The sequence below is a fragment of the Quercus lobata genome, chromosome 3, assembly GCF_001633185.2.
Source record: "Quercus lobata isolate SW786 chromosome 3, ValleyOak3.0 Primary Assembly, whole genome shotgun sequence".
NCBI lineage: Eukaryota > Viridiplantae > Streptophyta > Magnoliopsida > Fagales > Fagaceae > Quercus > Quercus lobata.
Window position 1 is genome coordinate 67,354,203 of NC_044906.1, and position 71,710 is coordinate 67,425,912.

General features: G+C 35.3%; 7 protein-coding genes across 9 annotated transcripts in view; 4 read left to right on the forward strand and 3 right to left on the reverse strand.

Moving 5' to 3' along the window:
• Window positions 1–1,977, forward strand: part of LOC115979524 (high affinity nitrate transporter 2.5-like) — a 2,387-nt gene extending 410 nt beyond the window's left edge. Inside the window, exons 1-2 of the mRNA XM_031101578.1 lie at window positions 1–732; window positions 1,403–1,977. The exon at window positions 1–732 is cut by the window's left edge and continues 410 nt beyond it. Coding sequence (XP_030957438.1) covers window positions 1–732; window positions 1,403–1,778 — 1,108 coding nt within the window. The 3' untranslated portion in view covers window positions 1,779–1,977. The remainder of the gene's footprint in view (window positions 733–1,402) is intronic.
• Window positions 1,978–12,824: 10,847 nt separating this feature from the next.
• On the forward strand, window positions 12,825–15,909 carry LOC115979414 (formin-like protein 4). Its single transcript, XM_031101445.1, has 2 exons — window positions 12,825–14,082; window positions 14,205–15,909. The coding sequence occupies exons 1-2, from the start codon at window positions 12,977–12,979 to the stop codon at window positions 15,511–15,513; spliced, it is 2,415 nt and encodes an 804-aa protein (XP_030957305.1). The 5' UTR covers window positions 12,825–12,976; the 3' UTR covers window positions 15,514–15,909.
• Window positions 15,910–17,999: 2,090 nt separating this feature from the next.
• Window positions 18,000–23,332, reverse strand: LOC115978654 (protein WVD2-like 7). 2 transcript variants are annotated; one of them, XM_031100490.1, is made up of 8 exons: window positions 23,013–23,332; window positions 21,699–22,454; window positions 21,149–21,580; window positions 20,923–20,987; window positions 20,081–20,177; window positions 19,875–19,946; window positions 19,565–19,675; window positions 18,000–18,556 (listed from the first exon to the last, which is right to left on the reverse strand). In XM_031100490.1, the coding sequence occupies exons 2-8, from the start codon at window positions 22,452–22,454 to the stop codon at window positions 18,527–18,529; spliced, it is 1,563 nt and encodes a 520-aa protein (XP_030956350.1). In that variant the 5' UTR covers window positions 23,013–23,332; the 3' UTR covers window positions 18,000–18,526. The 2 variants fall into 2 exon arrangements, with proteins under 2 accessions (XP_030956350.1, XP_030956349.1); XM_031100489.1 differs by lacking the exon at window positions 23,013–23,332 and adding an exon at window positions 22,688–22,989.
• Window positions 23,333–24,609: 1,277 nt separating this feature from the next.
• On the forward strand, window positions 24,610–25,679 carry LOC115978655 (germin-like protein subfamily 1 member 1). Its single transcript, XM_031100491.1, has one exon. It carries the CDS (start codon window positions 24,855–24,857, stop codon window positions 25,536–25,538), a length of 684 nt encoding a protein of 227 aa, XP_030956351.1. The 5' UTR covers window positions 24,610–24,854; the 3' UTR covers window positions 25,539–25,679.
• A 1,801-nt stretch (window positions 25,680–27,480) lies between these two features.
• On the reverse strand, window positions 27,481–29,182 carry LOC115978656 (probable galacturonosyltransferase-like 9). The gene has a single exon (XM_031100492.1). It carries the CDS (start codon window positions 28,925–28,927, stop codon window positions 27,776–27,778), a length of 1,152 nt encoding a protein of 383 aa, XP_030956352.1. The 5' UTR covers window positions 28,928–29,182; the 3' UTR covers window positions 27,481–27,775.
• A 17,272-nt stretch (window positions 29,183–46,454) lies between these two features.
• On the reverse strand, window positions 46,455–54,749 carry LOC115978658 (pyruvate dehydrogenase E1 component subunit alpha, mitochondrial). The gene is made up of 8 exons (XM_031100493.1): window positions 53,898–54,749; window positions 53,729–53,808; window positions 51,749–51,826; window positions 48,149–48,244; window positions 47,979–48,050; window positions 47,654–47,707; window positions 47,432–47,497; window positions 46,455–46,989 (listed from the first exon to the last, which is right to left on the reverse strand). Exons 1-8 carry the CDS (start codon window positions 54,595–54,597, stop codon window positions 46,945–46,947), a joined length of 1,191 nt encoding a protein of 396 aa, XP_030956353.1. The 5' UTR covers window positions 54,598–54,749; the 3' UTR covers window positions 46,455–46,944.
• Window positions 54,750–66,703: 11,954 nt separating this feature from the next.
• LOC115978659 (DExH-box ATP-dependent RNA helicase DExH15 chloroplastic) overlaps window positions 66,704–71,710 on the forward strand; it is a 7,038-nt gene continuing 2,031 nt past the window's right edge. For both annotated transcript variants that reach the window (XM_031100494.1, XM_031100495.1), the window contains exons 1-8: window positions 66,704–67,268; window positions 67,369–67,544; window positions 67,650–67,763; window positions 68,307–68,415; window positions 68,509–68,595; window positions 69,805–69,923; window positions 70,407–70,587; window positions 70,713–71,710. The exon at window positions 70,713–71,710 is cut by the window's right edge. In XM_031100494.1, coding sequence (XP_030956354.1) covers window positions 66,744–67,268; window positions 67,369–67,544; window positions 67,650–67,763; window positions 68,307–68,415; window positions 68,509–68,595; window positions 69,805–69,923; window positions 70,407–70,587; window positions 70,713–71,710 — 2,309 coding nt within the window. In that variant the 5' untranslated portion in view covers window positions 66,704–66,743. The remainder of the gene's footprint in view (window positions 67,269–67,368; window positions 67,545–67,649; window positions 67,764–68,306; window positions 68,416–68,508; window positions 68,596–69,804; window positions 69,924–70,406; window positions 70,588–70,712) is intronic.

Below are 71,710 nucleotides of genomic sequence, written 5' to 3' on the forward strand. Positions count from 1 at the left end.
CTTCTCCTTAACAACTTTTGTCTCTACTCAATTCTGGATGAGCTCTATGTTCTCTGCCCCAGTGGTTGGTACTGCCAATGGTGTTGCTGGTGGCTGGGGGAACCTGGGTGGTGGAGCAACACAACTGATCATGCCCTTGGTGTTTGGGGTCATCCGTGACATTGGTGCAGTCAAATTTACAGCTTGGAGAATTGCCTTTTTTATTCCTGCCCTTTTTCAAACATTATCAGCATTTGCAGTTCTTATCTTTGGTCAGGACATGCCTGATGGGAACTACCATGGCCTGAAGAAATCTGGAGAGAAGGCAAAAGATAAATTTTCATGGGTTTTCTATTATGGGTTCACAAATTATAGAGGATGGATTCTAGCTTTGACTTATGGTTATTGCTTTGGGGTAGAACTGGTAGTGGACAACATAATAGCAGAGTACTTTTATGATAGATTCAATCTAAATCTCTCCACTGCAGGAATAATAGCAGCAAGTTTCGGGTTAGCAAATCTGTTCACTCGACCTGGAGGAGGGATTCTCTCAGACATAGTGGCAAAGAGGTTTGGAATGAGGGGAAGGCTATGGACCTTGTGGGTGGTGCAAACCTTGGGAGGTGTTTTCTGCATAATTATGGGGCAGGTGGGATCTTTAAGTGGATCCATTATTGTGATGATTGCTTTCTCTGTGTTTGTCCAAGCTGCATGTGGGCTTACATTTGGAGTAGTTCCTTTTGTCTCTCGAAGGTACGTTTTCTACAATAACTATTATTTCTGAATCTTTGGCATTGCATCTTTTAGAATCTAGTTCTTTGTTATAAAATATTTGCCTTGTCTTTCATTGATATCTATATAAATACAGGTGCATCCGTGGACTCACAACAATCTTTTCCAACTAATATGTGTAAAAGAAGCTAAGAGCACTCTCATCAGGTGTGCCAAATGCCAAATATTTGGCATTTGGCACACCAAACATCAAAAATAGACCCTCACGAGGTGTGTCAAATGCCAAAAAATTTGGCACACCACTACAGTACTGTCTCAAATATAAGACAGTACGGACATCAATGCTATAATTTTTTTTCTTATTTTATTCATTTTTCTCTCTCCTCCCAACATATCTCTCTCTGTCTGCAACACAGCTCTCTCTCTCTCCTCTCTGGTCTCCATCTCTTCGTTGCTCCCTATTTCTTTCTCAGTTTCATTTTTTTTATCTCTCTGTCTCTGCGCCTCTTTCTCTCTCTCTTTTTTTTTTTTTTTTTTTTATCTAAGGAATTGTTTATAACGTGTGCATCACAATTTATCAATCCAATAAACAGCTGAACAAGTTAATTATATAGGCTCATCAAAGAGTCTACTTTTCTTTATTAAGCCTCAACAATTAAGTTGTTTCTTATTTACATATCCCATTTTTCAGGTCATTGGGGGTTGTTTCCGGCATGACAGGAGGTGGCGGAAATGTGGGCGCAGTTGTGACTCAACTAATTTTCTTCAGAGGATCCAAATATTCAAAACAGACAGGCATAACTCTAATGGGTATCATGATCATATGCTGCACCCTCCCATTATTCTTAATATACTTCCCACAATGGGGTGGGATGTTTTGTGGCCCATCAAAAAAGGCGAATGCAACAGAAGAAGAGTATTACTTGTCTGAATGGAAATCAAATGAGAAGGAGAAAGGTTTTCATCTAGCAAGCTTGAAGTTTTCTGAGAACAGTGTAAGCGAAAGAGGTGGAAAAGTAGACTCTGTAACCAGGCCCTCTGATGAGACCTCATCAGCACATGTTTAGCTACTGCCTCAATAATAGGTTGACTCTTGACTGTTCTGCCAAGAAGTCTCAAAGCTATGCAAGTAATATATGTTTATTTCTTTCTCATCAAGTTTTAGTGTGATCAAGTCAGTAATTTCAAGCTGTGAAAGCTATTAATAGCCTTGTAATTCATTTGCTCCATGGCCTCATAGATATTTAAGTTTGTATATGTTTTTCACCCCCTTCTGAATAAGCAATCATATATTCAGGTTCATCACTACATAGACACATGTGCATGTGTAAAAACAAACATCTAGATTCTAGAGGTGATCGGTCCCTAGACCTTTTCTGGTGAGCATTTCTTTATGCTTAGAATCCTGCTTTTGCATCTAAACTTTAAGAAAGCCGGCATGCCTTATTTTAAAAAGGAATTTAATCTGAACCGGGGAGATGATAGCTTCATTTGACAGTGAGTGCCAATGAAGAAGTCATCCTTGATTACTTTATTAGCTAAATCAGCAACCACGAATTCCAGAATCAATGTCAAAACTCAAAAGTATGCAAACAACTAGACCTTTAAAGATTACGTGGAAGCAATTTAGATCTTAGATTTCCATAACCAATTGTCCAACAAAAACCAAAAAGTCTCCGACGACTCATTTATCAATTTGTTCAATCACTCTCAACCTGTACTTTCTACAAAGATTAGATCCGTGAAGTTGTACGGTTGTTGTTGTAAACAATGTTTAAAATTTAGAAGACCAATTCAGATTATGTACTACCTGAATTTCTGACCAATTAAATGCAGTGTGTGCAATTTGTACGGTTGTACGGTTATCAATTTATCAATTTGTTCAATCACTCTCAACCTGTACTTTCTACAAAGATTAGATCCGTGAAGTTGTACGGTTGTTGTTGTAAACAATGTTTAAAATTTAGAAGACCAATTCAGATTATGTACTACCTGAATTTCTGACCAATTAAATGCAGTGTGTGCAAGCAAACTACCGCAAGATACAATATTGCATTTCCATTTTGCATATTTAAAAATGAGTCAAGAAAGCACAAAGCTCCCACTTTTACAGGTCTAGTAGAAGTGATTGGTAAACAGTTTTAGCCCAATTATTTGTTTGTTTTTTTGAGGATGCCGATTCTGGACTTCAGCCTTCTGCATGTTGCTTTGGGTGAAACGCATTTATTATCGCATTATAATACTTTCAACATACTAAACGAACCAAACAAGTGATTTCACAAATACAAAAATGAAAATTTTCAGAAGCCAGAAAATAAAAGCAAAGTAAAAGTGGGCCTTAAGAAAATATTTAGTAGATTAAGTAAGTGAGAATTAAAATAGATAAAAATTGGAAAATTCGTGGCATAACTGTATTAATTTTTTTGGAATCACGTACCCATACTAAAATTTAGGATACATTTGGTACACTAAATATAGATTACATTAGGAATAGTAATCTTTATTAATAGGAATTGAAGACATTGTAATAGAATAACTATTACTATTTTTAAGTTTGGTTGTTACATATTGAAAGCTGGTAAAAGATGATGTATAAGGAAACTTTATATTTTTGAAAATATATTAATTTTTCTGGAATTACGTACCCACACTAAAATTTAAAAAATATAAGCTTTTATATGAAAATTGCATGCCTTGTTCTCATCAAATTGCGTGGAACCTGGTATATATAACGCACGCTCTCTTTGTGTCCATTGCTCTACTTAAATAGAGGGCTGAGTTCAAGAAGATTCTGAGATCTTAGAGAAAAAGTGTTTGATCATCGGAACTGAGTGGTGGAAATAGGGTCTGCCTGACAATTTGTAATTTTGCCATGCAAGTTTGTTAGTTTGTTGCTATCACTTGGATCATTGGGCTGAGTGTTTTCTGGTGTTGGGCCTTGCCCTTATACCGTGACCGCCTTCTTCTGCCATTGAAAATTCATTGGGCCTATGGACCTGAAGTCCAGTTAGAAGATATTTAGTATGTTGTTTTGGGTTTTCTCATAGCTGGATTCTTGTTGCATATGCATCTACTTGCCCAATAGACTAAACTACTTGGTATGCTTTATTTAGTATAATATTTAAATTATATATAATTTTTTTTTTATTCTATTCATAATTTTTTTTTTTTTAAATTTATCTTATCATACACGAAAACACTTGCTTTCTCTCCTTTTTAGAACTCTCACAAATACTTATATGGTATACCCTTTCTCTTTCATCTCTATCTTATTGATGTTAAAACTAATTCATTAAGAATGACCAAATACCTCCAACTTGCCTTATCTTGTCTTACTCTTGCACCACCTGGGTTTTTCCTACCCTAAAATTGGGATGAGACATTGCTAATTCGACCTCATCTTGCCCTATTGTCATCTTTACTATTTGATACAAATTATCTTCTACACTTATTCCAATAACCAAAATAGAACTATTTCTATTTTACAGTTAAGATTGTATTTCTTAAATATAATAATATACATAATGTCATGCCATTTACAATATTAAATGATGTGGCATTAGATACTCATTTAATTGGATTTATAATATTTAATCTGAATTATGATATTCATCCATTTTTAATAGTGTCCTTTTTCTTTTCGTAGTTGTATTTTACAAGTAATTGACTAATATTGTGAGATGTCTTCTCCATTTAAAAGGTAAGGAACCATAAAAACAGATTCCATGAGTTGAGGGATTGGGAAAAGCCTGCCAGTTGGAATGTTTTGAGATAAAAATTGAAAAGGTTACAGAGCACCATGCATTATCTTTTGATCTCTTTCAAGAAAAAATTTTTAGGCCATTATGCGCGTGCAGTGAAGCTATTTAGAGGATGAGATGGCAAAAATGGTAGACTCCTTTGTGTCCCTATCATTTTCCTTTTATGCTACCCTATTATTTATTAATCTTCATGATATGAACTCAAGCCAAGTTTTAGCTTGAAGTTAAAATCAATCTAAAACTTAAGTCAACAAACTCAAGTTAATTATATTGCCGCGAAAATATATTCCCCAATGCCACAGCGCCAAACCTTCATAAGCAACTTCTTGGCAGCCATGGACTCAGTGACTCCTTTGATTGCCAGAACCATATAGATTGTAAAATTGCATATGAGTCTATGACCATTTAATACCATGCTTTAAAATAAATTTTTTTCTATAAAGAGCTATCATTTCCACTTTGATTTTACTACTTTAGTTAAATAAGTTCCATAATCGCAAGGAAAAAAAAAACTATTTTATAATGATGGTCCAAAATTTTGCAATTTAAAACCAAAAATATAAAAAGATTAACGAAGAATTTGTTGGGAATAGAAAATTATACTAATAATTAGCAAAAAAATACTAATTAATGTTGCAAACGAATACATAATTCTATGCACACTTTACATAAATAAATGCTGATATTCAAAATAAAAATAAAAACTAAAAAGGGAACAACATGAATAAATCATACTTGACAAAATTTATTTCATTTTGTTTGATAAATTATATAAAATAAATCCTATTAACTTAGTTTTAGTGTATTTAAATGATCTAGAAAAATAATGAAGCATATACTATTGAGCCTAATCACATCTAGCAAAATAATAGAGGATTCAAAATAAAGGCAATTTAAGTTCATATATACTTGCATGAGATACGTACCTGTCCATAGTAGCAATGGAAGCCTCATCTTTGAGATGAAGAATCAATATAATGCTAATAAAAATAAAAATAAAAATAAAAATAAAAAGAGAGAAAGAGAATGTGGTTGATATTTTTTTATATATATAAATGATGCAAAAATTCATATCTAGTTAAACATCTAGATAATGAAAGACAACCTAAAAAAAAAAAAAAAACACGGCTAGGTTCTTAGTTGTGTTGACAAAAAAACAAAATGTATAACAGATAATCAACAAATATTAAGCACTGAATCCAACATTATTTTCACTCATCATCCTCATCATCATCGGCTATGGAGTTAAAAGCATTCAATCTCTCAATCAATTTGTCTTTCATTTCCTTGTATGAAAGCTTCTTCGAGTCAAACTTCTTGTGTTCCTTTGGAGGCTGTTTCTCAAACTTCTTATTCTGATAGATTTTTTTTTTTTTTTTTTTGTTTAAAATGTCATCAACGTAGAAATTATCAAATTAATAAAGATATATATTTGATGATAAGAATGAATTAGAATCCTGGTAGTATACTATTCCTTTTTAGTTCTTTAAAAATCTAAAAATTTAATAAAATTTCTGCAATTTGGTAAAGCCACGTGGCGCAATCACGGCGTCTAAGCCCAACTTTTATTATATATATATATATATATAATATAATATAATATAATATGATTTATTTAGAGTTGCTATAAGTACTCCTATTAACATAACCCTCGTTAGAATATTGCACCTTAGTATGGCCAGTAACTGAGTTCTAACTTATAAAGGCATATCAATTTCGAGAAAGGATGCAATTTTATTGTCAGTGTCATAGCCTCTTAGTCATAGGTGAGGTTGAAAGTGCCAGTGGAAATGTAAAACCTTATATTAATTTTCTTTGAGGGATTATAAAGAACTTTTGCTTAGTGGAGGTGTGGATTTTATTTTTATTTTTATTTTTTGAAGGGAAAAACCAATGTCTTCATTTCATTACTATTTAAAAAAAACACACACACACATTATAGTGTGCATTAATATTCAATACAGACTGGATTTATAATGCATGGTGTATCCTCTTAACAAAATCTGATCTTCCAGACATACCCGAGCATGTAGAGGTGTGGATTAGTCTAAAAGTGCATGTTTCAAAAACCTCCCCCAAAAAATAAGATGTTAGTCTAAATATTCAAAAGCTCATTGTAAAGATTGATGCTAGAGTTGTTGTTGACATTATATGTTATCAAAATGCCCTGATTGAAACTTCTCACCCTTGTAGTGCTCTTATTTTTAATTGCAGGTCCCTCCTCGAGCTTTTTGATGAAGCTCTTATCCAAATCCAATACACCGTCACCCACTACAAAGGGAGTTATTGCGCAAACCTTTTGGCCAAAGAAGGAAATTTTATTAGTGACCCTTTTTGAGTTTTTTCATGTATTCAAATCCTACTCCCTATAATTTGTTTACAACTCTTAGCTGAGCTTGGGGGTATTATGTATCCTAGATTTTGTGTTATTTCTATTTGATCTTTAATTTATGCTCTTTTCACCCTCTCCCCAAAAAAAAAAAAAGTGGGTATATGCCGTAGTTAGTTTATACACGTATGTTACAATAATATTTTGCTTACATACATAACAAATAAGGAGACTATAGTTTCTCGTTTGGTTTTCAAAGATATGGGAATAAATGCGTTTTTTTTTTTTTTTTTGGAAAGTTTAGTTGTCATGATATTTAGCTAATGTAATGTGTTTGAACTTGGCGAAAGAGTATAATTAAGTGTGTATTTGAGCTTAGTTTGTTTCTTTCTAATATATAATAATAATAATAATAATAATAATAAAAGAAGCTAACATAACAATCGCGTTTCAAATACAAATATAAAACAATAAGATAAAAATTTAAATAAAGTTGATTAGTGATGTCAATCCATTTGCGGTCTAAAATAAATCTAAAATAATCGGCCAAAGTCATGTTAATCCATTAATGTGGTAGCCATGCATCCATAACAGATTGAACATATGTGATCATCCTCAAAAAAAAAAAAAATAAAATAAAATAAAATAAGCTGCCAAAACCTTGCTGCCTATAGGCTATAGCCATCATAATATTATTATATTATATTCAAAGTCATATATGTTTTTTTTTTTTTTTTGGAAAGTCATATATGTTAAACACAAAAGCTGTCAACAATTACCATCCTCCTTTCTATTATAATTACAAAGAAGACAATGTTTATTTCTCACTACCTATTGCATACAATTTTACATGCGCATAATTTTTGTATTGAAATCGTTATTTTGCACAGTCCACTTACCCTTTTATACTATTGAATTAATTTTTTTTTATTAAGTAGATTATTTCATTTCAATATAAATGGTTGAGAATCTTCAATTAAACATAACACAATGATTATTGTATATATATCTAAAAAATAAATAAAGTATATGACAAATGAATTCGTATATGGTGCATTTAAAAATAAATAAACTTATTGTATTTGTACAAGTACCATTATTTTTTCCATTATTGTATTTTTCTGCTGAATATTCAAAACATATTTTTCTTGAAAATACCAAATTATATATGTCAATATATTTTCTGTATGATACAGATACCATATTTTACTATAAATATGGTATGTACTATGGATGAGACTGAGCATGTGTGGACAATCGTCAAATAGGCCCATATCTTATAAGCTTTGAGTGGGTTGGGCTTCTAGCGTTGTATCTTGACTCTTCATAATATTCAATGAAGTTTGCTTTTGGTTTCCAAAAAAAAAAAAAAAATTCATATATTCCGTCAACATTTCAGAAAATAGTCAACACACACCCTCTTGAGCCATCTACTTTGGTTGCTCTTTATTTATTATACCAATACTATGACTCTGTAATTCATGCACATATTAATTAAAGAAGCTCAAATAATATTCAATGAAGTTTGCTTTTGGTTTCAAAAGAATAAAAAAATTCATGTATTCCGTCAACATTTCAGAAAATAGTCAACACACACCCTCTTGAGCTATCTACTTTGGTTGCTCTTTATTTATTATACCAATACTATGACTCTGTAATTCATGCACATATTAATTAAAGAAGCTCAAATAATATTTCAATAATATGTAATTGAAATTATATAAGAAATAGATAATGAAACTAAAAAGTAAAATGACTTTCAGGTTACAAGGTGAAAAATATACTGTATAAGATCAAATTTTTATTAAACTAAGTAGATTACGAAATAATTTAAAATAAATAGTGAAACTCTTTTAAAATTTCATGAAACTTTTTGATAATTGTGTTTTAATTGAATAAGTTTTTAATATTTCTTAACTTTGATAATTGACTTTCACTTACGCTTTTTTTGTTTCGGTGAAAAATTTTGTTTAAAAATAAGTTTCCATGTTTTTTAGTATTTGGTAGCATCAAAAAAATAAGTCAAATGAAAATTATCTTTGATCAACAAAAAAGATATAGCTTATTTTTAGAGATTGTTTTTTTCTAATTTTTTTTTTTTTGAAAAACAGCTCTATCTCAAAGTAAACTAAATAATGGAAATTAGAATATTATTTTTCAACTCATCTAAGGTTGCTACCAAACATAGGAAAATGAGATAATTTTATATAAAATATTTTTTGAAGAATGACTCATCTTCTAAAAAAATATTATTGTTAAAACAAACAAAGCAATAAAGTAAATTATGTTAATAATTTTTATGCACTTATAATGCGTTGTATCATGTATGGCTAAAATTATGCCATACTATTTGTTAATAGTTTTATTGAGCCGCATGGTATAAGCATAATGACCTAATTTTTTCCTATTAAAAAATAATGCTAGATTATTAAAAAAATGGCAGTCACTTGGAATAGGCAAAATGACCAATTTTTTTATTTATATTATATATTTTTAATAATCTAGCATTATTTTTAATAGAAAAAAATTGGTCATAAAAAATATAATATAAATAATGCTAGGGGAATTATGCAATTTACACAAATATTTAATAAATGGTAGTTTCTTGATGCAATGATAATATAATCATATCTCATTAGTAAATATCTTGGAGTCAACCTAGGGATTTCTTCTTAGTAATTACCTGCTGAGTATAGATAGGGAACTACACGTCAGGTAATAAAAAACCTCCGAAAACCATATTTACTAGTGAAGAGGATAAAATTAAAGAAGACAGGTTCATTCATTAAAGCTTGCCATAGGCGACGGTACTGAGATAATAAATAATCAAAACAAAAAGAGCAAGATGACTAATCAATATACCGAACGGAAAATAAATAAGATGGGTGGATCCTCGATTAAGGATGGATTTTGGATGGACGGACACAAGAGGATTGATATCGAGGCCACGTGACATCTACATGGCTTTGAGGATCTTTCTCATAAGGAAACATCTTTCTAAGCAAGAAACGAAGGTCGGTTCCACTCTACTATAGAAACCCAGATCCCTTAGAAAACAAGGTACACATAATTTACCCCAACTCTGACACTTTAGAATTGCAAAAGTTCTCTGACTTAGCCTTTGGAGAGTCTTTGGCCGGTACCACCCTAATACTCTCTGTAGGGTTTTTCTTATTCTTTATTGTATAAGTTTTGTCTAGAGCACGTGAGAACTGTATTGTTTATTGATGATCTTTAGCATCATCAACTAGTAGCCAAAAAAAAAAGAGTCAAACGATTTGGTGCAAAAAGAAGATAGCTACTTGATACAACTAGGACCTATAATATCTATTTTTTTAATTACAATAATATATATGATATATGATATTAACACAACAATTAGAGAAATAGTGATTACCAATAATACATTTATTACTTTAAATCAGTGACAGTTAAAAACTTTTTAAAATACTACATGCTATCTTATGTGAAATTAAAATTATATATCATTTGCGTATTTCAGTTGACAAAGTATATTATGCACAGTCAACAGATATATGAATCTAGCGTCTCACATAACGCGTGAATCGCCCAGGTGAAAAAAAAAAAAAGGAAATAGCCAGTGGGAAACTGGGAAAGTGGGATGTCCCCATCCATCCACCGACTGACAGGGAAGTAAACAACAGATAATCGTGAAGGTAGAATTGCAATAGAAAGTTCTCAGCCACCAAGATTTACTAGGCAAAGTGCACGACAAAAACACACTATTTGACCAAGTTATTTATGAGAAGGGGCCACAAACCATGACCTGATCTGAGAGTAGTTTCTGTCAACCACTACATCACACTGTTTGATGGAGTCTTGCTTTGCTGTTCTCATTAGAGGTTTGGCATCCAAAAATGTATGAGAATTGACCCACTAGTTTATCAATGTATAAGAGAATTGATCCGTTAGTATATAATATAGCATTTTAATTTTTAGTTTCTATGTACAACTTTTTAAAATTTTATAATTTTTTTCTCACTTTTTTAAAGTACAAGTATATTTTAACAAAAAGTTTTCAATAAAAAACTAAAATTGTTTAATTTTAATATACTTTAATACAATTTTAACAATAAATTTTAAGCAGAAAATTAAATAAGTGGTACCTAAATATACATAAATTTGTCTGTTTAGCCTAAACTTATTTACAAAACAATTTGGTGAGCAACCATTCTCTATGGCATTAAATAAAGAATAAAGCCTTATAAATTCTAGAGCCCCAGAAGAGAAGAACAGGTGTCCATTTTTTGGTAAAGACTTATGGGCGCCGACAAGAAAGTGGATTTTTGATGGATTATTTTGTGCATTCATTAACTCATTTGATAAGACCATGAAAAGGAGAAGAACTTTCAACTAATCATTACCAAATAAACAAAATTGATGAAGTCTTTCATTCTGACTTTTGCATTTGAAAGAATAACTACTTCACATACAGGGGTTCTTGTTAAGGTGTGAAAATTTTGAGGAAGTCTTCCTTCTGACTTTTCCTTTTCCATATGAAAGAAGAAGTACTTCACATACAGGGATTCTTATTAAGGTGTGAAATTTGGAGGAAGTCTTCCCTCTGACTCTTGCTTATGAAGAATGGAAAAAGTTAAAAAACATCTTATAATTTAGGATTTGTCTTACTTTAAATATTTTGTTAACTAGATATCTCTTGTTATTTTAAATATACATTGACAAGTGGTTGTGAGTTTTAATCTCCACATTTTATTTAGTTAGTGGGTGATATGGCAGTTTCTCATTAAAAAAAAAATATTCAGTTAAAAAAGTGTTGGAGATAACAAACCCTATAAACTATGGTAAATGATAACGAATATCCTGAGAGCATTGATTTAGGAACTATTTTAGGAAAGTTTTTATAAAAAATTAAAGAAAATAATTACTATTTTGATAGCTTTTTCTATCTTTTATAAAAGTAGTATCAAGACTTTTTTGAATTAGTTTATCAACATTTGCCCTAAAGTTGCCGGTTAACATGACCAATAAAAAAGAACTACATCATATTTCTTATTAAGATGGATTTGGATTGTTTTTGTTTAACATCAATTTTGAAAAAAATGAATAAAGGAAAATATAATAAAAAGTTAAATTTAGACACACGACTACAATATACAAATTTTTTTTTTTAAAACTTATTAGGTGACACGCTGTCAGTTGATAAAAAATAAAAGTGATATTAATAGTTTTTTTTTTCTAGATGAATAAAAATAAGCACATAGTAATACTAAATATATGGATAGAAATGCCCACATAGTTACACTAAATATATTGTACCACAGCTGGAATTCATTCCCTCCCTTGCTCCCTCAAGTCTGGCACCAACTCGTCCAAATGGTGTAATGGTAAATGACACTAATAGTTGATCTATATAATGGTAATTATTCACAAATCTCAACTTATTACATCAAAAAGTTTCCAAACAGTTTGATGCAATTAATTTAACTCATCCGCCAAAAATATATGATTTGACTTATTTTCTTAACAAAAAATTATTAGGTCCACAGAGGGCCGTAGAAGTGGTTCTCATTGATCCCCCAATCAACAAAATGCTGATATTTATGTAAATCTGACATCACTTGGTGATTTATTACATTGGTTTCTTATGTTGATTAAGAAGCTGACTCACACACTTGCATAGATGACATTATTTTGTTTCCTTATACTAATAATTTCTTCTTGACAAAGCAACATTACATAATTTACATTATCAAATGTTATGATGTACACTTCAACACTTTGGCACCATCACATGTTTGACAAAGTATAAACCACCTCATCCACCTCCTTTGTCTTACATAAATTAGATAATAATTTTTTTAGTGAAAACCAAAGTGCACATATATATATATATATATATATTAATATATTATATATTATCTTATATATTATCTTATTCTTAGCACAAAGTGTTATTTTGGTCATTGCCAAATACAAAAGCCCGGGAAAAGAAAACCCGGAATGGAACAAATATAACTAACACAACCCATTCTTTCTTTGAAATTGTCAGCCTCAACCAAAGTGGTAATATATCAAACACATAAATATAAAAAAAAAAAAAAATTTGTACACGACAAATGATAAAGCTCCAAATACAGAAAAATAGAACGACTTTCAGTTCTATGAATCTCTTCCAATTCTATCAATTAACTTCATGGCTGTGATATATCTTCAGCCATTTTCAATCCTAGTTTTCTTCTCTGTGTTTTTGTTCATTCCATTCTCTCATTGCCAATACGGTTCTCCACAAAACATTGAAACTTTCTTTCCATATGATCTATCTCCTTCCCCACAACCAGGTTTTCCCACCACCCCATCAAGCGTTCCTCCCCCTCCATTGCCATCACTTCCGACATCACCGACGCCACCACCACAAAACTCATCATCCACAAGAAATAAGATTGTGAGGGCTGTAGCTATCACGGCAGCCGGGACTCTGGCTCTGTCTGTGCTTCTCTTCTTTATAATCCAAAGGCGCGTCGCGGCAAAGCGCGAAAGAGAGGAAGGTATTAGTGCTAATTTGGATCATGGTCAGCAGCCTGCAGCAGGGGCAGGCAATGAAGTGAAAGATTTGGATGGGAGTCTTAAAGGTTACATTGTGGATGAAGATGGTTTGGATGTGCTTTATTGGAGGAAACTTGAAGGGAAAAGCTCCAAGAAAAGTTTCAAGAAAGAGGCATTACATAATTCAAGGAATGAGGAACAAGAAGAAGGGGTAGAAATAAATGAACGTCGACAAAGAAAGTCTGAACCTATACAAGAAGTTCCTCTTCTCCGAGGAAAGTCTTCAACTTCCCAGGTCATACTTGTAGAAGAAGTAAACGACTCGGATGATGATTCAGATCAATTTAGTCCTTCTTATCCTCGTCCTGTTGTGTTTGGAATCAAGGATGATGCAAAGCCAGAAGATTTGATTCAAATATCAACTCCACCCCCATCTCCTTCCCCACCATCCTCACCTAAACCGCTTCCCCTATATGCAAAAAGCCCTGCACGGCCTCCTCCTCCGCCTCCTCCACCAATCCTAGCGAATAAGAATCTTGCACCGCCACCACCGCCACCACTTAAGGCAGGTGGTTTGAAATCATCATCTAACGTGCCCCCGGCTCCTAATGCCAAACCGGGTCACAGTAAATCAGGAGAGTCTTCATCTGGGACAGGAAATGGCCATGTCAAGATGAAGCCTTTGCATTGGGATAAGGTGAACACCAACACAGATCATTCCATGGTGTGGGACAAAATTGATGGTGGTTCTTTTAGGTAATTGTAATTTGCATTTCTGGATTTCAGATGAGTTATGTTATATATATACACACACACACACAATCATCTTTGGTTGGTTTTTTTGCTGATTCTTAATGGTTTCGATTTGGAACTTTCAGGTTTGATGGAGATCTTATGGAAGCCCTCTTTGGCTATGTTGCCACCAGCCGGAACTCGCCTCAACGAAACAATAATTCAACGGATGGAAGCTCACAAGTGGTTATCCTTGATCCTAAGAAGTCTCAAAACATTGCAATTGTTGTGAAATCTCTGGCCATTTCTCAAGAAGAATTTCTTGATGCGCTTACTGAGGGCCAAGGCCTAAATGCAGATGCTATTGAAAAGCTGGCCAGAGTTGCCCCAACTGAGGAAGAACAATCAAAAATTCTAGAATTTGATGGAGACCCCAGAAGACTGGCTGCTGCTGAATCCTTCCTTTACCGCCTCCTGAAAGCTGTTCCATCAAGTTTTACTCGTCTTAATGCTATGCTTTTCAGATTGAATTATGACTCAGAGATTCTAAACCTGAAGGAATCTATACAAACACTTGAATTGGGTTGCAAGGAACTTAGAACACGAGGGCTATTTATGAAACTTCTAGAGGCAATCCTCAAGGCTGGCAATCGTATGAATGCAGGTACTACCCGAGGGAATGCTGAAGCCTTCAACCTTAATGCTCTTCGGAAGCTCTCCGATGTTAAAAGCATAGATGGAAAAACTACTTTACTCCATTTTGTTGTGGAAGAAGTAATCCGGTCTGAGGGGAAACGGTGTGTTCTGAATAGGGATCGTAGCATGGGTCGTAACATGAGTCGTAGTAGCAGCCATAGCAGCACCAGCAGTACCAGCTCAAATTCTGAGAGTTTAACACTGAAGGAGGAAAGAGAGAAGGAATTTAAAATTCTGGGATTACCAATGGTAGGTGGCCTCAGTTCCGAGTTCTCTAATGTAAAGAAAGCAGCCAGTATAGATTACGACACCTTTGCTGGCACAATCTCGGCTCTCACAGCCCATACAGCAGAAATTAAAGCACTTTTGTCCCAATGTGGCAATGATAGAAGTGGAGGAGGGTTTGTAAGAGAGATGAAAGGTTTTCTTGAAGCAGCTGAGGAAGAACTAAAGGTGCTGAGAGAGGAACAAACAATGGTAATGAAGCTTGTACAGAAAACAACAGAATATTATCAATCAGGAGCTTCAAAGGACAAAGGAGCACCCCCACTTCAACTATTTGTTATAGTTAAAAATTTTCTTGATATGGTAGATATGGCATGCATTGAAATTGCTAGAAACCTGCAGAAGAAGAAGTCAGCAACTACTGTGGGACCATCATCGCCACATTCAAGGATCTCAGTGAGGTTCCCAAACTTGCCTGAAAATTTCATGTCTGAGAAGTCAAGAGGCAGTTCTAGTGAATTAGATGATTTTTAAGTTAGGCCTTCATCAGTAAAGGATTTTTTTTTTTCATTTTTTTTTTTTTGGGGGGGTATAGGTATAGTAGCAGGATTTCGTTGTATATAGATGTAATTCAAATCACATGATATGAATTGTGAAATGAATAGCCTGATTCTTTTTATTTTTTCAGTAGAACTGATTCATCTTTTACTGCATCAAATTGTTTTCTAAATCCTTCAGTCACTGGAAGGCTAGAGGTTTTATGAACTCAAAACATTAAGAGATGTAATGAAGATCAGGGAAACTTTAAAGACTACTAAAAGTGTAATGTACTAAAAGAGCAAATTAGGAAACGAGCAGAGATGCATGGAGATAATTTTACAGAACCTATGGTTGTATAGCACTAGTTTAAGTCTAGTTTCTCTTTGTACCACTTGACTCAAAATGCAGTACTTACGTACAATATAGATAGATTGTACACTTTCTTGCTGTTGTTATTTACTTATTTGGTAAAAGTGTCATTCATTAAAAGCTAAGAATTAACAAGGATCGTTTTTAGGATCTTAATTTCTAGAATCTTTGATCCATGAAATTACGTCCTAGAATTATAAAATTACAGCGTTTGATTCATTAGTCACATTCCCATTAGATTCCATAAGTTATGGTTGGTTCATAACATTCCCAGGAATAATACTATTTTTATCATGAATTTCCCAAAATTATCATACGTATAACATTTAGACTCTTGGAAGGAATGATGAAACTTGATTGAGTTAACTAATCAACAACCTACAATCACCAAGGAATGAGACTCAAAGGACTCTTTGGATGTTCAAAAGCAAAAAAAAAAAAGACTGTTGGATGAGGTGGGATTTCTTTAACAAATGGACTATCTCTTCATCCAGCTCAACTTTTAAAATTCAGTAACCAAAAATGTAAGGCTAACTAGAGGCCAATCACAACCGTCCATTTCTCAGCAACTACATTGGTAGCCAACTCCACTGATCTAAAAAAAACCTTCAAACCATTGATCTTTGAACTGACCCCCAAAAAAATAAATAAATAAACCTACCACTTCCCACATTCCCTGGGTTTCCAACAAGTATTTTATTTCAATGACATTGGTGGTCATTGAGAAGCAATGACATCTGTGTAGAGATTGAGTCATGCAAGAGTCCATATCAAAGAGCTATCTACAGCTCAAATCCTTTAGGAGCACCAGGGTCCAGGTAAATTAATCTCCATATGCCTATATACGTTAGAAAGAAAATAACAGGAAACTCTACATCAAGTTGTCATTTAAAATAAATGGTAGAAAATGAAATCATTTAGAGAGAAAAATAGAGCAAAATCAAGGATTTATGTGGTTTGGCTTGATGGCTTACATCCACAACAAAAAGTTCTTCAGTGATTATTGTTTTACAGATTATTTGCCCTATGTTTGTAACTACTAATTCCAACTACTTTCCCCTCTATTCTCATCTTCCTTTGTTACAAACATAAGCTAATATTGATTTATGAGAATCACTTGATTGGACTAAAATAGAAAGACAATAGATATTCTTTTGATTTTAGTCAATCAAGAATATCAACATTTACTAAATGTGAAATTCATAATAAAAATACAAAAAAGTGTGACAGTACAAACACACTAAAGTTGACTTATAAGAATCAATGATTGGACTAAAATAGAAACACAATAAATATTCTTTTGATTTTTTAATTAATCAAGAATATCAACATTTGCTAAATGTGATATTCATAACAAAAAGTGTGACAAAAGATTTGTATTCATGATACACTAACACCATTAATGCCGGTGTGCTTTAAATATAGATACAAGCAAGAAACCTGTTAAACCATTAAAGAGAGGGAAATAGTGGGATTTTTATGAAAAAAATTTCACTGGCAGGTCCTGTGCTTAACTCTCTCTTTTTTTCTTTTTTCTTTCTTTTAAGCTATATTAAAATTCACATATTAATACAGTACATCAAAAGTTTATACATAATACATGGATGTCCACTGTATGACATCTTACAAAAGTTGAGCACACAAAAAGGTGGGAGGATCAAAACAAACACACTTGGACCGTGATAGGTCTCTGCCTTTGGTTGCCAATCACTCTGTGCAAGAGTTAGCTTCCTGATGTATATGGCGAACCTTAGCTCACCATGCTCTAGAAAGTAGGCTCCTGCAATCATTCACAAGTATGGAAATCTGTGGAGGGTACAAAACCCCCATGGATAATGTTGAGGAAACTTGCAAACAAACATTAAACCCTCCTGGGCTGTGGGAGCTCAAGTGATAGAATTTGAGGGCATGCTGGAAGTTGGAATGGACAATCTCTGCTCAAGGGAGTTGATTCATTATATTCTTACTTTTTGTGCTTCCCAACTAAGCATCAAAAACTCGTAAATTTCTTTTCTTTATTAATATTTCTTGGTTTATAGGAATTTGAATAACTCAATTGCTTATGCCTTCAATTCCCACTAAAATGAAAAATTTATTCTAAAGACGAAAAATAAAATAACATTGAGAAATTCAATAAAAGGTTTGGTCACTCCACAATATAAAATCTTGATCAAACCATAATGGTTCACCTAGGCCAGATTATTATTAGGAACAGACATCATAGTTTCAACTTTCAGCTTTCAACAAAGTAACCAAGTGCCAGAACAAATATAGAATGGCAACCAACCACAAGAATTAAATTAATTCTAACTGTCCAACAATTTATATACCTTTTTGTTTGCTTTATCTATATTTGGTTTGAGACTAAGGGTAACAATTTGCTATGTAATCTAGCAGAGCCCCAACCTCTTCCATATCTCCTACACATTATTAATATGGGTTCTCTTCTAGCCATTCAGATATGCAGTCTGCGCCTCATCAGTGACTATTTGCTTTTGGCTGAATAATGTATTATGGCACAAGTCCCGTGGAGAAGCAATTCCTTCATTTGTATCTTCTTCTTCTACAAAAGGATTATCCTCCAAACCAGATATGTTTCTTACAAGATGATGCATGAGTCCCAAACAAAGAACATGGTTCACCGATGAGTCTCATTCTTAGAAACTTCCTGCATAATTGGATTTATATTACTACAGAATTAAATTCAATGGGAGGAAAAATTAACTACTCCATTAATAACTTCACGAATGTAGCTTTAACTCATTAAACAGAGAGAAGTTCTCATGGTGCATATGCAATTTTGTCTTCCCCCAAACACAATAAAAACTCTCTCAAACCCCCTCTTATAGTTAATGATTTATGAAGCTCTTCAGTATTACTATAACCTTGTTCTTAATTAACTGAAAATATGGAAAACTCTTGACTTGTTGATCTAAATGCCAGGGAACCAAAAGCTGGTTGATTAGGCTTGGGAACTCATTCATTAAAAGACAATAAGTAGTGCGTTTCCTGTAGGAATAACAAAGGGGGTGAAAAGGCTAAAACAACGGTGCTTTGGGCTCCTAACATAAAAATTATCTTCCAAATGAACCATTTTGGCCTCTCCCAAAATGGGGAAGACAAAACATGGGGCCTTATCTTGTCTCAAATGTCACTTGTTTTGAGTTTAGAAGGGGGAAAAATGGAACTTATTTCTATCTTGAATATTAATGACGTAGCCAAAAGCAAAATTTTAAGTGGAAGGTAGAAGCAATTCTTCAATGGTTCTATGAATGCTGCTACTATGAATCAAGGAACACTTCTAAGAGGGCCAGATGGGTGATGCTGCCAAAGGATTTACATGGTTATTAACCCATATATACTCCCATGCCTCTAGATCCTTAACAAATGCACCAATCTTTTAGACAAAATAATGCAAAAAGTTGTCACAAACAGTGAGAAATCATCACGGTGATTGTGGCCCACTTAATGTGATGCCAGCTTGACAGAATAATTTTAACAGCAAAGCAGGACAGCCATGGACCTCACCACTTTAGTCTCAGCAAAACATATTGTGTAAGCTGCCTTAAGAGTTAAGAGTTAAGTTGTACATTATGTAACTATACATGGTATCCCCTATTTAGATCATTCTTTCTAACAGATTGCAATTGAACAAGGACACAGAGATGTGATATACCTTATCTGAAGTGCTTTTTGACATTTTTGGTCCCCGATAAAAGCCTGGCATGGGTGTAGCTTTGAAGTTAAGACTCTGTCTTAACTTTCTGATTTCTGCCTCTTTTTGCTCCTGTGTCAAGCATAGGGAGTTCAGACATGCCATTTGTGTAGACTGAATAAAGTAATCTTCTGATGAACTAAAGACGGTATTGTTTGAGGACATCTTTGAAACTGTATTATTCATTATGAGAATGTGCAGCTATAGAACAAACTACGATGAAAAGGGAACGACATGCCCTTTCTAAAGAGAACTATTAAAGTAAGTGTACCTTTGATTTTGATTGAAGGCGTGTCTTCTCTACCTCTTTAGCATTAGACTTTTCCTCCAATTTCTTTAAAAACTAAAAATAACCAAATATGAGGTCAGTAGAAGACAACATTGAAACTTCATCAAGATATCAAATGAAATTATATGCCTGCATAATAGAGATTTTCTTTGGGGGCGGGGGGGGATCATGTTGGTTTTAATGGGTACCTCCTTTCTTTTTTCTGCCCTTTCATCACTTTTCAAGCCAAAAGAAGAAGGGGCCGCCTTAACACTTCTTTTATCTGCACCGCCTGCTTTGAGTGACCTACTCCAACACAGCAATGCAATATTGAACTTTCCATAATAGTGGATCAAAGATTTCAAAAATTAATTGAGCAGCCCTAATAATTTCATTAATGCAAAACAAATCAGGGGACTATAATTGGGTGATTTACATAACAGCAGGTTAGAGGCATTCAATAGCATTCTTTCAGAATTGCTTCTTTATTGAATTGGAATGGATTGGTCAATCAGATAAATTATTTTTCACATTATGCTTAGTTCATTTAGACCTTTGTTAAAAGGAAATTTATGTACATTGATATGAACAAAAGCCGTGCTGCATGTAGATCAATGTTGGACAGACAAGAAACAAAATTTTGATAGAAAGGAGATAATTAGAGTGAGGACAATGAGATAATTGAATTAAAAGACAAAAATGGATAGAATTGAATCTCCTTGTTTTGGTGAGGAAGTGGTGGCACCAACAGTTAAGACTGGACAATCAATATAATTGGACACTAACAATCACATATAAAATATGAGAAACTGTTCGGATCTCACCCCCTATTCCACTTGCACTACCCTCCTTGTTCTGTTTTTGTTTAGATTAGATAAAATGATCGGTTCAAATCAAAAACTAATTAACTATGACATAGTGATAGTAAACATATAGAACCAAACAGTGTTAAAATTCAAGTATCACATGGATTTAAGCCAAAATAAACTACATTACATGATTACATGCACAGCAGTATGCAATGGCAAATAGTGTGGAGCCAAAACATTACCCTCCATTCTCTTTTTGTGGAGTCATAGAAGTGGAAACCATTGGTTCTGTCCCCTTTGTAGCCACCTATTCAAAAAAAGAAAGTACCACAAAATGAAAACCTGATTCTACATAAGCCAATTTCAACTTTTTATCAGTAAAGACAAGAGTAGTTGCTTAAAGGTTTCTTCTTTTTATGGTAAGTAAAAAGGTTTCTTCTTTTAGGCAATTGTTGTAATGTGATAAACCTGTTTAGGTACTGGAGATCTCTCATCACTAGAAGATTTCGGTTGGTTGTAATTCTTTTGAAATGACTTGAATGCTCGTTTGACAATGTCCTTGTCCCCCATTTCCTCCATAATTAAGGATTTTCGATTCGTTGTAAGCGAAGCTTGACCAGAATTTGTAGGACCCAAGCTAAAGGAAATGTGCAGGGATTTAGGAGCAACTTTCTTACTTTCAACAATAGAAGGATTTTTCCTCGTTGGTAAAGATGAATCATTTCCCTTCTTTGTTGAAGATCTTGATGCAGATAATGCTGTGGAAGTTGGTGCAGCCTTTGACACTTTAGGAGTGCTAATATGTGATGCTTTAGTTACAGGTGATGCCGCTTTAGTTACAGGTGATGCTGGTTTCTTATTTAGCCTTGCCACATTTCTCTCCTTACTCAATGGAGTAACCTGTACAAGCGAAATCAAGAAAACTATGAGCCTCCAGATACAAAACAAAAACCAAAGTTTATAAGCATTTAAAGTTTGCCAATAAAGATCAATTAGTTAAAGAAATAAATCATTTCACCTTCTTAGATTCCTTTGGATGGTCCAACTTCGCCTTTTGGTCCTTAACTTTTGGATCATTTCCTATCTTAGCATTCAAATTGTGCAGAACTTCCTTTATGTCTCTAGATTCAAGCAAAGCAGCTTTTTTTTCTACTTCTTCTTCTTTTACCACAACAGCAACAGAAACTTCCTTTATGTCTTGAAATTCAACCACAGCAGTGTCTTCTTCTTCTTCTTCTTTTACTAAATGGGTCAATTCTGGGTTGCTTGACCTGGGGCTATCTACTGAGCCACCATTTTCTTCTTTCACTCCCTCAGCTAATGATCTTTGATCTTCTATTCTGATTGGAGTGTCCTCCTTCAGATCATCCGCATGGGCCCTAATCACCTCACTGACCAGGTTGGTTTCTTGCTTAACAACTTCTTCTGTGGAACCGTGGCTATTAGATGCATTGAATTCAGAACCAGCACCACTACCATTACTAGTCAGATCTGTAACATTTAGATTCTCTGGCCTCAACTGATCATTTTCAATCCGGTTATCTTGATCCATTACCTCAGCTTTGCGAGCAGCAATCTTCTTGTAATGGGCATCGAAGTAGGCTGCTTTTTTAGCTACCGATCCAGGTGTTGCACACTTCTCAACTTCTTCTAAGTACTTATTGGAGGAGAAAGCTGACCATTTCTCCCAAGACAGTGAATCATTATCAAACCTACCAAAAGAAACAGACGCATCCATACCAGGTTTTGAGGCAGCTGTGATTGTCTCTCCCATCTGTGCATAAAACAGAAAAAACACCAAAACCCAATCATATTTTCAAGCTAAAGCACACAATGACAACTCAAAACAACAACAAAAAGTTGGGAAATTTAGCTAATTACAGATAGTTAACCAATCAACAAGCCATAAAAACAAATAAAACAAATAGGGAAAGAACAATAAATTAAAACAGATGGGTCACTTCTTAGAGATTTAAAGACAAATTAGGTGTACTACTAGTGTACTACCTTATCTTCAACCCTAGAAACATCTGCTATTGATTCACCCATCTCAGTGTCAGGGTTGAATTACCAATGAGCTACCGCAAAAAAACACAAAACTGTATATGCCATAGCTTGGAACATTCAATCTATTCACTAGATCTCGTTGAAAGACCAAAGAGTAAGCAAAATCACCATGGACTCATGGAGTATGGAGACAAAAAAAAGAAGACTCTGTAAAAAACTGTAAGCAGTGAAGTGTAACAAAGAAAAGATGACGTGTCCATGTGTTGTGTCCTACATTTCTGGTTTTTTTATTCTATTTTTTCAATGACACAATTATCACTACAACCTTTTCCAGTAATGACAACCTTGTCTGCTTCTGGGACTTCTGGAAGGTCCTAAATGATAGGTCCAATCAACAACAACAACCAAACTGTTTGAAAAAAAGAGATAGAGATCAGAGTTTCAGATAACCCATTATGATGATACTAGTTGCAGATTTTTTTTTTTTTTTTTTTGATTGTTTTTAAGGATAAGCATTTGAAACTTATCTAAGCTGAAAACTGGTACTGCTAGATTTCCTTTTTAGGTGAACATTAATAGAATCAAGACTAATAATAAGGTACTATTTCTAGTTTAGATGAAAAGCTAAACCGTTTGGTAACAAAAAGAGAAAAGATAGTGTTTACACTTTACACTACCAAATCTTTTAATGAGGACATTAAGATTTAGTTGGGTCAATAATGGTGGTTCAACAAATCAAAAGTTGAAGCATTGAATAAATTAAGACATCACAACCATTTTTTTAACAATTTTCTATGCAACCAATTTTCATTCATACTCTTCAGATTTCTTATTTAGGGCTTCAGAGAGAGACTTGACTTTGAAAAACCACTAGACATTTATCAGACCAGCCATGAAAATAGTTTAAAACTTTAAAAATAAATAATAATTAGATGGTAAGGAAGGCCCACTTTAGAAAAAGCAGTGTAGTAGAGAGTGTTTGTGGGTGTGTGTGAAAGTTACATGTCTCTCAAATAAATTATCAAGCCTACTAAGGCCCTGTCTGGACCCCTACTATTGAAATGTTTAGACAAAACGACATGTCAATATTATTGTAAAAAAAGATATCCTAACTGAAGAAAACGACAATGTATTAATTGTGGATGTGCTCCTACCTAGTCACTGCATAAAGGCCTTATTATTTGATAGGAAGAAGAAAAATAATGGAGAAAAAATATATGAGATTTAAAATTTTAAAAAAAAAAAAAAAAAAAAAGAAAAGAAGAAGAAGAAGAAGAAGAAGAAGAAGAGATTAATATTTTGTATTGTAAGAGTTTCACAGAAGACACACCAAAAAAAAAAAGTTTTTATGTTGTAAATTCTTAATAAATTTTTGTATTTAAATATTTTAGAACAAAATTAAAGAATCAAATTGTCAAATCACCTATACAGTATATTTTCTTTATTCTTTTCATTTCATTTTAGATACATTAAAAATGGTAGCTTAGATAGAAGATAACCATTACTTTTTTGGGAAAAACTTGCGTTAAGTATTCACTTGTATTATTTCTATTATGATTATATTTTTAGCCATATGTCTTCATCTCAATGGATCCAATGCACTACACCCAAGTCAAGTCCTACTTAGTCTACAAATTAAAGAAAATATCAATCTGTCAGTAAGCAAAAACAACTTGCTTGATAGCCTCGCTTCCATTCCATGCATGTTTTAGCTTGTCCCAACCAAACCTCGTCCAAGTTCTTCCATTTTTTTCTTCAACTCACTTTTCCTACCCTACCAAAATGGACTCAAAAGATGACCAATACAAAGGAGGTTATGCTAACCAAGATCCTAGGGCATTGGTGGAAGGGTCGCAATCATATGGGCCTAGCCCAAGCAACTAATTGGAGTTATAGAAGCGAATTAGACCACAAAATATAAAAATTAATAAAACAATACCATATTTCCATGAATTATCCTTAACCAATCAACATCATCAACTTGAGTGGGCTTTTACTTCCCAAATCAAATACTCTTAACTTGCCTTGCATTTTTCTTCTCTAATGCTCTTAAGCTACTCAATCATTTCCCCACCATAAACTTTTCACTAAACATCACTCTTCAACATTTGGTATATATATAGCTTAATACTCTTGTGCTGGTTAAAAATCATATCCCCAAAGCTGAATGTTTTCTTGTTTCATTTCAATGGAAACCAATTGGTCCCTTTTGCTCCAAATATTCTTCTGCCTAGTTCTTTTATTGGGCCAGGCCACACCCGATCCCGATCCTCTTCAAGATTATTGCATTGCAGATAACCAAAGCCCACTCTTCATCAATGGTGTACCATGCATTGACCCAAACAAAGCAAAACCTTTCCATTTCACCACATCAGTTCTGTCCAAGCCCGCTAGCTCTAACACCAGCCAATTTGGGTTCAATGTCAGAACGATCAACACCGTCGATTTACCTGGGCTCAACACCTTGGGCATGACCATGTCCCGAATCGACATAGTGCCGAAAGGCTCCGTCCCGCCACATTCACACCCACGGGCTTCGGAAGTAACTCTTTGCCTCAAAGGCCAACTTCTAGTGGGCTTTGTGGACACCTCTAATCGTCTCTATCAACAAACATTGCGGCCCGGTGACTTGTTTGTGTTCCCAAAGGGTCTGCTCCATTTTCTCTACAATCTAGACTCAAGGGTCCCGGTCCTATTGCTGTCTGGGTTCAGTAGCCAAAAACCAGGGACTCAATTGGCATCAATGGCCGCATTCAAATCAATTCCTGATATTCCTGATGAGGTATTGAAGAATGCGTTCAAAATTACCAACCAAGATGTCACCAGGATTCGAAGAAACCTTGGAGGGTGATTATACTTACTTTTTGGAATAAAGGGTTTGCTCACAATTATTTATTCTTGGAATGTATGCTTGCTTGTGCTGGTGGAATTGATAACCTCTCTTTTTTCCATGTAAAATAGACTATTCAACGACCATATTGTGATCCTTTCATTTTTTGTTTTTTTTTGGCTTGAACCATATTGACAAACTGTGAATTTGTGATCCTATTTTTTAAGTAGTACTTTCATGATTCATGAATATGAAAGTATGACAATAAATAAAGTCAAAATGAATGGAATTGAATGCATTGCATTTTGTAGCAAAAAATCATGGCAGTGAGGGCTTTTAGGTTTTGGTTTTGCTTGGCAAAGGAGACGTGTCTAGAAAGCAAAGCATCATCTATAGACCAAGTAATTTCACCAAACACTTGGCGTAGTTTATAAAATTGAAAGGTCTCTCCACATTTCAAAGAACGCAATCTTCATAATAAATTCTTCAACTAGAAAAAAAAAATTCTGGTAAATCTTAATCATAAATTTCCAGATCTTGTTATACGGGTCATGCCTATTATTATTTTTTTTTAGTAATGTTTAGTTAAATGAACTGTTGGGCATGTGACCAATGGCAAATGGCCCCCATTAAAAACTTGATCAGGTAAATCCCATGTGAGTAAGCGACCAAATTAAAAATAATAATAATAATATAAACATTAACCCTCAAGATGGGCAGACTTATTATTGCACCAAATGTTGTTTTATCTTATATTAATCTCTCTAAAACAGTGACATTTTGAAAAGGTAATAAGGGGATATTGAATTGAACTCGTCCACTTGGAAAGTTAGTGAAGCAAAATGAAATATGAATGCTTAAAATCTTTGTCGACTGGATAGAATTCTATGAGCACCTATTGAATATGACGGGAATATTTCTCTTCTGTTTTCTTTATTTTTGTCTTCATATTAAAGGTAATAAATAAAAAAAAGGTTGAAAATGAAACCTGACCACTATTCAGCTTCGATTTTTACCATATGGCATGACACGTATTAAAACAAAGTTGTCACTCATTAGGAACTTGAAAGGAACAAACATGGAATTACCACCGAAATTCAAAGAAATAAACGTCATAGACTTAATTGACCTGGAAAAAAACAAAGAAAGTTTCGCAAAAGCATTAAAAGCCCTGGAAGAATCCAAGGCTGTTCAAAAAACAAATTAAAAAATACAAAGAAGAACTACGTGTCAGGCTCTCTGACCCCCATGAAACAAACGCACCTTAGAGTATCTAATATAAGAGCTAAATACAAAATTATCTCAACTATAGAATATAAACCCACAAAATAGGCCTCCAATATACTCTCAATACCTGGAATTTTTTTGACTCATGAACAATAGTTCATCAAGTCTGATGAAACCTACCCTTCGTTCTTCAAATGTTTTTTTCTATCATAATAATCAGATATTTAATAAAAAAATGTTAGAAAATATCTAGTTAAAAAAATAATAATAATAAATAAAAAAATAAAATTTAAATGAGATAAAAAATATATTAGAAAGTGTATTTAAAAAAAGTGAATAATTAACCAAATAAAAATTACTGCTCATTCTTCATTCCTTAAAAAAATTTATCTAATATAGTGAAGATGCTCTTACAGGAATATTTTTTAGCTAGCAGAATTCAATAGCTTCTCATTTCTCCTGCTCAACTTTCCCATTATATTTTTTACCTTGAATCACTGCGAACCTGTGATCAAATTCAATCATAACCTGTAAAAGTGATTGACCCAGCTTTTCCTTTTCTCTCTTCTTTTGTCTTTTAAGTAGAAGTGGGAAAAGTAGACAACACAGCAACTCAAAGCTTTGTCCATACGTCATTGGGCAAACAAAAAATATCACAAAAGTTCAGAACTATTCAACCATCACAGTAAATTTAACACATAATTGAAAATTTTGAATGATACAACAAAACAACAAATAAAAAAGAACAAACTCCGACTGTCATTTCTCAATTTTTCTTCTCCTCTATAATCTTTCCACAGTCCCATAATACAGATAATAGTCCATTACAACACATTGAAAGAAATCAATCCACCAAAAATTGTTCCAAAGAATTGGAACCCCCATGAATTAAAATCAAGAATTAAACCAAGAAAAAAAATTTAAAAAAAAAAAAAAAACCCCACCAAACCCTTCTCTATTAAAAATCAATCTATGTACAAAGTATGAAAGAATCTTTCAACAATGTAACAAAAAATAGAAACAAAGAATAATCATAAAAAATAGCCCGAATACCCAGCCAACGTCGTAGTAGTAGATGACCCAGAACCCGACCCGAACCCGAGTCGTTGACGATCTTTACCGTGAATGAAAAGATCGTACGGCTCCCAAAGCCTGTCAACCTCGCAGGGCTTCTTGACATCAAGTCTCACCCATGGCTTCCCTTTCCCACTCCAATGTAACAAACTAACCGGACCAGGATGCAACGACCTACAACTACCTCGTACATTGTCGCCGCCGAGCCCATGTTGGTTCCACCTATGGTGTATGGGCTCCACGTGTCCCGCGAAGACCAACAAAAATGGTGGCAACGAACCCAGCTCGTAGATCCTCTTCTGTCTCTGCACTTCCATCCAGTTCTCAATTCTCTTCCTGTAGTTCCCTTCTCTCCACTTCACCAAATCCATGACCATAACCCCGGTGTTGAAGTAGCAAGGGTTCCGGGTCGAGAATACCCGGGAAAGAACCGGGTCGGACCAGAACGGGTCCGTGAAGTACTTGGTGAAATTCGCGTGGCAGTACTCGGGGGCCCCGATGACACGCGTCGAGGTCAGGTTGGTCTCCCAGAGCTTGACGATGTCGTCGACCACGACCACGTCGGAGTCGAGGTAAATCACGCGGTCAACGCAGGAATCGAGAATGTCTCCGAGGTAGTTACGGGCGTAGTTCAGCGGGTTCTCGAGGGCCTGTCGGATCGAGGAGGAGATTAGGTTTATCACCGTGTCTTCGCGGAAGATGTAGACCTTGAAGTTGAGGGAAGGGAACGTGGATCGGACGAGTTGGGTCAGGACCCGGGGACTCGCCGGGTCGAACTCGGCCGACACGAAGTGGAAGAACACGTGCTCGGGACACGACGCGTGTCGCAGGACGGAGTGAACCGCCGCCATGGACCCACGTAGGTACTCCGAGTCCAGCGTCATCGCTATGTGGATAAACGACGCGTCGCACGAGGACACGTAGGACTCCTTGTTCTTCATCAGCGGGCACTCCTTTCCGTTACGGTAGTCCGGCGCTTCGGCAAACCGCGACAACCCATCAAGCCCAAGCCCATCTCCGCGAAACGACCGTATACAGAGACAAAACGGCGGCAAAAGAACCGACACGAGAAGAAACAAAACGACGACGCTTAATCTGAAAGGAAGCATTACTGGGTTTTCTTGGGTTTTTTTTTTTTTTTTTCTTTGTGGGTTCTTGAAGAAGAAGAAGAAGAAGAGAGAGATGGGTTTTGGAGATTGGGTATAACGAAGTGTGAGGCTATAATAAATTTCTTTCTGCTTCTTCTTCTTCTTTGTTGTACATTTGTAACAAAAAATCAATACGCGGTTTTGCTTTCCCTGTGAAAGATAAAGAGAGAGAGAAAAGTGGGGACTGGGTTTTTTTTTTTTTCTCTCTTTGAAAGAGAGAGAGAAATTTATTGCGTATTTATATGGGATTTTTACTAGCCTAGAGAGACTCCTTAACTCTGAACTGTCCCTTTCTGTCTTTTTCCTCTCTCTCTCTCTCTCTCTCTCTTTTATGCGGAAAAAGTCCCATTGGTGAAACCGCTGGTATGGTAAAGGAAGGAATAGTTTTCTTTCTTTGTTCTTTGTTCTTTGTTCTTTGTTCCTCTTTTTCTTTTTCAATTTTTTGGGTTTTTCCTTTTTCTGGGTTCGGATTTTTTTTTCTTTTTGGTTATTAATAGGGGTGTGGAATGTATTTTATTAAAACGCGCTTGAATTTTAGGAGGATTAGTATTAGAGCAACACGTAATTTGGCTAACGAAGAGTTTGAATTTTTGTGATCATAACTCATAATAACGTATTTACGCGCTTTTGTAATTCATTGACTACAAGGAGATTTGACCTAATTACCTGGACATAACAAATTTTATAACGGTTTGACCGAGAAATTGTTAGTCATAAGTAAAATTTAGATCAAAATTAATAAAAACTTTGTTAACTTAATTTAATAAAAAAAATTTTTTTTTTTTTGGGTATTTATAGTATTATTTGGTGCCTAGATACATGCAGCTTAAGTGGGTATGATTTCACCAAAATTCGAAGTTTTCTTTCCCATACTTAAAACAAATGTGTACTTTCTTATATTTCTTTGGGATAAATGTTCTTTTTAATTTCAATTCATTCAAAATATATTTGTTTATTTGCTTTAGTTACGCAAACGCAAATTGGATTTTAGGAAAAGAATTATCTTCATTTTCAATAGCAATGGATTCATTTTATGGTTTAAATGAAAAAACAATGGTAAGTATTTTGAAAAAAAATAAATTATACATTAATTGGCGGTCAAAGTAAGCCAGATTTTAACTTATCCAAACACAAATTTAATTATGATTTTAGCTAAATTCAACTTATGAATTTTGAAAAGTGTACTAGAAAATGCTGCCTTTTGTTTTTTTGTGATAAAATGCTGGCTTTTATTGGACTTGCCAGGGCACACATAGTTAACCATAATTTTAGTTTTCTAGAGGAATAAAAAAATGCTAAAACCAATTCAATTATTTAAAAACAATGTAAGCAATAACTCAAAGTCATTCATAAGTCATAACTTACTATTGCACGATTGAGTTATTATGCCATATGTTTAATCCCTTTTTTCTCCCTCTGAATGGGGCCTTATGTAAAATCAATATCAAAGCTGAGTGTCCCTTATGAAAAAGAAAATAAAATTTTGTGGTGTATTAACTTAAACTTATTTTTAATGAGAGATCCTTAGTGACTAAGTAAGCACCCCTCCAATTCCCTCATTAATTTTAACAATGGATTTTAAATAGTTTTAGGAACTTGAGCAGCATTGTTTAAATAAGAAGGTATACATGTGCACTATTTATTGTAATTAGTTAGCCATTCATATAACTTGCCAACTTCTGACCACAAACAAATAACAATGAACTTTATTTTATAATAAAGCATTAAAGAATTAGAGAAGTCTAGAGCATTCTTTATTTTTATAAGAAGTCTAGAGCATGTTTATTCCGTAAGAAATATTGAATTTAGAGTTAGGTGAGGATTGCTTCTACAAGAATTCTGAAAATAAACAATGTAAAGAGTAGGTACAAAACTATATAAGTACAGGTACACACTACAAAAAAAATCACCATTTTTTTCACAATTAAGTATGTTACCATTACCTCAGGTCTATTTGGATACTGTTTATTTGCTAAAAGCTTATTTCTGAAAACAGTGTAGTAAAATAATTTTTAAAAGTATGAATAATGCTGTGAGACCCAAAAATGCATGAATATACGCATTTTGCTGAGTTTGGTGGTCCCCTGAACAGTGCTATGAGAAAAAACGCCAAACGCCAAACCCCAAATGCATCAGTGCTATCCAAACTCACACTCAGGATCAGTATGGATACTGCTTACTGCTATCCAAATCCAGCCTCAGCATTGCATCACATAAATTTAAAACGATGTTTCCGTTAGGCTCATGCAAAAGCAATGTTAATTAAATTATTATAGTTAAAAATTAAAAGTTTTGTAATTTAATGGTATTACTTTTTTTTTTTTATGAAAAGAATCATAATCTAAAACTTTAAATTCTTTCTATAAAAAATAAAAAATAAAAAACTTTCCTTATCAAAATTAAACAAAAACACCTTAAGAAATTACAAAAAGAAAAAGTCTAAAAACATATTTATTGTAAAGTTTTTGGGCCTGTTTGGTGAGTGAGTTCAAACTTATATTTTCATATTTTAAACAACATTACATATTTTTTCACCCACATATATTTTTAAAAACTCTAAACAACAATTCTTAAATTACTCTACCAAACACCTCCTTAAAGTCTAAAAACATGTTATAAAATGGTGGCCTATTTATGGAGTCAAATCAATATTTTCTACTCACTAATAACAATCTATTGTAACAACATGCTATGAAGCAATGGGCTCACTTATGTGATCAAATAAATATAATCGGTTAAACAATATCAACTAATAATAACATTACATCTAATATTTATTATGAGAAAGTTGTAAAAGTTGAGTGGACATCACTTTTCTCAAGGCCTTTTATCCCAATTTATTAAGATGATGTCATGATATTACGTGAACAACGGAATTTAAAAAAAATATATTAAAAATCCATATAAAAATAAATGTTTACTAATCATATAATTTGTATTTTTTTTTTTGAAATGAATCATATAATTTGTAATTTGTCATTTTAATAAGTTATAAAATTAATTTTCTTCATGTAAAGCCTTATAGTTTAGCTATCAATTTATAAATAAATTAAAAAAACTAATCCTAAACAAAATTATTGTCAAATTAACTGTGCTCATAATATTGATGAAAATTTTATTAAAAAAAAAAAAAAACCCAAAGTGAGCAATAGTGAGGTGGTAGGTAGCTCTGCAATGATGGAAAGAAACACAGTTTACTGGTTACACGCTGTAAATGAAGTGCCAGCATGGGCGAGGCAATCAGTTCCTTTTTTTTTTTTTCTTTGATGTTTGGAACAAACAAAGAATAGTAGCAAAGTACCAAAGGAAGTAATATTCTTTCCCTCCAGTAATGAAATGCCAGCTGTGTCCAATTGAAGACAGCTGTGATCTAATTGTGATTGACGTTGACGGCTGCAAAGCGATGAGTCTGGCAAAGCCTCAGGAACTCTCTGCATCATTGGCTGGTTCCCAACTCCCATGTGATCACGTGCTCCTCTACTCCCATTCCCATTAAAACTTGTATTAATACCAAACTTTTGTGCATGTATTTTCAAACACAACGGCTCTCTACGTATTTATTGTAGAATTTCAAACTATTACACGTTTGCTTAGAACTTAGAATAATTTCTCTATATAAAAATAAATTTTAAAAAAAAAAAACTTAGAATAATTCCCATAAATAAATAAATCTTTAAATTACAAATTTCATCCCTAAAATTTTGAGAAGTGCAACATTCACGATATTTTTACAATAAATTTTAAATGGTAAATTGTTACAAGTTCTTTAATTTAAATTCACCTCTTAAATTGTTATTTTACCCACTAGTAACAACAACAATCTGACACATATGATTTGTCGTGAAAATTTTGTTGACATAACATTTTTCTTTTTATAATGTCGTGTCATTTTTAATTATTGAGTAATGCTAGCGATACAAAAAATTTACAAATTGATGATATAGTGAGAAGTTATTAATAAATTTTTTTTAAAAAAAAGGTAATATTAATGCTAGCAATACAAACTTTTTTACAAAAAAATTTACAAATTACTAATGTAGTAAATGGTTATTAATAAATAAATAAAATAATAATTTTAATGGTGGGTCTAGATAAAAACTAATAAACTAGATAAAAACTAATAAGAAGTTGGTCACGTCAACATTTTGTAAAAATATTATAAAATAGTTTGTGACCGTAGTATTACTCTTAATTATTTAATTATTTTAGGTTACAAAAATTATATGTCATTATTCTATTGGACAAACTAAATACGCGTGACAACTTTATTTGGCACTTAACATAAAATAATATAAATGAAAAGTTGCTTATACAAATAAAATAAAACTTCATGTGATAAAATTCAAACACACTCAAATTTTAGGATATAGTTTGCAATTCAGTCAAACTTAAACAACTCTCATAAACAATTTTAAAAAAAACAAAAAAAATATAGAATAATTATTCCTTATCAATTATCATCAAATTAAAAACACTAATTTATAGCTGAACAGTCCCTCTCAAACTCAGTCAATTATGCACCCCCATAAAAATTTAATATCAATTGTACATATCATAAATCAGTTGACAGATATACTTCAATTCATAAAAACAATTTGCTTATACAAATAAAATAAAACTTCATGTGATAAAATCCAAACACACTTAAATTTTAGGATATAGTTTGCAATTCAGTCAAACTTAAAACAATTCTCATAAACAATTTAAAAAAAAAAAAAAACTTAGAATAATTATTCCTTATCAATTATCATCAAATTAAAAACACTAATTTATAGCTGAACAATCCCTCTCAAACTCAATCAATTATGCACCCCCATAAAAATTTAATATCAGTTGTACATATCATAAATCAGTTGACAGATATACTTCAATTCATATAAACAATCTCATAACTTATTGTAGGTGTAATAGGCCCAGTAGTATATATATATTGGACTGGGGCCCCAATCCGAGGACATCTAGAAGTCTGAGGACGAGTAAACGTTGTCATTGGAGTCCGCATTAGTGAATGAAGGGGTGAGATTTGGTTATAAGAGTCCAAGAAGGTAGTCTAAGAATGAATGACTCCTCGGTTGAGCAAAGCAAAGGTTCAAAAGTGTGGTCTGCCATCCAGGACAACGTTCTGGGAGATTCTATTAATAAGGATACACATCATGAAGGCACATAACAAAGGGGAATTATGAAATATTTAAGAGAAAGTTACTACCACCGCATTGAATGTTCTGTAGCTAACTCTCTGACCGCATTAATATGGAAGTGATATCTAAATAGTAATTTGCATCCTTATAGCTACTCCTAAATATTTCAGAAAGGTGTTGATGGGACAGGAATCAACATTAGAAATCTGGTCTACACATGAAGAGTGGAGATAACAAAAGGAAGACAGTATAAAAGAGAAAGAATACCATGAGGAGAGGGAATTAGAGAATGAAGAGGAAAATACTGTAGGAACAAGAGCTAAACTTGTAACCAAATTCAAAAGAAATATATACAAGAATTGATCTCTTCGAATTGTGCCGAGAACGTTTTTTTAAAGATAAAATTAGTTTATTTTTGCTTTCTTGTCATCTAAGCCAATTGTAATTGTTATATAACTTATTAGAGTCTAGTTTTCTAATCCATTATTTACAAATTCATTGTATTGGATTTCTTGGGCTTAAATCCTTTAACCCTTTGTGCTCAGGGATCAAAATCGTGCCCTTACACTTATGATTTTGAATAACTCAGGCAATTAGTAACTATTAATAACTATTAAAAGTTTAAACCTTTAATTGCATATAGTATATACCTTCCTTTTTTCTTTTCTTTTTTTCTTTTTTTGCTGAGAGTATATATTATATACCCTTTTATCTGTATTTCAAATTTTCAATTGCTTTGAATTACGATGCTACACAACCCAACAGCTCAAATTCAATATATTTATTGTAGAACTTCAAACTTTTACGTTTGTTTAGAACTTTAGAATGATTTATTCGTTATCATCAAATTAAAAACATTAAAAAAAAATTTGTAAGCCAGGTTTATTAGATCTGAAGTCTTTTTTAGCTAGAACTCTTTCTTCACTCAAATCTTAGTTAGCTTCCCCTCCAAAAATAAAAAAAAAAAATCTTAATTAGCTGAACAGTCTCTCTCTCTCACTCTTGTCAATTATGCACCCCCAAGAAAATTTAATACCAGCTGCATATATCAGAAATCAATTGACAGATACACTTCAACTAATTAATAAAATATAAACAAGGATTTTGTTAACAATTTAACATCTTATGATTTTGAATCACTCAGGAATTTTTTTTTTAATAAAAATAAAATCACTTTCTAAATTCTAAAAATGATTAAAGATTAAAGACTATAATCAATACTTTTTTTTTTACAGGATGTAATCAATACTATTTAAAACTCCAAAATAGCAAACCATTGAAATGTCATGGTCAATGACTTTTTATCTTTTGCTATTAGCTTTGCACATATTTAACAACATTAACTTATAGTATAAACTCCCAAATTGTCAATAGTTTCTAACAACTAGTAATAAGGACTTTTATGTGGAGAATCTTGTAAAAGAAGAGAATCATACTTGGAATTCTTCTTCCCTACTTATTATAGTAATTGAAAATACTGAGTTATATAATAATAATAATAAAATTAAAAAATGCCCCAAAAGTTTAGGCTAATATTAGGTATTACCAAAACTTTTTAAAAATATATAAGTTGCTCCCTAAGCACAAAAAATACTTAACATCCTTTAAAAAAGTTCAATGCTCCTCCAAATCGACTGCTTCCTCTTCCAATTGCTTGTTTTAATTGCTCAAGTTTAACAATAATTGTATTACAACAATTATATGTACAATGAAGTGTATAGGTAGCGGGTAACCAATAACTGATAAAAGAACAAACAAATATTTGAGAGGTAGGGGCAAGCAAGGCTGTAAGAGTAGGGCAATTTCCACATAGTGTTAAGTAATTAAAGTTTGTGCCTAGAAAATGTTGTAGACATAACATTTCTTTTTTTGTTATAACATGTCATTTTTAATTATTGATTAATGCTAGCAATACAAACTATTTTACAAATTTTTTTTACAAATTATTGATATTGTGAATGATTATTAATAAATAAAAGAAAATAATGTTAATAATAGGTCTAGATGAAAACTAATAAAAAGTTGGTCATATTAACATTTGTAAAATAGTTTGTGGTCATAACAATACTCTTAATTATTTAATTATTTTAGGTTACAAAAATGATGTGACAGCATTTTATTGAACAAACTAAACACGCATGACAAATTTATCTAATACTTAACAAAAAATATAAATGAAAGGTTGCTGATACAAACAAAATAAAACTTCATGTGATAAAATTCAAACACTCTCAAACTTTATGGTGTAATATGCAATTCAATCAACCTAAAATGATTCCCATAAACATATTTTTTATTTAAAAAAAAACTTGGAATAATTATTCCTTATCAATTATCATCAAATTAAAAAAACTAATTTATAGCTAAACAATCCCTCTCAAACTCTGTCAATTATGTACCCCCAGAAAAATTTAATATCAGTTGTACATATCAGAAATCAATTGACAAATATGCTTCAATTAAAAAAAAACAATCTCATATCTTATGATTTTGAATCACTCAGGCAATTAGTAACTATTAAAAGTTTAAAACTTGCATTGTATATTGTATATACCCTTTTTTATTTTTGCTGAGAGTATATATATACACCCTTTTATATGTATTCAATTGCTTTGAATTACGATGCTGCACAACGCAACAGCTCAAATTCAATATATTTATTGTAGAATTTCAAACTGTTAAGTTTGGTTAAAGCTTTAGAATGATTTCTTCGTTATGATCAAATTAAAAACATTAATTTTTTTTTTTTTTTTTTTGTAAGCCAGGTTTAGTAAATCTGAAGTCTCTTTTAGCTAGAACTCTTTCTTAATTCAAATCTTAATTAGCTGAACAGTCTCTCTCTCTCACTCTTGTCAATTATGCACCCCCAGGAAAATTTAATATCAGCTGTATATATCAGAAATCAATTGACAGATATACTTCAACTAATTAATAAAATATAAACAAGGATTTTGTTAACAATTTAGGGGCCGCATAGTAAGAGATTTACAGTAACGTTATTTGTATTTTTTGGAAATACGTGTCGATAAAAAGTGTGTGAAAATATGTGTAATGTTGTTTAAACACTGAAAACTGTTGTTTAAACAACAGTAACAAATAGACCCTTAACATTTTATGATTTTGGAATCTTTTTTTAATAAAATAATAATAAAAAAATAAAATCACTTTCTAAATTCTAATAATGATTAGAGATTAAGGACAATGTTCAATACTCAGGATGGAATCAAATACTATTTAAAACTCCAAAATACCATAAGCATTGAAAATGTCATGGTCAATGACTTTTTATCTTTTGCTATTAGCTTTGCACACATTTAACAACATTAACTTATAGAACTCCCAAATTGTCAATAGTTTCTAACAACTAGTAATAAGGACCTTTATGTGGAGAATCTTGGAATTCTTCTTCCCTACTTATTTTAGTAATTGAAAATATTGAGTTATATAATAACAATAATAATAATAGAAGCACAAATAATATTTAACATCGTTTAAAAAAGTTCAATGCTCCTCCAAGTCAATTGCTTCCTCTTCCAATTGCTTGTTTTAATTGCTCAAGTTTAACAATAATTGTATTACAACAATTAAAAGTACAATGAAGTGTAACCAATCACTGATAAAAGAACAACCAAATATTTGGGAGGTAGGGGCAAGTAGGAGTAGAGAAATTTCGACCTAGTGTTAAGTAAAGTTTGTACTTAAGGATTAGACTATATAATTTTTAAAAGTTTAGGTAGTACCTAATATTAGTCCAACCTTTAGGGCGGTTTGTATAGTACCCTAATAATAATAAGTAGAATAAGAAATTTTTTTTTTTTTTTTTTTTACATTTTTTAAAATTTTTCTATAGAATATAAACATAACAAAATATCACACTATTTTTACAACAAACCAGTTAAAATAAAATAAAATTAAATTTTATTGGAATTTAACCTAACTCAAAATAAGAATATTGTGAAATTTTATTATATTCTTAGACTTTCTCTAAATTATATATATATATATATATATATATATATATATATATATAAGTAGTACAAAATAGTTAAGTTGAAGTTTACGCATTGGCATAATTTGTTGACTTGAAAGAAAGTCATGCACTTGGTTGTTGGTTGAGTGCAGCCTAAGATTTGAAGACTTCACTAGTTCACATCTCCCTTTGTTCGTTATTGGCCAAATGGAGTGAACTTTCCGTCTCCAACAATCAACAAATTCGTTAATAGAATCATTGGTTCAATAATTTGATTCTAACCTATTGACTCACTTTATAAGTCTATTAAAAAAAAAAAAAAAAGCCTGACGTATGTTGCTTGCGTTTATACGTGTCAAACAAAAGTTAGTGTTGGAAAAAGAAAATTAGAACACATTTTCCATTCTTAACACGTCTCTTTCTTTTTCTTTTTTTTCTTTTTAATTTTACCATTAGTTCCACTTTTGAAGAGAAAATTAAGTGGATGTTTGATATAACTATTTAAACAATAGTTTTTAGTATTTAAACATTACAAAATGTATTTTTATAATACTTTTTAATTCACATATATTTTCACAATATTTAAATAATGATACTAGAAATTTCTAACCAAACGAGCCTTAAATAATTTTATTTACAAAATAGAAACTATAAGACCAGTTCTATATCAGTTAATTACCATAATTTCGTCTTTCCTAATCTAACTATCATAGAGACTAAATGCAAAATTTCAAAAAAAAAAAACAAAGAATTACATACAAATCTCCTCAAAGGAGGACTTCATGGTTAACTTCTAAATATTCCAAAGCATGAGTAGTGGCAATTCCAAAATTTTTTGTATTTTTATATAGATGTCATTATCTATTTGTCATTTTTTTTATAAAAATATTTTAAACTAAATGACAAGGCTCAACCCTTTGCATTTTATTAATTATTGACCCACACAACTACCCTTATTCATGAATAAATAATGGACTAAGAGTATGTTTGGTAGACTGTAATAGACACTGTAATGTAATAGTTATTCTCATAGTTTAATTATATAGTAGTTTAATTATGTTTTTATTATATGAAATAATCATTCTTTATGAATAGCTATTCTTTATGAATAACTATTCTTTAAAATGAGGAATAATGATTTATCTCTACAAGAGTTGTAATAGTTATTCTTAGTACATATATTAATTTCTAAAATTAATATATTTTCAAATAAACAAACTTTTCATATACACATAATAATTATGAAAATAAAAAATCATAAAAAAATAACTAATCTTTCTTTCAAATTTAAAAAATATTATTTTTTAGGAAATATAATTATATGAGTAAAATATTTCCTAAAATATATCTTATGTTTGATTTAAAATGTTTTCATTCTATTGTCTTCAAGGTACTATTATTATGTTGTCATAAAACAAATAAATAGTAATAAGTATTGTATTACAACATCTTTTATTCCTTGTAATACATATTCCTATTTGTACATAATTATCATTACAGTCTACTAAACTTGCCCTAAAAGTCTACTAAACTTGCCTTAAATGTCTACTTAACTAGTCAAATGCTTGAAATATCACTAACTTTATTTTACTTTACTTTACTTTATTATTATTTTTTTTAATCATGAATCACTAACTTTGTAACAAAAAGTTATTATAACATAATATAACACATGCACATGTAACAAATCCTTTGTATTTTCTAATTATTAAATTATATAATATTCATACTATATACGCACACATTCACACAAATAACATTATAACAAAAAATAAAAAATAATGCACATAATCAGTATCAGACAAACACACACACACACATAATATAAATTTATAATAAAGAGAGACTCACAAATATTCACTATTTATTTCTTTATTCCTAGAGTTGAAGATTACGAGATAGATAGATAAAGAAGAGAGACGAGACTCATGAAATTGATATCAAAGAGAGAAGGTGAAGGTGATTTGTGTTATTGTTTGATTTTGGGATGGGTTGATCTGCGATCAAGGGTGCAAAAATAATTATAAGTGTGTGTGTATGAGCATGAGCAATAGCATACTTTGCTAGGATAGTAGGATCAAGTCGTGGCGTACTGTGACAATCTTCATTACGTTTACTTCAAATCATTCAGCTAGTTGTGAAGAATATTAAAATCTCTTGATCATTTTAATTTTTTACTATTTGTTCTACCACATTCATAAAGGATAAATTTGAGCAATGGACTAGGAAATCCCGTCATATTTACATAAAATGGTAAATTCTTAATACTTAATTAAATTTTTTAATAGATTATATTGAGACCAACACATATATGAGCTTCTTTCAACACCAAAATATTGAATTTTAAGCATAGATTTTCAGTATCGGGTGGTCTCCTCCTCTTGGCCACAAAGTATTTGTGTTTTCACATTGGGGTTGGCTTTTCTTTCTTAGTTTTCCCTTAAGTGTGTTGGTGTATTTGAAATAAATCAGGTTGTAATGGTACTTGTTAGACAGTATAGGAATCGTTTTCAATTTGTAATGCTATTCCTCTTTATTTTATTTTTTCTATAATTATTTGTTTTAAAAATACAATTCTTCAATTTCTCTTTAATATATATTTTTATGGGTCAAAGTTTCTCTTTAATATACATGTTTAAGGGATGATTCTTCTGAGTCATTATAACTGTATAAAAGTAGGTTCAAACCCAATTTCCCTTCTAATCGATTGAACCCTGATAAGGGGTGTCTCATGCAGTAACTTCCAAGCAAAAACTATAACTTTATTATGCTATTTTCAATTTCATAATCACAGTCCACCACTCATTTGAACTAACAACCCACTATTCTTGCCTCATCAAGTCATCAATTCTTTCAGTTATTGTGCTAGTAGCTCCAGAATCTTTTGGAGGTCTACCAATATGATAACGAATGAAATACACGGTTGTTACCAATTCATTATGAACCATTTATACAATCCATAATTCTTATGCTAATGTTTGGGTTGATAACATATTTACTTCTCATAAATTGGGAATGATAGTTAAATTCATTAGTTCTAAAACTAGTGAAAATGTGTGTGTTTTGTTTTAAGAAAAAAAAAAAGTTAGCCGATGTCGTAAGGACATTGTTTTAAGATTTATTTCTAGAAATTTTTTATGAGAAAAAAAATTAATTTTTTGACAATTTTTTATATTTCTCATAAAAGTGATATCAAAATTTCCTTTAAATGATTCATTAACAAATGTCCTAAGGGCACCTATTAACAAAACTTTCAGATCGAATAATCATTTGAATATGTGAGCCAAAAACTTATAATAAAAAAATGGGTCCTGAAATTTAGGTTAATGCCAAACAAATTCAAAACTTTTCAAAATTAACCAATTTGGTCCCTAAACCAACTTAATCCCTAAAAACTATTAGGCTAGTTGCTTTTTTTTTTTTTTTTTTTTCAATTATCTTAAAGACTAAGTTGGTTTTAGGGTCCAAATTAGTTAGTTTTGAAAATTCGTAAATATAGTTGATATTAGTTCAAATCGCAACAAATATTGACGGAATTTACCCTTAAAATGTTCAAAATTGTTATTGAATATTTTACTCAGCTTAAGAATGAAACATAAACAAAAGATGATAGAGATGCTTTGCACCCTGAGAGGGGTTTATTAAAAATAAGAACCAGCAGAGGCCAATGGCAATAAACTTTTGTTCTTTTCTGAACAGGTCTTGTGAAAGTGGAACAAAATATACTAGTGGAGTCAGGTGAAAATAATTTAAAGTAATAAATTGGAATAGGGTGGAAGATTCCGAGACCGAGCACCAAGCAACTTGCAATAAATTAACAATGAAAAAGCGAAAAAAGTTTATTTCTTCTAGGGCCTCGTTTGGCAAGCTATTAATCTATTTTATAACCGAAAGTCTTTCAAAGTTCCAACAAGCTGAAACCCGATTCATCACCTCTGAAATATGCTCAAAAAATATATGTATATTATACAGTGTTCAGATTCACTGCACCCCAGTGCAAATATAAAATGAAACCGATCAGAATGTCTGTTTTAGTTTCAAGAATCCATGATAACATATAATTTGATAGTTAGGATTGGTCTTGAAAAAAAACCCTAGAGACACATCCAAACCAGCATTCAAATTTACAACAAGCTTATTTATCAATTTGTGGTTGATGTATCAAATCCAATTTGTCGCTAAGTATCGCCCATGGTTTTATGTAAAGTGTTAGTATTTTTTTTTTTTTAGTGTTTTTAATAGATATATTCATGATTCAAATAACTATAATTAAAAATAAAAAAAATTAGTAAGACAAAAATTTATACTAATTTTTTTTAGCTGTTTAAATGACATATTTATGATTTTTTTAGGGTAAATTCCTTTAATTAAGGTTTGAGTCAAGTTCAAGATAATTCGAAAATTACTAATTTGGCCCCTAAAACTTAGTTCCTAAAAACTGTTAAATTAGTTAGTCATTTTTCTCAATTATCTTAAGGACTAAGTTGATTTTAGAGACTAAATTGGTCAGTTTTGAAAAGTCTTACCTAATTCGCATTAGTTCAAATCTTAGCATATGTGAATGAAATTTACAATTTTTTAAAAAATTACATATTATGATTTATATATAATAAAATAGAAATGTTAGAGACACACATTTTTGCACAACTTTATATCATAACTCACCACATGACAAGTTATGGTTGGTTAGAGTGTGTTAGTGGGTCATGTGGGGACACACTTTAACCAATCACAACTCGCCATATAATAAATTATGACACAAAATTATATAAAAATGTGTGTCTCCAGTATTTCTCATAATAAAAAACAAAATTGATATTAAAAAAGTGTTTTTTTTTTTTTTTTTTTGAGGTAATAGAAAAAGTGTCAAAGTTTGTGTGTTTCCTGTCTTACTAAAAAATGTGATGCAGTTTAGGGTGAACAAATCCATAAAGTACTGCACGTGTGGGTTAAAAGTGCAGGTAATTTTGCATTTGAGTGTAAATTTTCAAGACATATATAGAATAAGGTCTGCAAATGCCATAAATAAATAAGATTAGGATGTTGTGTTGTGTGTCAGAGATTCGTAGGGCTTATTGGAAGGTGAGACGTCGGCAAAGTTAGTGTGTCAGTGTTGTGTATATATTGGGCATTGGCTTTGGCTGCTGCATTAATATTTCTGCAATGAAATGAAAAAATTGCATAGGATACTCTGACACTTATGCAAAACGCAGTAAACAAAGCACCAGAACCCATGTCATGCATGTATGGTGCAAGCTTGAGTCGGACGGTGCCTCTTGTCCACATGTGACTCTTTTTTTTTTTTGAATAACTCCAAGCTGTGTGTTAAAAACAAGTACGGAGTGATGTAAGGCCCACATTGCTGTCTATAACACATGGTCTATGGGGTTGGAATGTGGGGCCTACCCACTTATTTTGAGTCCTACAGGAAACATCGTAGACTAGACTAGACTAGAGAGAGTAGACCGTAGACCTAGAAAACAAAGATCAAATATAAGTCTATTTGTCTCTCATGTTCTTCTAGCACAAAATGCACAATGCACTTTCTCAGAACTTTCGTAACACTGCAATTACAGTCACAAGTATGAGAGTTGAGCTAATATAGTCCGGTTCAAGATTTAAAAAAAAAAAATTAACTAGTTTAATTTGTAGAACGATTGCTTATTTTTCTCTTATTGTTATTAGGGATTAAATTGGTCAGTTTTGAAAAGTAGATTTAGACTCATGCTAATAAGGGTCAAGAATTTTTCTAAATTGACCAATTAAGTCTCTAAAACGCTGCTCATTTTTCTCTAGTTGTTGCTCATTTTTCTCTTATGGTGGTTATCAGGTATCAAACTTGGTCAATTTTGAAAAATTTTAAACTTAACAAGCATTAGTTCAAACATTAAAAGTGTTATATCTACAATATTTTCGTAACAAATTTTAAACAACAAGTTACTACTTGCTGTTACAAGTGAATAGTGGATAAAAAAATAATTTCAATAATGAGTTTAAAGTAAAAGCTGTAACAATCTGCCATGATTTGTTATGAAAATTTGTGGATGTATTACTTCTTTTTATCTTTCATTTTCCTTATAATATAATGAGAATTAATTTGAGTCCTTTCTATTATATATTTATATAAGATAATTATAAAATAAATATGTAAAATGGAGTATAGCTCTAGAATTACTCTTCATCAAATTGTGGCAAAATGTGTATCTACATACTTTCTCTCTGGCTATTGCCTCAATTTGAGGACTTCAATTCGCCCGTGAAACAAGCGTGCTTCCTGTTGTTATTTTTGTTTTGTTTTGTTTTTCGACAAGTTACATGTGATCTTTGACACCGCTAAGCTTTTATACAACGCACCGAAAAGAGACCGTAAAGGCGCATGCTCGTTCATTTTTACTAAAAAAAAAGAATTAGGAATGAAATGCCCTACTATTGATTCCTAAAACTATTCGGTGAACGAAGTTCTTTGACACTTCTTTGACATCAGTATTACGTTGCTTTTACCAAATTGCATTACAATATTAAGTTCAAAAAGAAAAATAAATTTAGAGGTACAAATTTTTTCATAATTTGTGTTCTAGCGGTTGACAACGTAACATATTTGGATTAATACGTAAAAAAATTGTTGTTTGGTATTGGAGATAATTTTTTGTGATAGTAATATTATTTCAATCACTGATTGTCATTTCAGTAAATTATAATAAATATTGTAAAATTTTGCGTAAATTCTAATAATATATAGTTCTAGATTTTTCAAAACTGATCAATTTAGTTTTTAAAGCCAACTTAGTCCTTACAGTTTAGAAACATAACTGATTGACCTAACAACAAATAATAATTAATTAACTTAGTCCCTTTATGTATTTATCCCTCATTGCTCTTAAAAGAAAGGGTTCTACTCTTATGTGCTGGGTACAACAAATAAAGGTTATGAGTTTCAAGTGCATGTGAAGACAAAAAGATTGGGTTAACTCAGTTGTTTGGCTGGAAAGAAAAGGACACATACGCTTGATAAGCAACCTAACAACGATAAAGCATGTGCCAGAGATTCTCACATTACCTATTACTACATTGTAGCCTCTTGGCACTGAATATAAATGGAAATTTTCGGGTAAGCTGCTGGAGACAGAAAGAAAGCATTGGAACTGCAGGTCGCATGGGTTAGTGATAAGATTAAAAAAATTATCGCAACAGCATGTTGGGTTCCATAAAAAAAATAACTTAATAATTATTCACAATAGAATACTAATAGGTTTTTTATATCATAAAGAAGAGAATGAGAGGATGATGATGAACCAGCTAGAAGAGTACCAAGAAGAGAATCCAGGGCCTAGTTCCTCTAAAAGGTACAATTCACAGAAATAGAAAATGCTATAAAAATACCTTACCAAACTTGTTTTCAAAAACTGATTTCAAGGAATTATTCAAAAAAGAAAAAAAGAAAAATGCTAGGTCCACACTATTTTAACAACGAATTAAGTCTTGTGCCACATAAAGTGGCACAACAAATGCCACAACTCGCCCATGTGACAAATTGTGGTTGGTGGAGGGGTGTTTTCAACTCGCTCATGTGGCGAGTTATGATTAGTGGAGGAGTGGTGGTTGGTTCATGTGGGGACACCTCGCCACCAACCACAACTCGCTACATGGGCGAGTTGTGACATTTGTTGTGCCACTTTATGTAACACAAGACTTATTCTTTTACAACACATTTACATCAAATTTTAAGTGGTAGATTGTTATGAGCTGTTATTGTGGGTAAGAAAGTAATTTCAGTGGTCGATTCAAATTAAACATATAATGTACTTAGCACTCCTCTAGAAATAAACCTATTTTGAGAAAGAGAAATGTTATGTCCATAACATTTTTCACAACAAATCTTAAGTGATAGAGTATTATTGGTTGTTCTTGTTGAGGGCAAAAAAGTAATCTCAATGATAGGTTCAAATTTGAACCAATAACAACCGACCACCTATAATTTGTTGTAAAAATATTATAAACGTAACACTTCTATTTGAGATAACATCAAAATAATGTGTTTGAAAATATTTTTTGTATCTAATTTAGGAAAAACTAAACCATTAAAACATACTCCATTTTTTTTATGGGACCAATAAAACATACTAATTTAAGTTTTATTTGGTATGATATGAAAACAATTTCTAAAAGTTATTTTCAAACACAACCAAACTCCATCAGTCCATCCCAGTTTCTTATCAAACTGAAACTCATAGGGAAATAGGATGTCCTTGGCGATGTGCACAACGAAACACAATTTTCATATATAAAATCCACAATGCGTTCAAGCTTCCATTCTATAACACCACTTGTAAACACCACAAACACGTAGCATAAGAAGACAATACATGACCCCCAAAGAAAATAGATGACAAATGCCAATAGTTTTATTTATTTAAAAATGAGAATACAGCTTGTCCACTTGAAATTTAGGTAGCAGCAAGAAGACAATCCCACAACTTGAAACCACCCCCACAAAACTAATAAAAATAGAACCGAACGATGCCAACAATTAAAAGAAACAAGTGTAGTATCCAAAAAACAGAAGAAAAAAGAAACTAGTTGAACAGGAAAACTCCTTATCCTTCAATGCTTATATTTAGCTTTTCAGTACCGCAACAATATTCATACCAATCACAAAAATATCAGAATGTAGCCTCTCCAAAATATAAGGCAGAATGTAACAACGACTCCCGCCGCAGAGCTACAGAAGAATATTTTCCTATACAAAACACCAAGTGAAATTCAAACCTTTTATTCTTTTCCTAATTTAGCAGGTTTGATTTTTCTTGGGAGAGGAAGGGAGTGTTGAAGGGGCTTTTGCAATTTCCGCAATTTCCCACATGGATGTTAAATTATGGAAGCACAGCTCTGACTTCTTTCCTATCTGCTCCAAATGCCTGCAACCGAAATTCCTTTAAATCAACATCACACCAAGTAGAGAGACTGATCACTGTATAGCTTCATCCATTAGTTAAATGACCCAGCAGAAAAAGTTGTAAAGCAAGAAAATTCTCCTCCATTCCAAATAAGCAGTTAAGGTGATGACAAATCACTCATATGATCAAAAGGTTTATATCCTTATCAAGTGATACTTCATTGCATTTAGTGGGTGTTTTCAATATGCAGGATTTTCTTTAGTTATTTATATTTACTGGTAATTATACGGCACTAAATGGGTTTTTGAAGTTTGAACCCACAGCCTCACCCTCCACATTGGTCTTAAAAGGGAAGGTGCCTTTAGAGCTAGAACTCCTTGAAATATTCTGGGTTTTAAAATGGAATAAACCAATAAAAGACAATGGAGAATGAAGTATACATAAATGAAGAAAAAAACTGTACCTCAACTCCATAACCTTTTGCATACACATTAGTAAAGAGTTCATGAGGCTCAGGCATTGGACTTTCCTGGAAGCATTGGAAGAATAATAAAAAATACACCATCAGGAATTTGAACCATTCGAAGATGTTTCATAAGTTGCAAATATGCAAGCCATAAATAGGAACAAGAACAGCAAAATAGTTTCAAAACTAAAACTGCAAGTCTGCAATAGTGCTTCCTACCTTGGCTTGAGCAATGGCATCATCAACTAGTTTTCTCACTTCCTTCTCAGTATCCTGCAGAGGGGGCGAAAATGAAAATGCTGTTCAGTTCTGTTCCATCATTTTATATTCAAATTTCTGAACTCATTTTGAATGTGAAAGCCTACTTAAGACAACACTAGTCAAGATCAGTCCCCAACATCCTTATATGATGAAGAAGAGGGGAGCTAGAATTCAATAATTGTATCTAAATCCCTATCATAGAAATTTTCACACCAGACCAAATTTCAAAATATTAAATCCCAATCATGCAAATTTACTTAGGAATTCATGTGTCATTAATTACCTTTAGCTCCTTTTCAGTAGCTAGATCATGAGATAAGATCAGCTTTCTTATTCTTTCAATTGGATCACGCTCCTAGAATCACAGTGGCAAAAAGAAGTTTAGACTAATCCTTCTAAATGAAATTAACAGATGTATCCCATTGGGAAAAGGAGTATCAGTTATAAATCAACCTGTCTCACACCAGAAATCTCATCACGAGTACGGTAGGTGCTTCCAGGATCAGACATGGAATGACCATGGTACCTGTAAGTGTCCATTTCAAGAATCTGAACACCAGCATCAAGCGCAGATCAATTAATAAGTCCATAGAAGGATCTAAATATTGCAAAATGGAAACAATACCAGCAACTTTTACTTCTAGGCCACGTTTATTTTATGAACCATTATTTCATCAAATGCATACATCATTATATCACAAAGTGTAAGTAGAGTTATATTAAAGTTGGGACAATTATAGAACTTCATACAAGAAGCAGAATATAGTAATTTGATATATGACAAATGTAACCATATCTATTCTTATTGGTAGAAGGATCTAAAATGAAGCCCAGATCAAGACCTTAAATTTTTTCAAGATGCATCCAGCCCAACTAAAAAGTGTTCACTCCAACTCTTAATTACTCAACAAGTTGCAGTTCTTCTCCAATGCACATCCAGTTTATTGCTTGGATCAAACACCCCTAACTTGTTTCCAAAAGAATTATGCTTTCCCTTCCATGGTAAACCAAATATGCAAGAGCAACTCTTAAAACTAGAGGCAGCAAAACTTTTGGTTCTTGGGTGGGTAGGAGAATCAAGGATATTTTATGATGGTAGAATTCCTATTAAGTTAAAAGGGAAAATTTTATATAAGACTGCTATGAGATCAGCCTAACTATACTCTATGGTACTGAATGTTGGCTATTAACAAGCAACATGTTCATAGAATGAGTCACGAGTGTAGTTGAAATGATAGTGTTAAGATTGATCAAAAAGATACAAGGTTAAGAGATGAAATATGAATTTAAATTCATTTAAAAATAAAAGCGGCTCCTATTAATGAAAAGAGAGAGTTCCTTAGGCTTCTTTTGGGAGGAGGGAATGGAATGGAATGGAAAGGAATGAAAAGAATCATTTTAGAATATTCTTCCCTTTCCTTGTTTGAGAGTTTTAATGGAGGGAATGGAAAACTCATTCCCTTATTTGGGAGTTTAAGTAGGAGGGAATGGAATGAATAGGAGGGAACACTCATTCCTCTCTATTCTCTTAAAATCAAATTTTCATTCCCCTCGAAATTTGGAGGAATGGGAGGGAATAGAATTAAATTTAATGATTTTTTTTACTAAAACTCCCAAAATACCCCTGTATATTCAACTTTTTATTTTAAAATAGGGGTCTAATAATAATATTATCATAAAATGATTCCATTCCATTCCTTCCATGTTGCTCCCAAACAAGATTACTTACATTCCATTCATTTTCATTTCTTTCCATTCCGTTATTTTAAAACATCCAATCAAGATTACTTAATTCCATTCCATTCTTTTCTATTCTTTTCCCTTACTTAAATACATTCCATTCCCTTATAATCATTCCCTTCCATTCCCTTCCCTTCTCTTATGAACTCCCAAACGGAGCCTTAAAGTAGTTTGTTCATGAGCAAAGGAGTACAATTAATGTACCATTGAGAAAAAGTAATTTGATTCAAGGGAACAAAAGTGGTAAAGGAACCCCTACATTGGTAGAAATATTAAAAAGGTATAAGTTAATTTGAAAAGTCACAGAGAATATGATTTCATAAAGAATAGAATTGCAAAGAAAAACAAATGAGACCGACTCTGATTAATTTGTCAAAGATCCATAGCCATAAGGACCAAGGGTTTTTTTTTTTTTTTTTTTTAATTGCATATTTGCTTCTTGCTCAAATTATCCAATTGTTTTTATTTTTGGTAAGTCCAAATTATCCAATTAATTCATGAAATAAATTATCCCTAGCACAAACAATGACCGACTCTGATTAATTTGTCAAAGATCCATAGCCATAAGGACCAAGGGTTTTTTTTTTTTTTTTTAATTGCATATTTGCTTCTTGCTCAAATTATCCAATTGTTTTTATTTTTGGTAAGTCCAAATTATCCAATTAATTCATGAAATAAATTATCCCTAGCACAAACAATTGTCCTCACCTCCCTCCAAACCATTAATTAGGATCAAGTTGGAGATAATCAATAAAGCACACAACTTCAAGCAAATTCTGTTTCTAGATTTTTTTTTAGTTAAGAAAAATGTAGGGACAATCCTTTGCTCAGACTGCAAAAACTAGAGCAGCAGAGCAGTCATGACATCCCCCCAAATAGTTTTGGTAATGTGCGCCTATCGCACTATCATCATCATCATGATAGTGCGCCACGATAAACCTCTCCCGTGGAAATACCACGCTACCCCTTCCTCAAGAGGGAAGCGCTCGGCCTTAGGCGCTAACAATTACATTTCTAGATACTAAGCTCCTATTCTAGCAGCCAGATCCAAGCTACAAAAAAAAATTTGGAGGACCCACTAGAAGCCCTCCTACATGGGATACCCGTCATTGAGATTATCTAGCAGTATTTGTTTCCTCAGTTCATAAATTAAAATATGCAATTAAGAACAAAGTGAATCCATTAAGTCATAGACCGCCATATCTTGTGGTATAAGGTAAGAGCTAAGAAAATACTTCTTCTTTTTCCAGACTATATGATGCAGGACAAAGGGCGAGAAATAGAAAAAAGGGAAAAGAAAGAAGAAATAGGATAAATCCTAGGCTTCACCACCTAGAATTTGCCTAAAAACCCTAAGCTTTGCCACGTAAGAGTGCTTGGAATCACCACCAAGCATAGAGAAACATCTCTAATAAGAATTTCTATTCAAACTGCACAGCCCAAAACACTTCGTACGGCCCTGTTTTTAATAGCGCTTATAAAAAAGGAAAGTCAATCATGCAAAAATACATCCCACCAAATCCTCTGCAAATTTACATCCCATAATTAAGTCAAAATTCAAATGCGATGACCCAACATGGAAAATCAGAAATAATCCCTAAATAGGAAAAACATCTCGGTGTCCACATCACTATATAAATATAAACATGTATCCTGTTAAACTCAAACCAATGTATTACCCACAAATAAATATTCAAATTTGTTTGACCAATGAACTCTATCTCAAATTAAACCTCCTCTCATATATATATATATATATATATATATGTATATATATATATGTTTGTGTGTGTGTGTAAAAACTTTCATTAAACAAAGCCAATCCAAAATTAAACCTCCTCTCATTGTAAGAGATTATGAAGGATTAGGCCATGGGTTCAAGACGCACTATGTGCATGAATAATATCAATCTCTATATGTGTAAGTGTGTTTTGGATCAAGTAGAATAGCAAATAAGGGTTTGTGGTGACACATCCAAGAAGTTGGATCAAAAAAAAAAAAAAAAAATCTTGAACTTGGTTTTTTTGTCATATATACATAATACATATATGTACAAAAGAGCATCCAAAGGGTTTGCATTGCTCTGCTAATTACATATTTCACCTATTTAGATGTCAAGGATAGGAGCTGATCTAAAAATATAAAATGGCCCTAGATACAGTAACAGTGAAAAAAAATCATGCAGTTGGTGGTAATGATAATCAAAAGCATTTTTGAGTACTAACTACACAAAACAATCAAATTCCCATCAATAATTTTTTCCAAAAGGAATTTGGAAAACATAATTGCAAAACAGCCGAATAAATTACTCACAATGGGCCCATTCTTTAAAGCATGTTCCTTGGCAAATTTGCATGCCTGTTTCACAGCAAGGGCATCCATGCCATCTACCTGTTTACAAACATAAAAAAATACATGACAAACATTAGCAATATTATTAAAAAAAAAAAAAAAAAAAAACTGATAAGTTGTCGACAAAATACCCACATATCTCCAATTAGTCTTGCCTTATAACTATTTTTTAATGGAACATAACATGATCTATCCAGAAGGCCCTAATTCTAGTTGTACTCAAAGAATCCACTCCAAAATGACCAAATATTCACAATAAATATATAAAATATACTCGCATATGTAAACATACTACATAAAGTTCACCAAAAAACATGGATGTCTATCAGGAACTTTAATCCCTGCAGTCCTGCACTCACCACAGGGTGCACTAATAAATTTTAGATCAGCAGTCTCTCAAACAATATAATTCTTCGAATGTTAATCCTCTAGAAATGGTATAACATATCCAAATACCAGTTGAAATAAGCTGTTGCGTACAACTCAAAGTGAAAACTTTGCAGACCACAAGTTTGCAACATGTCATGAGAGAGAAAGTAACCTCTCCAATCAGGTGCAATGCTCCTCGAACACCACACTTTTGAGGGGAGGAAAAAGCAACTCCACCCAGGGGGAGGGAGTGATTAAAGAATAATAATACAAGTTACATGAGGAATACCTTTTTTATATAATAGAAGCATACCAGCATTTTAATGGTTTTTTAATATAATCAGCGGCAACAATCCTTTTTTTTTTTTTTAATGGTCAATGTATTGAGCAGAATTTGCACTCACAACCTCACACTTCATCAATTCTTATGGCAAATGGAAGTGCCATTTGAGGCTAAGCCTATTGGCATGACTATCAAGATGAGAATCGTAAAAGACTTCCATTATCCAAGTTGCATACGGTATCTTAAAGCTGAACATGCACTAGTGGGCGGTCCATCTTTCAAAGTTAAAGCAGCTTAACCATATCTGAAACCCACCGACATTCACAATTTACGACAATTCACAAGTCCCATTCATAGGCAGACCTCAAAAACTTGGACAAAAAAGGATGATAACACTTGCATCCTTAAATATGTCCTACCTAAATATTCAATAAATTTGGCTCCAGGCAGAGCAGTAGAGTAGCGATGTACCAAAACAATGGTACAATATTGATCAAAAGAATTAATGAATTACAAAGACTTGCTCGGCTTCTAACAGATTACTCAAAAACATAACTTTTTTTAATCTATCAATTACCAAACCAATGACTCATAAACTCTAAAGCTACACAATCATAATTCAATAGCCATCCACAAAATAGTTGACTGATAAACTTTTAAGCTTCACACTCATAATTCAAACACCCTCATTATAGCATAAATTTCATTTCTAGAAACAGCCCACAAAATGGTTGACTAATAGACTTTTAAGGTTCAAACACCCATATGGCCATATCATAACTTTCATTTCTAAAAACAGCCCACAAAATAGTTGACTAATAAACTTTTAAGCTTCATACTCATAATTCAAACACCCATATCACAACATACATTTCTAGAAACAGCCCACAAAATAAAAACTACCAACAAACTTGTTAGTATTATATATATCAGAATATTCCTACCAAGAGGCTCGTAGCTCATCTGGCACCTCCTGGCGTTTCCAACAAAAACATCTAGCGTTCAAATCCCCCACTTCCATTGTAACTATCAAATTATATTCCTATAAACAAGTAGACCATGGTTTAGCAATACCATTTGTAACAAAGTTCTATATAGCAAAGATATAGCCACTTGGGGCTTACTGCTATGGAGGTAGACCGTCAAGCCGATCCACCTTTAATTCTCTTCCTTCTACTTTTCTCTCTTCTCCCTATATTATTCCATTTCCATCTATCTATTTTATAAAAACTAAGCAGAATCTACAAAATTTAACAATCCAGTAAAAATTAACATGAGTTAAAAGTCACCTTCAATCCAGGAACATAGTCTCCACGCTTGTAATAAGATGGACTCTTCGCTGCTCTCCACTCCGCAGTTCCCATACCATCTTCAAAAACCAAACAAATCCAAATCACACAAAACCAATAAAGTCAAAATCTCAAATTCAATTTTAACCTAAAATCCACAACTCCTTACAGTGATTATTCTCGCAGACCAAAATCGCAGGCAGATCCCAAAGCGCAGAGATATTCAAAGCCTCAAACAACTGTCCCTGATTGGCAGCACCGTCACCGTACAAAGCAAACGTAACTGTTCCATCCTTCTTGTATTTCTGTGCAAAAGCCAATCCACAACCTAACGGAATCTGAGCTCCGACGATTCCATGTCCGCCGTAAAACCCCGAGTCCTTCTTGTAAAAATGCATAGATCCTCCTTTTCCTTTGGAGCAACCGTGTATGCGGCCCATGAGCTCGGAGAAAACCTCCAACAAAGTACCACCGCGGCCGAGAAAAGTACAGTGATCGCGATAAGCGGTGATGATGCTATCTTTCTTCGTAATCGCGGATTCCATGCCGACGGCGACGGCCTCTTGGCCGTCGTATAGGTGGCAAAACCCGCGGATCAGTTTGGCCTTGTAGAGCGAGTCGGCGGCGATCTCCATGCGGCGCATAGTCGCCATGTCGCGGAAGAAGGAGAGGAGCTCCGACGGCGTGGTATCGACGGAGCGCGACGGCGATTCGCATTTGTGGGAGGTGAAGGGAACGGAGGTCTCGATCGTGAGGGTTCTGGTGTCGTCGGTCGAGAGTTGGCGGCGGAGATTTGGGGAGACGAAGGCGGAGATAGGGCGGAGGAGATTGGAGCGCGAGGTTGAAGAGGCTACGTGTGCTAAGGCCATCTCGATCGTTTTGGATGATCGCACTGGCCCTGTGAAGAGAGAGAGCAAGAGAGAGAGAGTGAAGAGGTGAAATGAAATGAGTACGGAACTTGGTCCTGCTTGGTAGGCTACTGAAAGTCTGAAATGCTTGGGGGTCTTTTCTCTCGCTTTTTATTTTAATTTTTTTCCGATTAAAAACAAAACAAAAATGGTTGCTCTTTTTTTTTTTTTTTTTTAATTCAGATATTTAAAATTAAAACACCAATTAGGTTGAACTAATTCAATGCTTGATACGGGTTTGGTAACTATATATATATAAGCACCAAATCTTCCTTAACAAAAAAATTCCTAACCTAAATTTAGGCAAGGTTCACCCTAACATAAAAAGACAAAGAGTTATGAATTATATTGACAAAAAAATTTGGTGACTCTCTTACTCACTCTAGGTTTGTAGCTATAAGTTAGGGCAAAACTAATGCTTCCTTCAGCCTTGTTGCATATAACTAAAATATTGACTTTCTTTAATCCGTAAAATATTTTCTTGCTAGGAAGTTGGCATCAAGGGTAAGCAAAAATGTGGTGCGCGTGGCGGGGTAGGTGAGGTGTTTTAGGTTTTAATTTTTGTTTGGCTGCGGCACAAACTCCCAACGGTCTTTTCACCCAGTAGATCCATCCAAAAGGGTGGGTCAGATCAGATCTACGAGATACGTAATAGTAAATAGTATCTTCTATCTTGTGCAGTACTACAGTTTCCATCCATTGCGACTGGTGTCCTCATTGTATGGGTTCATCATTTCAACGTACATGGTCCTCACTTGTTATTATGAGACATCTGTTAAATCAGAACACCAAACCTTCTTTTCTTTTCTTTTTTTGATTTTTTTTTTCCTATTATAAACTTAGTACATTGTCAATAGAAAAAAAAAAAAAAAATTGTAAATCCATGTAAAAATAACAAAAATTTCACTATAATTTGACACATAAGATAATTGTGTCAAAAATTGTGATAATTTATGTAATATTAGAATGATTTTTTTTTTAATGTTTCCCTTCAAAAGATAAAGATTTTACTCCAAATTCAATACGATAAAATAGCAACTAATGCCTAAGAGCATCCGTAGTAGCTCTCTTAAATATGTTAAATGCTATAATATTTGGCATTTGGCACACCAAACACTAAAAACAAAGTTTTATCAAATGTGTTAAATGTGCCAAACTTTTGCAACATGTTACAGTACCGTCTTAAATATGGGACGATACGGACAACAATTGCAAAATATATATTGTTATTTTATTTCTGCTTTCTCTCTCCTCATCACAAATATCTCTCTCTCTCTCTGTCTTCTCTATTCGTCTTCCACAGCACGCCAATCACCAAAGGCCATCACTCGACTCTGCCAACCATCTGTCTTCTCTATTCCGCTTTGGTTTTTTTTTTTTTCCCACGTTTTTTGGCTATGGTTTGATGGGTGTGGTTTGATAGGTGGGTTGGGTAATGGGTGGGTTCAAATGGGCAGATCGGTGGTGGGTGGGTGGGTTTGGGTTATGGGTTATGGCGGTGGGTGGGTTGAGATGGTGATGAGTGGATCAATGGTGGTGGGTGGGCCGGCTAGTGATGGGCGAATCAGTGGTGGCGTCGATCTCTGTTCTAATTTGTTTTTGTTTTTGTTTTTCTATTTTGGTGGTTGTGATTTGATGGTGGATTCGATGGCGATTGTGGGTTTTTTTTTTCCTGGTGATTGTGGCTATAAGAACCAAGTATAAGACTTCTGGGCCTTAGATCACTTGGGCTCACAATTTATTTGTAGTGGGCTTGAGGATTTCCTACTATGGGTCGTTCTCGGCAGAGAGACTCAAAGCAACACTCAGTTGATACTCTTTTACTTCACTGTTTTCTCTCAATTTTTCTGAACCCCTCATTCTCCCAACTTTCTTCTATTTATAGCCAAGGTTAGTGGGGGGATTATGATTACAGTCACCGTTAGTGCTACTAAAGGTCCAATATTATATGGTTAAAGTGGATGTTTAGGTGAGAGGGCGGTGCAGCATTTATAATCTTGGAACTTGATTCCATCTTGACCGATTATGTTCGGCAACTCAGTTTCCCGTGCATATCACATTTTCCCGGGCACGGCTCATATACTTAACCGGGAACGGTTAACCGATCACCTCTTGGAATTCAGTACCCTAAACTTGTTTGTACACTAAGGCAGTTTCAAGAAGGGCGCAGGGTAACTGGACCTTTCTGCTGGGCCTGTGCCCAAGGCCGGTATGGGCCTGAGCCCGGGGCTTGCATGGGCCTGGGATCTCGGTGCCGTACAATAGCCCCCCCTTGATTCATACTCGGTTACCGAGAAGAATCAAGGAGCTGTCTGGGCCTTTTGACCCCGGGAGTCTTATAGCCTGGGACTTATGACTGTGACTTCTCATTAATACTCATTTCAAAAGACGCGCCGTTTCGCGGCGCCAGACGCAGTCGTCATTATTACCTGACGGTTCGTGAACCGAAGCGGCGCGCGAATTGGTTACGTCTGGCATTCGCTGGGTCGCTCGTAAATCGTGCCCATTTATTGCTTGATTAAGCGTTTCTTCTTCCCCTATTTCTTTTTGGCTCTATAAATAGTCCCCCTTTGAACATCATTTCATTTTTCCTTCGCCTTAGATTTCTTTGTGCTTACTCTCTACCGACCACATTTCTGTGCGCTTACTCGCTTGCCCAGTGTTCTTTTCCTCCTTAGAACCCAAAGTAAGTTTTTCTTCCTCTTCCTGTTCCTTCAGCGTTATTTCTTTAAGTTCCCTTTTGTAGTTTTAGGCGTTGTAGATGGATTACTCTTACCTTTTAGAATCCCCGGCTGCTTTGGCCACCTTTAGGAGTAAATTTAATATTCCCGATGACGTGGATGTGGCTTACTGCCATGAGAGTGATATTGAACTCCACCGTGGGCGGGGTACAGCCTTCTTTCCTTTAATGTCAATTTTAGAAGGTGGGGTTAGGTTCCCCGTGGATCCCCTCTTGATAAACACACTTACTTACTACGGCCTGTGTCCTGACCAGCTTCCCCCCAACTTTTACCGGGTAGTTAGCTGCGTCAGTAAGTTGAACCACACCTTTAACTTACAGTTAAACCACCATGACATTAACCAAATGTACAGCCTCTGTGGAAACAAATCCTCCAACTATTACTTAAAGACAAGAGATACCCGGGTACGGCTGATATCATGCCTGCCCGATTCGAATAGGAACTCCGCCGGGGAGTTCGTTCGGGTGAGCGGCAACTAGTTTGCCAGGGACATCCCTTGCCCCCTTTCAAAGCGTGAAGTGGGTTCGTACCATCCCCTTGCTATAATCGCTTTCCTTCACTCCTCATTTTCTTCTTTTTGAAGTAAATTTTTATTCTTAGAGACTAATGCAATACTTGCTTTTTTGCAGACGGCAAAGTGTTTGTTCAGGACATCAGAGCCGTCCACGCGAAGGACTTGAACTTCATCCTCCGTTCCGAGATATACGTGCATTGGGACGGACAACTCTGGGCTTCGCACTTGATCGTCGGAGTAGAGCCAGTTTACTCTACCTGGCAGCCCTTCAAGCAAGCACTATTAGTTGATAGCCCCCTGCTATTATACATAGACGTCCGGTACGTAAACTTTCTGCCGCCGACACTTACCACCGGGGAGGCAAGGGAATTTGGTCGTCAGTTCACTTGCTCGGACGAACTAGCTCCCTTGCGAGACAAGTCCGCGGAACGGGTATCTCGGCGCCTCAGAGAGAGAGCCCACGAACCCATACAGCAAGAAGACTAAGTACAACAGCAGCCCATTCTCGAAAATCTAGCCACCGAGCCTTAACAACAAGTGAAGGTCATGACGATAGACCGGTTCGTGCCCGGTGCCCGGCAATCCAATCAGCCCCCACCTTCTCAGGGTCGGGGTCCAGTGCCTCAGCCTCCACCCTCTTCGCAGGCCGGACGGGCCCGTAAGAAACAGAAAGTTACCGATCAACCCTCTACGGGCCCGGGTGATGCCGCCGTCCAGACTCTTCCCCGACCAACAGGAGGAATCGTTATCCGTGAGTCGCCAACCGAAACTGGCACGGGGGTCGCGTCCTCCTCTCAAGTGGCTCCAGCGTGGAAGCCAAAGTTCCTGTTGGACGGCAAGCCATTGCCCTCAACCGCCTGTGTTCGGATGTGGGAGAAGGGCGAGGGCGGTCGTATTGCCCAAACTTTGGCTGAAGCTTTTCTTCTTCCTGAGGACGTGCATGCCTTTGAGGAGGGATCCGAAGAGTCTGTGGGGCGCCGGTTAGAGTGACACGCCATTGCGGTAATTCTTTTGTCTATCTATTCCTTCATACAGATTTCCTTTTGCTTCTTTTCTAACCTTTGTGCTTGCTAGGCTGCTCAAATGGCTCACATTGTGGCTGCCCGGGCACGGGATCTTGCCGAGGAGAACAAGCGCGAGAAGCAGGCGCGGGAGTCAGCGGTGAAATCGGCTAAGGAAAAGCTGAAAGCTGCTAAGTCTGCTGAGAAAAAGGCTGCTGCTGCGGAGAAAAACCGGGCATTAGCCGAAAAGAGGTATGTGGAGCTCCTGACCAAGCAGAATGAGACGGAGGTCAAGTTAGCCGAAGCCATCAGCCTTAACACTTCCAACGCCGAGGAGATAGCCGACCTCAGGGCAGGCTTGGCGGCCGCGGAGCAAAAGTGGTACGACGTAGGTTTCGCTGATGCCGAAAATTCTGCAGAGCCGGTGGTGGCTCGTGCTCGGAATATGGGTTTTTAGGCCGGGTGGTTTGCCGCTCTCCAAGCAATGGGAGTTCCCGAGGATTCGCATCTAAGAGACCCCGGCCAAATTCCATTTCCGAGCCCTGTTCCTGCCGTCCAGGATGCCCCGGATGCTATTGACGAGGGGGAGACGGCCAGTATGAGGGAGTTGGTTGAACAAATTGATGCTCACGCTGAGCCTGAGGAAATGGAAGCCACCGCATCCCCACTGTGCAGGAGCTTCTCGGTGAGGACCCGCCTTTCCCCCTGACCGTCCAGCAGGAAGTGACCCCGCCGACCCAACCTCCCAGCTGATTTTACTTTTATTTACTATCTTTGTTCTTAATTTGTTGGTTTTATTTGCCTACGTCACCAGGATGTGGTGACTGAACAATTTCCTTTATTTGTTTAATTGGTAGACCGTTTTCTTTTTCCGTTTCAATCTGTTGAATGAATTTATATTTATTTGTATGTTTTGCTTGAATCATGCCAGTGCTATGGCCGCTTAATGAAATGATACCCCCAAACCCTGTTGTGCGGTGCTTTGGGTAATTTGAGGGCACTAATGGACTTAGCATTTGTAACAAGGGTTAGGTTTTCATCATGCTTTAGTTTAACCGAGGATCAGGCTTTCGTCCTTAGAGCATTTACTTGTAAGGTTTTCACATGTTCGGCGATTTTGATCGAGCCGAGGGTCAGGTTTCTGTCCTTAGAGATTTATTTATAAGGTTTCCACCTGCTCGGCGATTGTGATCGAGCCGAGGATCAGGTTTCTATCCTTAGAGATTTATTTGTAAGGTTTCCACCTGCTCGGCGATTGTGATCGAGCCGAGGATCAGGTTTCTGTCCTTAGAGATTTATCTGTAAGGTTTCCACCTGCTCGACGATTGTGATCAAGCCGAGGATCAGGTTTCTGTCCTTAGAGATTTAGGTTTCCACCTGCTCGGCGATTGTGATCGAGCCGAGGGTCAGGTTTCTGTCCTTAGAGATTTATTTGTAAGGTTTCCACCTGCTCGGCGATTGTGATCGAGCCGAGGTTCAGGTTTATGTCCTTAGAAATTTATTTGTAAGGTTTCCACCTGCTCGGCGATTGTGATCGAGCCGAGAGTCAGGTTTCTGTCCTTAGAACTTTATTTGCAATTTTCTTGGTGTGCGGTTACGGAGTCAAAAATAGCATATACAAAAAAAGGTTCACCATGCTCTTAATTTCAATGAAATACAAGTTCTGGCTTACACGGATGATCATGCGTAGAATTTCTTCAAGTTGTTGGCGTTCCATGGTCGGGGGAGTGGCCTCTCGTCAAGGTCTTCCAAGTAGTAGGCCCCTGCACCCGCGATGGCTGTGACTCTGTATGGCCCCTCCCAGGTTTGAGCAAGCTTCCCTGCAGCCATGTCTCGCATGCTGCCCACAACCTTCCTTAGCACTAGTTCCCCGGCACTAAATTCCCTCCCCTTTACATTTCGGTTGTATCTTTGGGCCAGCTTCTACTGATACTCGACGAGCCGTACGGTCGCGGCCTCTCTGCATTCTTCTAGCCAATCCAAATGCTCCATCATCAGGTCGGCGTTCTGGACGGGGTTAAACCCGATGACCCGTGCACTGCATAAGCTCACCTCGGTTGGTATCACTGCTTCTGCTCCGTATGTCAGAGAAAATGGGGTTTTCCCCGTGGATCTCCTGGGGGTCGTGCGGTAAGCCCACAAAACACTGGGTAACTCTTCTGCCCATCTTCCCTTCGCCCCATCCAACCTTCTCTTGAGCCCGTTCAAAATAGTCTTGTTTACTGCTTCAGCTTGGCCGTTGCTTTGTGGGTATGCCGGGGTTGAATACTTGTTCCTGATGCCGAGCTCGCTGCAGAAGGTCCGAAAAGCGTTGCTGTCGAACTGTAGCCCATTGTCTGTTACTAGCGAATTCGGCACCCCGAACCTTGTAACTATGTTTTTCCATACAAACTTTTTCACGTCAGTGTCCCGGATATTAGCCAAGGCTTCAGGTTCAGCCCACTTTGTGAAATAATCTACAGCCACCAACACAAAACGGCGGTTCCCCGGTGCTCGGGGGAATGGCCCGAGGATGTCAAGCCCCTATTATGCCAACGGCCACGGACTGCTGACAGGGTTTAGACGTCCTGCAGGCTGATGGATCATTGGGGCGTGCTTTTGACACTGTTCGCAGCTCCGAACGTATTCAGCGGCATCCTTCTGCATCTGTGGCCACCAAAACCCCTGTGTCATCGCTCTGTGTGCTAAAGATCGTCTCCCAGCATGCCCGCCACACACTCCCTCATGCAGCTCGGTCAGAAGCTCCTTGACTTTTTCGGGATGTAGGCACAAGAAGTAAGGGCCTACGAAGGACTTTCGGTACAACTTTCGGTCCGAAGACAGCCAGTACCGGGGAGCCATCCGGCGAATTTTGTTGGCCTCGGCCTCATCCTCTGGAACTTTATCTTCGGCAAGGAAGTCTATGATCGGGTTCATCCAACATGGACCAGCCACTGCTACCTGCGCAACCTCTACTACGGCCTGGTCGGGAACACTCTTCACATAGATGCTTGGTTCTCTTATAAGTTCTATCGTGATAAGCCGCGGCGTGTCCTCGGTGGCCGATGAGGCTAACGTGGCAAGAGAGTCAGCGTGCTTGTTTTGCAGTGTATGGTGCGAATGATCGGACTACTATGAATGTAACTATAACTCCCTTGCCTTCCATGTCCACTAGGGGAGAGATTTGCCCCTCGAGAATTACAACTCTCCCGTCAAACGAGACCAACGGCGCGTCATACTTCGCCAAATCCTGGGTCTTTAACCCGAGCCCTTCAAAGAGGTCCGGGTACATGACGTCAGCCCCGCTTCCTTGATCAATCATCACCCTCTTCACCAGGAATCCGCCTATCCGGGCTGTCACCACCAAAGCATCGTCGTGAGGTTGGACCGTTCCTTCCAAATCGTCTTCTCCGAACGAGATGGCCAGCCGTCCAACTTTCTTTTTCTTCTTGGATGATTCTTCCCCCGCGCAAGCCACTGTCAATACCCTTTTTGCCGCTGCTGCTCTTCTTGGTGCGGTATGGATGACTTCGATTACCCCCAGGGGTGGTGGAAGGGGGTTCCTTTTCTGTTGGGTGCCCTGCCTGGCTTCTCGGTCAATGGAATCTGCTACAAACTCTTTCAGGTACCCTGCCTTCACTAGCTGTCCAAGATGATCTTTTAATACCCGACACTGCTCGGTGGTGTGTCCCTTGTCTCTGTGATAGGTGCAGTATAGGCTTTGGTTCCTCCGAGATGGGTCGCCCTCCATTTCGTTTGGCCACCTGAAGAATGGCTCGTTCTTGATCCGTTCTAAGATTTTGTGCATGGGCTCTTTAAACGCCACATTAACCCCTTCGATTTGCACCTCTGGTTCTTGCATTCTGAATTCTCTTTTCGGTTTCGTCGGCAAAATGCTTTGCCAAGATCTCCCCACTAAAGGAGCTTTCCCCCTGCTCTGCAGCCGGTCATCCTCCAGGCGTTTGTACTCCTCTATGCGTCTCATCAGTTGCCTCATATCCTCGGGGGGTCTTCTCGTCAGCGACTCCCGTAATTCGGAATCTTTGGGGAGCCCCATTCTGAAGGTGCTCGCTGCAATTTTTTTGTTTCCTCCACCAATCTCATTGTAAAGTTCCCAGTATCAGCTGACATAACTCCATAGGGTTTCCCCGACCTTCATTTTCATGGAAAGTAGTGCGTCAACTGGCTGTTGTACTCGGCTGCAGGTCACGAACCTACTGCCGAACTCTTGAATCAGATCGGCGAAACTGTGTATAGAACCTTTCCGCAACCCATTGAACCATCTCAGTGCAGTAGAGCCGAGACTAGAGGGGAATACCTTACACATCAATGCGTCATTGTGTGCATGCAAAGACATCATGTGGATGTAATGGCTAACATGCTCCACGGGGTCTGTCCTCCCCTCATACGAATTGAACAGCGGTCGCGTGAATCTGCTCGGCATTGGGGCCCGTTCAATTTCATCGGAGAATGGAGACCGGGCCGCCATCCACAAGGCTCGGCTCATGGCGTCCATGGCGGCATTATGGTGCTGTCGTTCCTCCGGCGATTCTGATCCTTGGTCATCGTAATCATGCGACCGTGAGCGGTTCCGCCGAAGACGTGGTTCCCGAGGTTGTCGGTGTGACCCTTGGGAGCGTGATCGGTCTCGGGATCGTTGCGTACCAGATCGGCTGGAGCCTTCGCCCTGATTTCTCCTTTGTTGGGGGTTGCGATTCCTTTCATGTCGCCGACCCCTTACTTCCAGCTCTAAATCCATTACCAATCTGCGCAACCGCTCTAGCTCTCGGTCTCTATCATCATACTGCCGATGCGCCGAGACGCCTGAAACCATCCGGTGTGTCTGGGCTGACCCTTCTCCCAGTCCGGACCTTTCCTCCCCTTTCGGGTACTCCCTATCTTCCCGTCGTTTCTGCCTTCTCTCCCTCCACGTTGATCCCCGAGAAGATCCTATGGAGCCGCTCGGTGCACGCTCTCCGGAACGCTCCTCAGACATCCCCCTCGTTTGAGTCTCAGTCGAACCACAGTTTCGTAGGAGGGCCCCATGGTAGGCGCCAATTGTAAGAACCAAGTATAAGACTTCTGGGCCTTAGATCACTTGGGCTCACAATTTATTTGTAATAGATTTGAGGATTTCCTACTATGGGTCGTTCTCGGCAGAGAGACTCAAAGCAACACTCAGTTGATACTCTCTTACTTCACTGTTTTCTCTCAATTTTTCTGAACCCCTCCTTCTCCCAACTTTCTTCTATTTATAACCAAGGTTAGTGGGGGGATTATGATTACAGTCACCGTTAGTGCTACTAAAGGTCCAATATTATCTAGTTAAAGTGGATGTTTAGGTGAGAGGGCGGTGCAGCATTTATGATCTTGGAACTTGGTTCCATCTTGACCGATTATGTTCGGCAACTCAGTTTTCCGTGCATATCACATTTTCCCGGGCACGGCTCATATACTTAACCGGGAACGGTTAACCGATCACCTCTTGGAATTCAGTACCCTAAACTTGTTTGTACACTAAGGCAGTTTCAAGAAGGGCGCAGGGGAACTGGACCTTTCTGCTGGGCCTGTGCCCAAGGTCGGTATGGGCCTGGGCCCGGGGCCTGCATGGGCCTGGGATCTCGGTGCCGTACAGATATCTTTTCATTAGAAGATGTCTTTTTTTTTTTGGGTGGGGGGGGGGGGGGCTAAGTGAGAGGCCTTACTTTATTTATTTATTTTTTTGGAAATACTTTTTTTTTGAAACATTTTTTTTTTAATGCTACATCACAAATAAATATAATACATTCTATTTTAGGGAGCTTTCTTTGGTTCAACCAATTTCCAAGAATCTTATGAGGACTATATCCATGTTGAAGCTTACCAATAGAGATTAAGTGAATTACCTATTGTGAATGATGAAGGATAAAAACCTCATTTAAGAACAGTAGGAGAAATGAATGAGAATTTTTATGTATTGTTGAGCACAATTCCTGTTGGAGGGGAGTTTGGATTGTAGAACCAAAAGTTGTAATTAGAATTTCTAGTAATTAGGATTATGTTTCTTTTTTTTTTTCTTTTTCTTTTTCTAAGAGTGATACAAACGCTAGGAATCACAAAAGAGATAACTAAGAGAAGCCACATTAAGTGTAAGAAAAGAGAGGACCTTTGTTTTGAGAAAAACACATTCCATCATCTCTTTCAATATTTGATTGAGATTTTGTAACCTCTTTTCCTCACCTATAAACACAAACCTTGTGAGTGAAAAAAAGAGTATGAAAACTTGAGAAATTATACTTGTAGGGGCATGTTTAGATCTACAGCCCAAGAGATTTGAACAATGGCTCAATAAGCCCAAAACAATAGATTTGTTATACAATGGGTTTGTTACTAAATGTTCAATGAGTTAAAATGTAGATCACAATAGGCTGGTTGGTGTTGGAGGGGCCAAGACGAACAAATTGAAAAGAAAAATACTCCTCAGTCAAGTCCAATGATGGTATGTTCTTATATATATTTCTGTTAGACTTATACAAATATTCAAGTTATTGGTTCCAAAATAGTTTTTTTTTTTTCTCTTTCTTCTATAATGGAATCCTTCCCCTTTATACTCCTTCCCCTTCTTTCATTTTAGCCTTCCACGTGTAGATCAAATTACTAATCTCCTTCATACTTGTCCCATCAACACATTTCTGAAGTTTTTGTGGGTAGCTGTAAAGTTAGAAGTCACTGTTTAGGTACCACTTCCATATTAATGCGGCTAGTTGATTAGGTGCAGAGCATTCAATGCGGTGGTAGTAGCTTTCTTCCCAGATATTTCTCAATTCTCTGTTGACTCGCCTCTCTTTGAAGCTTATCCTCCCAAGCCCGGTTACCCATTGCCTAGTACTTGATTGGTGGTCAGACTTTAGGCTTCCACTCCGTTGGTTGAGGAAGGGTAGCTCCTCGAACAACGTAACCTGTTTATTATAACTAGACCTCTTCCTTGACCCAACAATCTGTTTGTCTTCACCAATACTTGTCCGTCCTTAGGCTCTTTGACGTCCTCAAGTGCGGCCCACGACCCAATCTCCTTATCCAGGCCTTTCATCCCTACAATACTCAAATCCGATTTCTATTGGTGGTGTTTCCATTGGTGCTTGAATGGAGATTCTCCAGTAAGCTAGATGATGAAAAGACTTGGTGAAGTTGGTAGCCAGCTGGAGCTTGGAGAGTTTAAGTACACAGGAAAAAATAGAATTGGAGGGTTTATGTTTATTTTAGTGGAGATTTCTGATGAGTGGTCAGGGGAGAGGTTTTTACGCCCGGTGCTCGAGTTTTCCACTTCCTAAACATGTTTTGGTGTTTAGTGTGGTTTGCTTGCTTTTACCTATGTTTCCTTTACACTATTATATTGCCATACTTTTGTATAGTGTAACTTGTTTTGTTTGGAAATTGGTTAAGTCATTTACACTTGGACTAATATGTTTAGTTTACGTTAAAATTGATTAAACCATAAAAAGTTTGCTTTAAATTTTTTAAATACTTGCTAGGGATAATATAGCACATTTCATAATATATATAACTTTGAGTTTTTCATGTTGCAAATACTATAGTTTAAGCTTGGCCTCCAAACAACATTTTCTAGTTCTACTCCTATAGTGAGGTATTACGTTAACGATATATTTTTTTTAAAATTCACATTAAATCCCAAGTAATTAGTTGTCATAACATTGTGAACAAAAAAAAAAAACTCACATTTATATTTACTCAGCTATTAATAAAAAAAATGTAAAACGACGACGAATGACCTCGTCCCCACAACATACATTATCCAAACACAATAATTATTCGAACGTATGTATATATAGCCACGAATGTACATCCAAAATCCCTGAAAATCTCTCTCCCGCCATGAACACTCTCTCCATTCTCTCACTGTCACACTATTCCTCACTCTCCATTCTCACCTCCTCAACTCTCTACAGAACCACTCTTTTTCCCCAAACCTTCATTTCTTCACAAACCTTAGGGTTTTGTTCTCCCAAATCACTTCGCACACCAAATTCACCTCGATTCAAAGCCTCATTCAACTCTCCGAGCTCACTCTACCCCATAGAACCGCAACTCTCCGACGATGAGGAAGAGGAGGAGGAAGAAGAAGAAGACGAAGACGACGATGATGACGACGTGGCTGCCGATGAATATGACGTCGTTTCCGGCGAAGCATCTGACGGAGTTGGAGTTGAAGTCGAGCTGAGCGACGACGAAATCGGCGGAGCTTCGATCGCCGTAGAAACGGAGGTGCTTACTCGGCACGAGGAATTCAAGTGGCAGAGAGTGGAAAGGCTTTGCAACGAAGTGAAATTGTTCGGCGAAGATATAATCGACGTTGATGAGCTCGCTTCGATTCACGATTTTCGCATCGATAAATTCCAGGTCCATTTCCATTTCCAATTCAAAATTCTCAAATCTCAAACAAAACCTAAAGTTTCAGTTATTCTGGTAATTTTAGATTTGATATATATATTTCTTTCAGCGATTGGCAATACAAGCATTCTTGAGAGGCTCATCGGTGGTGGTTTCTGCGCCGACGAGTAGCGGAAAGACTTTGATTGCCGAGGCGGCTGCGGTGGCGACGGTCGCGAGGGGAAGGAGAATCTTCTACACTACTCCGCTCAAGGCATTATCCAATCAAAAGTTTCGCGAATTTCGGTATAGAAGTTCATTTTTTCATGTTAATTAAAATGGAAGGAACTGAAAATTTTGGCAATGTACTTTAATGGCATTGTGTTAATAAGTATGATTTTGGTGTCTTAGTGAGACGTTTGGAGATAGCAATGTCGGCCTTCTTACAGGGGATTCTGCGGTGAATAAAGATGCTCAGGTGTTGATTATGACTACGGAGATTTTGCGCAATATGTTGTATCAGAGGTAAAGTATGTGTAGTATTTGAACTCTGATCATAGCAGATTATGTGAATTACTTAGTGAATACGATAGAAATCGGATTCAGAGTGTATGAATGGTGTGATGTTATGCTGAAATATGGATACATTACTTATATTTTAGTGTGTAATTGTGGGTTCTAGGTAACTCAACTGCTATTGGAAAAATTGTTATGGTTTATGCATACCATATGCTAGTTGGATTTATGAATACAGAGATTTTATGCAACATGTTATATCAGATGTAAATTATACGTAGTATTCGGACTCTGATCATAGAAGCCTATGGGAATTACTGAACACGACATAAATTGGATTCCGAGTGTTTGAATGGTGTGAATAATGCTGAAATATGGATACATTATTTAATTTTAAGTGGATAATCGTGGGTTTCAATTAGCTTAAACTGCGAATAAAATGTTATGGTTTGTTTTCATTTTCTAGATTTATGAGCTCCATTAATTAGTTATTCATTGGTAAAGTTGATTGTTGAAATCGAGGGTGGTGGTTTACTATATCTTCACGTGCAGTGTTGGAATAATTTCTTCTGATAGTGGACTTTTCCATGTTGATGTGATTGTTTTGGATGAAGTTCATTATCTGAGCGACATATCTCGGGGTACGGTGTGGGAAGAGATAGTAAGTACAATTTTTTTCCCTCCCAAGATCTCATTTATTGTCAAAATTTGGTTTTCACATTTTATCGTCATACAATGTAATCATATATTTCAGGTTATATATTGCCCAAAAGAAGTTCAACTTATATGCTTGTCAGCAACAGTTGCAAATCCAGACGAGCTTGCTGGTTGGATTGGTCAGGTATTGTTATCTATGAGCTGACCTAGGCTTAATGTTTCGGATTTTGTGGGATCGTAATGATGATTTGTTGATACACGTTAGCTGCTATAATTCCTTTGGAGAGTTGTCTCATTATCAATGCTATGGTGAGACCAGGTGGCAAATGTTGAGATAGCAAGATGGAAGCATCAAATCTGTTTCCAACGGTTTTATTTTATTATTATTGTTTTTCTTTGGGATAAGTCAATAGTTAGAAGAGGGGGGATTTGAACCCTAGACATTTCCTTTGAAAACACCAGGAAGTACCAATTGAGCTACAAGGCTCTTCTTGGCGTCCTACAATTTTTTATTTACTGCTTAGAATCAAGCATGGCATTTGTTTAATAAGAAATTCTTGGTGGTTTTTTCTTGTGGTGAGGGAACGTTGGGAACATTTTAAGATACCATCTAATGTTAAAAACAAAATGAAATGGCCTTGTCCAGCAGTTTGATATGCTCCTTTTCTTCATTTGAAAAAAAAAGACAAGACAATGTTACCCAAATCACACCTGATAATAGCCATGAGAATATTATTCGTGCATTAGGCAATGATTTCTTGTGATTTGATCTTAAAATATGGGCTAAAGACCCATAATGCATGATGCGGCTCATATTTGTCAGTAAAATAAATAAACACAACGAAGGAATTTTGAGTTAGCAATGCCATTATTCATATTTTCCCTCTTTTGTTTCCGCACACACACAATCATATATTAGTTATCTGTATCTTTGTCAAAGGATTGCAATTTTAAAACCTATAGATTACAATCACAAGATAATCACCACTGCTTTTTCTGTGAAGTAGGCAGCTCGAATTTTGATGTATTGAGAAAATATTTCTGATCTTAGACCCAAGATCTTTAAAATTGTCTTCTATATTCCTTGTTGGTTGATGGCTTGTCATTGCTTGCTGTTAGTGCCCTCACTCAATTATTGGTTGACTCCGGCATCAGCAAATTGTCATTACACACACACACACACATATATATATATATATGATAAGAAACTGTCATTACATATTGATTTACCTATTGGGCTTGTGTTCTCAGAAAAGCTTAATACATAAGTTATTAACTTTCTTTCTCTTCTGCTTGTTTACTGATGCCGGCATTGGTTTCTGAATTATCTTGGGATGAGTGATGTATAGACTTGTGAGAGGATCAAATTTTTCTAATTTCATCCTGTTTCCAGATTCACGGCAAAACAGAGTTGGTAACATCATCAAAGCGTCCAGTTCCATTGACTTGGCATTTCTCTATGAAGACCTCTTTGTTACCTCTTCTGGATGAGAAAGGAACTCGAATGAATAGGTATTTTTGTTTTTAATAATCCTCTATCACTCTACTAATGTTCTAACTTGTAGTTTTCCTCTAGATGAATACAAGAGTAGGGATGTCTTTAACTCCTTTATTTTATCTTCTTATGTAATTACTTGGGGGCTCTGTGTTGCACAGACTAGTTGGTATTTTTTTGTTAGACTAGTTGCTTTGGTTTCTTATTTTCTTTTCTAAATAGCATGTTTCAACCAAATACGGTAATACTTGTACTGATATCACTGACTATATTTTGCCAATGGTTATTCAGTTAAACATTCATGATGAAAGTGTGAGGTTTGGTTCAAATTTACCATAAATATATGGTATTCTATATGAAGGATATTGTCTTTGTTTTTCCTTTCTTAATAATTTATGTCATCCCCTCGCTACTTCCCTCCCTTCAACCTATTCTTTGAACTGTAGTGGGGACTTACTATTTTCAATCATTTTCATTTTCTTTCTTCTAAATTGGAACAGGAAGCTGTCACTCAATTATCTACAACTTAATGCGTCAGGAGTTAAATCTTACAAGGATGATGGGTCTAGAAGAAGAAATTCAAAAAAGCGTGGAAGTGATATGAGCTATGACAGTTCTGATATCACATCTGGACAGCCTCCTCTTTCAAAGAATGACATAAATAATATTAGGCGTTCACAAGTATGGGCTCATTGCATGAGTTCTCTGACATATATGACACGTGTTCGTAGGAATTTAATTTGTATGGGTTTATAGTATATTGTCATTATCTACCTGACTTGTAAATTTCCTAAATTAATTTTCAGGTTCCTCAAGTTATTGACACATTATTTCAGCTTAAGGCAAGGGACATGCTGCCAGCAATTTGGTTTATTTTTAGCAGGAAAGGATGTGATGCAGCTGTTCAGTACGTTGAAGATTGCAAGCTCTTAGATGAGTGTGAGATGAGTGAGGTTGAACTAGCCTTGAAGAGGTTCCGCATTAAGTATCCTGATGCTGTCAGGGAGACTGCTGTAAAAGGACTGCTGCAAGGGGTTGCTGCACATCATGCCGGCTGTCTACCATTGTGGAAATCATTCATAGAAGAACTGTTTCAGCGAGGACTTGTGAAGGTTGTCTTTGCTACAGAAACGCTTTCTGCTGGAATCAATATGCCTGCTAGGACAGCTGTTATTTCATCCCTCAGCAAGAGAAGTGATAGTGGGCGAATCCAATTACGCCCAAATGAACTACTTCAAATGGCAGGGCGTGCTGGACGTAGAGGCACTGATGAAAGGGGTCATGTAGTGCTTATTCAGACTCCTAATGAAGGTGCTGAAGAGTGCTGCAAGCTTCTATTTTCTGGAATCGAACCTCTTGTTTCGCAGTTTACTGCTTCGTATGGTATGGTGCTGAATCTTCTGGCAGGTGCAAAAATTATTGGTAGATCAAATGAATCAGATGGCATGAAAGCAATACAAGAAGGACGTACTTTGGAAGAAGCTAGGAAGTTAGTTGAGCAAAGTTTTGGAAACTATGTTGGCAGCAATGTTATGCTTGCTGCAAAAGAGGAGCTTACTAGAATAGAGAAAGAGATAGAGATGCTGACTTTAGAAGTTAGTGATGACGCCATAGATAGAAAAAGCAGGAAGCTTTTATCAGAGGCAGCATATAAGGAGATTGCAGATCTACAGGAAGAATTGAGGGCAGAAAAACGTCTTCGGACAGAACTGCGAAAAAGTATGGAATTGCAGAGAATTTCTGCTCTGAAACCTCTTCTAAAGGAGTTTGAAAATGGAAACCTACCTTTTTTGTGCCTGCAATA

Bases quoted from the DNA above. Each gene is read 5' to 3' on its own strand.
- LOC115978656 (XM_031100492.1), bottom strand. From the start codon at position 28,927: ATGCTTCCTTTCAGATTAAGCGTCGTCGTTTTGTTTCTTCTCGTGTCG.
- LOC115978658 (XM_031100493.1), bottom strand. From the start codon at position 54,597: ATGGCCTTAGCACACGTAGCCTCTTCAACCTCGCGCTCCAATCTCCTC. The intron at 53,809-53,897 runs GTAAGGAGTTGT...TGGTTTTTGAAG, and splicing joins GGTCTGCGAGAATAATCACT to ATGGTATGGGAACTGCGGAG. The intron at 46,990-47,431 runs GTACAGTTTTTT...TTTCGGTTGCAG, and splicing joins CAAAAGGTTATGGAGTTGAG to GCATTTGGAGCAGATAGGAA.
- LOC115979414 (XM_031101445.1), top strand. From the start codon at position 12,977: ATGGCTGTGATATATCTTCAGCCATTTTCAATCCTAGTTTTCTTCTCT. The intron at 14,083-14,204 runs GTAATTGTAATT...TGGAACTTTCAG, and splicing joins ATTGATGGTGGTTCTTTTAG to GTTTGATGGAGATCTTATGG.
- LOC115978655 (XM_031100491.1), top strand. From the start codon at position 24,855: ATGTTTTCTTGTTTCATTTCAATGGAAACCAATTGGTCCCTTTTGCTC.
- LOC115978654 (XM_031100489.1), bottom strand. From the start codon at position 22,729: ATGGGTGAATCAATAGCAGATGTTTCTAGGGTTGAAGATAAG. The intron at 22,455-22,687 runs GTAGTACACTAG...TTTTATGCACAG, and splicing joins TTTCTAGGGTTGAAGATAAG to ATGGGAGAGACAATCACAGC. The intron at 20,178-20,922 runs GTAATGTTTTGG...GTGTTGGAGTAG, and splicing joins CCACAAAAAGAGAATGGAGG to GTCACTCAAAGCAGGCGGTG.